The following is a 72089-nucleotide window of genomic DNA, read 5'->3' as shown; positions in this document are numbered from 1 at the left end:
AAGAAGAGTTATAACTGGATAAATAGAAATAAGGATGAAAGATAGATAAATACAGATGACTGATCCAGTATATAATATTTTTAGCATATAGACCAGGTATTATGGATATGCAAATAGATGAATTGTTAATAGAATATGGTGGTTAAATGCTTGGCCTGGAAGGCTACCTGGGTTCAAATATCATCTCTCTTTTTGATCAAATATATGACCTAGACAAGCCACTTGACTTTCCTACAGCTATGTCACCCCATCTTATCCCATCTATAAAGCAAGGATGATGGCAATTATATTATCTACCTCTGAGGACAATTGGGAATTATAAATATATTATGTGTAAACCACTTAGAACAGATTCTGGATCATAAGGTTTTGACTGATTTAATAACTGTTGTCATTTTGTTTCGACTCCTATTTAAATAGAAGAGTTGGCTTGTGTGAGCGTGTAGTGTTTTCCACACAGTTTGCAAAGATTTAGAGCTGACTTTTTCAATGCATTTTACTTATTAGCATGTAAGTAATCTAATGCAAATTGGCAGAAAAATGTAATTTGAGTCATCGTCCAAGTGAAACAAGCTTGAAGACTATGGAATTATGTAAGCATTTGTGTGCACTCCATAATAGAGATGCATATCTATTAATATCATGGCAATGATGCACTGTCACTAGAGCCCATTTGATTTTTCCTGCCATGAAATCCACCAGAAGTGATGAAAGGTGAAGGCTACCTATGTGAATTGCCAGAGGCCTACTTCAGGTTTCCTGAACATCTTGAACTTGTGACAAAGCCAGAAATAACAGTGTTGTCTTGTTTTCAGCTAGAGAGTATCACCACCACCAAAACAAACCCTGAGACTGAATGTGCCTGCAGGTGGGTAACTTTTTAAAAGTTTGTAAGGCTTGCACAATACTTTTAGTTATATAAAAAAAAAATTATAAAAGAAGGAATTTTAAACAAACCTTAATGTTCTCATGATATTTAAATACAATTAAAACTATTTAATAAGGTTGTATATATTAGAATAGAGTTTTAGGGTATTGTTTATGTTTTTGTTGGAATTAACTTTGAAAAACCATTGTTATTTGCCTGTAACTAAAGTCATTACTTAGATACTTCATTTAAAATCATACATTTTGAAGTTTTATCAATTTGTATGAAGTTTTTATTTCCAGTAAAGATTCAGCTGTCTAGTACAAGGAGAAAAATACCCACTCCTTCTCTTATGAACAAATAAATGCAATATGGCATCACTATCCATCTGGCTATTACAAAGAATGATTCCTATTTTCCTCCTGTATGTGAGACTTATATTTGAATAACATTGAGAGGATGATCTGGGTTAATCTATCTTACTTATTACTTAAAAAGGAAATATTGGGTCTTAGCTATAATAGATGTAAGTATATCTTTGAAAGAGTATGTGTTTACATGTGTTTTAATATTTATTCTATTCTTCTTAGTTGAGAATTAGTCTCAATGGCTACCCTCCTTCTTCTCTCTCTTTGTTTAGATAATTTTGCCTTGTCTTTTTTTTCCTCCACCTTAGAAAGATGTATAGGTTGGACATATTCAATACAAATAGTTGGTGGCATGGCTGTTGTGAGTTCAGCATAATTATATAGTAATACAACAAAATGTCTTCACTATATGTCTGCAAGAGATATTTGTAATTGCCTTTATGGGGAAGGCTAGAAAGACACAGAGGAAGTTGTACTTGATGGAATTACATATGATTGGCTGTCATATAGGCAAATAGGGGTGACTTTATTTCTAAGAACACTCAAAGAAGGGTGAAAGGGGAAGTAAGAAGGACAGCCAAAGCATCAACTTAACATATAGGATGGAAATTATTTATATGGTCAAATTTAAGGTAAGAGGGAGGATAGAATATTTTATTCTGTGATGTTTTATAAGTTAGGCTATTGGAGGTTATTCTCTGGTAATAAACAACCTCAACATGGCAGTCACTTAATCCAACAAAGGTTTTTCTTTCACTGTTCTGTGGACTGCTATTCGTCACGAAGTTTCTGGGGCACTACTTTCAAAACATGCTTTCCTGGTGGCTGAGAAAGGAGAAGTCTAGAAGAGTTAAACACCATCTTGAAACATATCCACTCATAAGTAACATATGTCACTTATGCTCATATTTTGTTGGCCAAAACAAGTCATATGGTTATAATTAAAATCAAGAGGACAGACAAGCAAAATCTTCCATTAAGCACAAAAGGGGCAAAGAACCATAAATATAGATGAGCATCAGTTATAGCTAGGCCAGACTCTAACCTCCATTTCTTTAAAAGTTAAAAAAAAAAAATCCCTGGTATATGATGTCTGCAGTTAAATAATACCAATGTTTATACAAACAAATGACACTCAGGTACTCCATGTGGGAAAATATCTATGGCTGTGGCAAACAGAATAATTCCTTCAAAGATGTTCATATCTGTGCCAGTTTGAATGTATTATGTCACCCAAAATTCCATTACCTTTGATGCAACCTGGTGTGGGCAGATGTATTAGTGTTGATTAGATTGTAATTCTTTGAGTGTTTCCATGGAGATGCAACCCACACAACTATAGGTGATAACTCTGATTAGATAATTTCCATGGAGGTGTGGTCCTGCCCTTCAGCATGGGCCTTGATTAGTTTACTAGAGTTCTATATAAGAAGCTCAGACAGATGGAAAGGGCTTGCTACAGCCAAGAAGGACACTTTGAAGAATACACAATTGCTGAGAAAGGAGCTGCAGCTTACAGAGACCTTTTGGAGGCAGCCTTTGAAAGGCGACTTTTGCTTTGGAGAATCTAAGAGAGGAAAAATGCCCCAAGAGCAACTAAGAGTGACATAGTTGAGGAGCTGCAGCCTAGGGAGGAATGTCCTGGGAGAAAGCCATTTTGAAACCAGAACTCCAGAGCAGATGCCAGCCACGTGCCTTCCCAGCTGACAGGTTTCACTGATGCCACTGGCCATCCTCCAGTGGAGGTACCCGATTGTTGATGGACAGTTTATGGTCTGAAGACTGTTACTGTGCAACCAAATAAACCCCCTTTTATAAAGGCAATCCATTTCTGGTGTTTTGCATTCCAGCAGCATTAGCAAACCAGAACAATGTCCTAATCCCTGGAACATGTGAATAGGCTACTGTATATGGCAAAAACAAATTTACACAAGTGGTTAAGAATTGTGAAGTGGGTAGATTATTTATTAAGGCCCAAATACTTACTAAAGTAATCACAAAGGCATATAAGGAGGCAGCAGGAGGACAGAGAAGAGAAGATGCTGCACTGCTGGCTTTGAAGATGGAGTAAGAGACCACAAACCAAGGAATTCAGGAAATGGATTCTCTCTAGGGTCTCCAGAAAGAACCAGCCTTGACTGACACACTCAGTGAAACTGAATTCGGAGTTCTGGCATCCAAAACTGTAAGATAATAAACATGTCATTTTAAGCCATTAAATTTGTGGTTAATTTGTTACAGTACAATAGGAAACTTGTATGGTGGCACTGATTATTTTTCCATTGAACATGTATATATGCTGAAGTTATTATCTGGTTTCTGAGCTAGCTGAGTAGCAAAGCTACTAGAAAGAAGAGGGAAACACATTAAGCACCACATGGCTTATTTTCCCTGCATATTTCTTAAATTATAACTATTTAAAATATTTAAATATTCCCTTTACTGAGGTGAGAGAAATAGCTAGGCACAGCAACAATTTCATTTGGGTTTTAGTGGACACCAAAATTTTATTTTCCTTTCAAGAACTGCTCTTCCCAGATTTCATGTTATCCCACACTCTCTTTCAGGTGTGTGACTCTGATCTTCTCCGTCAACAGAATGGACTCCTGACACAGGTATGCCAATCTTACAACCCTATTTTTAAGCACAGTGATTATATTGTGGGTGAACTTGTAAAAACCAAGAAGTGCAATCATATAAAATCTTTGGGGAATGATAAAGTACTAGGGAGAACATGTTGAGTTCCTTAATCAGTGATACTAGATTTTAGCAGTTCAGGTAGAAATGCTAGTAGGATTTCATGTTTCCAGATAGCATTCACAAGAAAGAAGCTAACAGAGAAAAAAGTAGATCTAAGAGTTAATATTATTTAATTCTCTAACTTTCCTGTCATATGAACCTATTACTTCCCTTCCTTCCTTAAACAACTTTTATCAAAAAGTTTACCTGATTGAAGCAACAGTTAAAAAAGATTTCTTTACAGAATTCAAACATAACCTCCACAATATATATAGTTTAATATATGTATAATATTACATTAAATATATTGATAATTTAATATGACAACATTAAAACAATTTAATAATATTTAATATAAATATATTTAGTAAAACAATTTAATATACAACTTCTATCATACATATATATGCAAACTATATATGTATACATACATATGCAAACTCATGATTTTTCCATGTAGATTTATTTATTTAATGTCTTTGAATTGGGATTAAAATTGTGCTCTTGGATTTCTGGATATGACAGGGGCAAGCCTCGCTAAAATACACTATTAAACATGTAACCTTTCAGTATCTGGATATACCCACCATCGCATATTACAGAAATGAAATCTATAGTCACTTTCATCCCTGTGTTTGAGGTGTAAATCTACTGTGGTCTCATTGCTGCCTCCTAGTGATGTGATACCAAATAGAATATTCTTTTCTTCCTCAACCTTTTTGGACTCCTCTGTTATTCAGCACATTAGACCATTATTTCTTCCTAATTCTTTCTCCTCCCTTGACTTCTCTGGCTGTGGCATTTCTTTTTCCTCCTCACCTTCCTCAGTGTCCTTCTCTGACTACTCTGCTATTTAGGATTTAATCTACTCCAGAAAAATTCTAAGTCCCATTGAGTTCTCATTCATCATATTCTCCTTGGCTGTTATTTGCTCAACATTATCTCTTGATTTGGTTGAATAAGAGAAACCATTGGCCAACTATGGCTCCAATGAGGCCTTAGTACCTAACAGGGTTCAAGTGACCCCTAGCTGCAGAAAAGGGGAAGGAGAATATCAACCCCAGGAAATGACATCTGTTACATATGAAAGTATAAAAGCCAAGGCCCAAGGAACATGCAGAAAAAAGAATTAATTAATATTTGGGGTGAGGTAAGATTGAATAGCAGATATAAATAGGGATGGTAGTGTCAGATAATGATAATTATACCAGTAGCTAAAATTTATTAAGAACTCATTCTATGCTGGACACTGTATAAGCACTCTACACATTCCGATTTATATACCCTTCTCTGAAACTCTTTGAGTCAGATGTGTTTTGCATTTCTGAATGTTTCAGATTTTAGAAAGCCAGTAAACTGAATATCCCCTGTAGCGCAGTACATCTAATTCAATCTTATAAATGTTCACTGTGTGTGATAAATAGGAATTACAAACAGCTTCTTCAGGTCAGGTCAAGGTTTGCTATCAAATGGTTTTGCAACAAAAAGAAAAAAAACTTTCAATTTTTAGAAATTTGTGAATTTTGGAATTGCAGAAAAGGTATATTGTGCCTAGATTATGTCACTCAGTCATTGTGAAAATATTAAGATAATATTACTATGCACATTTGCAGATTGGGAAACTGGGATTTAGAGACAATAACCCCAAAATAGACAAGTGCTATATGACAAAGTTAGTATTTGAACCAAGAATGTTTGACAATCCTTTCACTCCATTCATTATCCCCTTACCACAGTGCCTCACTGAGGACACTCGGAAAAACATGAATACTTTTTGAAGCCATTTCCGAAGAAGGAACAATTAAATCTCACTAAACCACATTGAAAAACATGTCCCAATAATATTTATATGCTTGAATCTTCCAAATCCAATTCTTTAGTCCCTCTGGATGTCTCCAGACCCATATATTATATATATATACACATACATATACATATACATATACATATACATATACATACTACCTATACATGTATCCATCTGCATGAGCCTCAGCTTCCCCGAAGCCCATGTGATCAAAAGTTCATCAGGACTTTTGTAGCCAAATGAGGAATTCTTCCTTTAGTTCGTATCTTTGTTAAACATTTTCCGTTTTTAAATCTCAGAGTTCCTTTTGAATGTTCATCCTAATAAAGGTCTTTATCTTTTTTTGCCTGGATCATTTCGGTTAGGTATATGCCTTTCTCAAATTTCCCACGTCTTTATTGCTGCTAAGATTATCTTTAAAACTCTTCAATTGTGTTGTTTCTCTGCATTCATAATATATCAACAAATCCCAATATCTGTAGGATAATTTTCAAATTCCTTATCACAACACACAAAACCATCCTAGATCTGACTGATTTTACCATTCTAGTAAAACCTTTTCCCATTCCTCAAACCTCCTCTATAATTCAGACACACTGAGCCACCCATTAGTTTTTGAATTGTCTGTGTGCTTTCATGCTCCTGCATCTTAGCACATTTAGCCCTTGTTTTCCGGATTTTCTGTCTCCTGTTCTTCTTGACAAACCCATATCTCAAAACCCGGTCAGACATTACTCCTTATGTAGCCTCACAAATTACTGAGACACATTTAATAAGTCTTATTTTTCATCTCAGATGACACTTCATTCAATGTTCTTAAACAGTAATTATCACACTGCATTTTATTTATTCTTTGTGTCTTTGTCACTCACTAGTTTGAGTTTCTAGACAGTAGAGACCATTAAAAAATAGACTTTCATAACCATTACTCATAGCATGTTAAACATATAGTACATATTTGTTGAATAGATGAATTAAAGAAAAAGAAAAAAGAAAAGAGAGAAAAAGAAAAAAACAAAAAAGCAGTAAACTCCAATAGGTTTTGGATACAGTGCCCTACACAAATCTTAGAAAGTTACATGAAAATGTTCTTCAATGTCTGCCTGCTCTTATCCCATTCTCTATTTTTCTAAAAAATGAAAGATACCTGGATATGAAGGTAATGGATAATTCAATATTGCACCATCTAGAATTATAAAGTGTTGCATAAAATGAAATACTTCTAATTAAATTTGTAAAACTGAAAGTGGTAAAATTAGTAATTCAAAGCAAAAGGCATTCAAATGCTTTACTGGTAAAAAAGAGTGATAACACTTTAAAGGCTATGTTAATTACCTTCATGAGAATTTAAGATGCACTATATGAAATAAGCCATTCTACTTTTGCTTATCACACTATGAAGAAACTGATACTTCTTTATTATTTCAGGGTTGCTTTCATCTCCTATCTGTTAGTAAATCTTCTATCTTTATGTTAAAATGAAAGCCATCAGCATAGGCTGAAAGAACATAACTACTAAAATAGAGAGAAATAAAAGAAAATGAACTAATGCAGCATTTATTACTTAATTTTGTTGACTAAGACCTCAATTGAGGACAGCTGCTACAATTAAAAATCCCAAGACTTGAAGGTTTATCATGGAAAAATGGTTATTCTGTTACAAAATAGGATGAAATTAAATTCTAAGGAAATTAATGTATTTGTATACATTATGAAAATGCTTTTATAACATAAAAATTTTTTATGAAAAATGAAAACTCTTTAAGAAGTAAACAATGTAACACTTAAAACCATAATTTACTATATGCTCTAAAAAATGAAAAAAAAAGAGATGTCTGTGTTAAGTCCAGGTCCTCTGAAAAGATGACTCTGAGATGAGATTAAATGTGCAAGGATTTTATTAGGGGATATACCTTAAATGAGAAGAAATAGGAAGAGGGCTCAAAAGATTGGGACCATTGGATCATGCTGCAAGTCTAATGTAAAGTAAAGGAGAAAGCAACAGATGTTTGGGAGGATGCATCCCTGGTTGTGCTTTCCCAATAAAATGAAAGATAAATGTGCCTGAGCACTGTCTCTTCCTCTTTCCCTGCCTTGAATGTGGAGGCTAATCTCAAATTGTAACTGCTAACTTTCAACCATAGTGACAAGTTTGTGAACAAAAGTCACCATGCAAAGGATAGTATGTAAAACATAGACCACTGCACAGTATAATGCATATCCAAATATTTAGCATTCATAGAATCACATACTCCTTCCTAAATGCATTGTTTCCATCTTGAAGTGATTTGACTTGTCTGCTTTCACCATTAATAGTTGATACTTTTATAATGTTTGCTGTTATATACCACCTCAAAAATTGCCTCTGTGGTGCCTCATTACTTTGATCAATAAATATATGTATTTTTTGTTACATGACTAGCTAGTGTGATACATAAATGCACATTAGGGTATTACAAGATGATAAAAAGTTAATGTATTATATCTGCAATTTAGAAGGGGTTCTGAACAATTAAGAACAATTTTTTTTTTTTTTTTTTGGAATAAGGATGCCTCATTTCAAAAATCTTTCACCTCCCACTGGAAGGCAGTTATATACTCTTCATTTACTAAGAGTTTACCCCAGAACCAATAAATATTTAACAGATTTCTGAGGCTTTTATACTTAAAATAGTTTAGTTACATGAATTTTGTTTGGGTTGAGTACGTTGAATCAAAAGTGCGAGTGAGTGGTTTGGAAATGGAAGCAAAAATATTCCAGAAATTGTAGGTGTTATGTTGAAAGTTTTTTATTTCTGATAAAAAAGACTTCTCTTTTTTTTTTTTAACTCCAATTTAGGATATTTTTATTTAAACATTTTAAGGCTAACAAAGGACCAATTTATACCATCTGCTTCAGTTTCAATGTGATGCAGATTTTCTCCAATTTTTTTTCTCTTTAAATAGATATTCTATTTGGCACCTTGTGCTTAAGTACATATCTTTGAGTAAAAAATGTAGTTTGCCTGACTTCCTGTCAACCCAATATTTATTCACAAATATCTGTTTTGTTACTTTCTCACATAAAATCATATAGCACTTTTCCCATGTGCAGAATTGGCTAGTTGGGGGTAATGTGAGGTGCCAGCTGGAGCATTTACAGTTTGTAGTATGCCAGCTGCTTTTCTGATGGACAATTTGTTCCCTGCCTTTAGTTTTACTTTTTAAAAGGAATTGCTTTCCTTTTCCTCCAATTATGGGTGGACAGGGCACTGCCTCCTATATTCACCGTATACGTTTTGAATGCTCAATTAATAATGGTAGCATTTCTTTTGAAATTATGATTTTGGTGAGCCAGATACTAACCTGCAATTCTTTGTAAGATATCTTTCAAATATCTAAGAAGAGTTAATTGGAAGTTCTGGTTTAGAAAGCACATACAGAGACAAGTGCCATGGAGTAGTAGCTGGAAGGGTAGACCAGGATATTTTACTTTTAAGGCATATTTTGTGTGAGGTTATTGCTCTACTATTCTTAAAGTTTTTGGCTGTCACTGAGGATACTTCAGGGAAGTGAGTCTCAAACCTGTCTATTCTAACTTAGCTCCAGGATAATATTACAGTGAATGAGCATATCATAAAATTATTTTCTCGAAGTTACTTGACTATGCCTCTAAAATAAACTTGAAATATGAGTAGTGAGCAAGGAAACCCAAGCACAGTGAAATGTACCAGTTTTTTTTTTTTTTGTCTATTTAATTTTTTTTTTTTTTTTTATTTAGAGGAACAGAATTCTTCTATTTATGCCATTATCCTCATGAGTCATTTTTCAGCCTGTGTGACAACTGGGACACAAACTCGTTTCAGCACTGAATAAATAGAAAATTAATAGTCTTAAAATTCACCATATATGGCTCAAAGGGACACAGTTGAGACATAAGGAAAAGGAAATATAGAATATAAGCATTATATCATTGTTGAATCTCTTATACTTCTTAGCTGTGCTTAATGGAATTACATAAAAGAATGTTCTTGTTCATGGGAAGTACATACGTGAATTATAGTGTACGTTCAAGGATGTGTGCAGCTAACTCTCATATAGTCAGAAGACAGAGAAATATATGATGGATGATAGATAGGGAGGGAAAGAAATAGTGATGTGATAGCATGCTAAAGTTGGTGGATTGAGCTATCGGGGGAGGGGGGTCAGGGCATGATGGAATTCTGTGTATGGGGCTAGTATTGTTTTTGCAACTGTTCGTGTAACTTTGAATTTATTTCAAAATAAAAAAAAAAATTCACCATATAGATACTCATCCTTTAAGAGACTTAAAATTATGTCTATTAGCAAAAACATTATTATTCACTGGCAAGCTAAAGCAGAAAAAAAAGAATAAAGAAAACATGTTAGGTAATATATGCCAACAAAAAGTTTGGAAATAAATACATTGCTGAGTAGCAAATAGGTATTTCTAAAATTTCATCTGATATGAATAAGTAGGATCCAAAAAAGAAAATAATGTCCACTTTTGCTAAAATGTAATTATCAAATATCCCTCCCTCTAATACAACCTTACCTAGGTAAACTTAAAAAGGAGTTGAAGAAAACTTTTATTTCCCCTAGGAACATTTTTTTTTTTTTAGCCAAAGCAATAACTAAACAAAAGAGTTTCACATAATCATTGATTCATTCACTAATTAAAAAAAAACCACTTATTAATACCTGTTGTGTACATAACACTAGATGAGTTTTATTCTAAGGTTTCAACTATTTCTTAATTGTGCTAGCTGAAAATTGAGAAATAGTCAAGGTGGTGTTTTGGTGTTTGTCAATCTCAGCTTACCTTATGTGTATTTCAGAGAATAATTTAAGAATTGTTGGTTATTTCATGCTGCCTTTTAGAGGACTGCAGTTAAAATAGTATTGCCTGACAGTTTCTAATGATTGTGAGAATTGAGTTAAATGAAAATAAAGGAGAATGTTATACCTAATGGTAGTTCATACTCTCTTCAGAAATCCTAAAGTGTGAAACTGTAAGTTATGGTTGAAGTTATATTGGATCTTGGTGTGTGACAAAAGGTTGATCAGATTTACTGTGTTAGGAAGCTAAATAGGTTCTATGAGTGCTCCATAGATGCAATGCATGCTTCTGACTGTTGAAATTATTGATTTTTTAAAATATACATACATGCACATATGTATATGTATTTATTTATTTGATATACTTACAGTTTGTTTGGAGTTTAATATGGAATTTATATATGGAGTTTTCTTCTTGAACTTAAGGTGGTGGAATGGATTATTTTCTTAAAAATTATTTAAGTACAAATGCACAAGTATCTATCTTTATCTGTCTATATCTGTGTATCTATCATCTATCTAATTTAGATCTTATGTAAATTCTTTATTTTGACTTCTTCTTTGTCATAATGTAGAAATCATGTACAAATATCAGACTTTAATTAAAATCAAAACTTTAAGAGCTATTACCAAATTCATTAAGCAAGATAATATTTAAATTTCTACTTAAACTCTTACAACTCCAAGTGCTTCTGGATGATTAGATATGTAGTATTAAATTGCAGAATGAATTTTTTTCTTAAGACAAAAATGGCATTTGCTATTAGTTGAATCTATAAAGGAAGAGAAGAGAAACACAGAATAATACATAAATGGGGGTGATAACTCTTAATTTTGACTGTCTCAGCACTTCTGTCATGCTTTACCCAAATCCTACTTCTATAAAAAATATGGCATAAATGAAAACAATAAACAAAAACACAGTTCTCAAATCTTGGTTTAAAATTTATATTGTGCTCTGTTTAAATGTATATTCAAATGTGTAATTGCTATTAGCTAAAAAAGGACCTACCAGACTAGGGAGATATTTTCTCTCAGTTCATCATTTGAAATTGCCTATGTCTTCATCATATTGGTCTAGTTAAAGAAACTGCTAAGATACAAACCAATTTTTGAGAGATTTACAAATTAATTTTGCAGAGGTGATATATATAGACACATATGTACATATACATATATAGTTTAAAATGTACATATGTGTATATTTTTGATGAATGTTCATCAAAATATATATGTGTGTGTGTGTGTATATATATACACACACACATACATTATGGTAAAAAATAAAATTGCACCAAGGAATTTATGAGAACAAGATCTATTCTCAGAACCTTCCCTTTCCTTTCAGTCCCTCTCTCAGCTCACTCAGCACACAACTGACAAATTGTTTGATATATTTCTCTTTTTAGTTAGTCTTGGGATTGCCTGCATAATTCTTGAAAGTATGCTTGGCTGTTATTTCTTGATATATCATATAGGGACAGTATATGTTTATACCCTGATATATCTAAATTACACAACCACTTTTCATCCCATTTTTGATATTTATGAATTTTTGCATTTGTTAAAATTGTACTTTAATTAATGTAATGAAACTTTTTTGTCCTGTTTCATATGTTTTTAGCAGCTTTATTGAGTTCCAACCTTGTGTATTCTAGAAACTCTATCCATTCCAAGTTCCACCTTCAGTTTGTATGGTCTTACAGTCATTATCAGGACTTCATGACTTTGTCACAGGTTGACTCTTAAATTTGAAAGCTTACATATTATGACTATTCCAGTATTGTTCAAATTGGGGCCAAGTATTTTCCTACAATTACATTTCCTTCTTGTCTACACATTGTGTTAAACCTGAGACATCCTAAGTGAATGTTTTAGCGTTAAGATTCATAAATGCTATTTTTTTAAGCTCAATATTTGCTAAAAGATAATATAGTTTCACTGTTAGCTTATTTGGATTGGAATTCTCTTTTTGTGTGTTTTTACTTGTTTTGACTTTGGTTTGAGTGCTTAGTTTATACTTGTGTGTGTGTGTGTGTGTGTAGTGCAGGACATTACCACACCATCAAGTTTCATAAGTTTATAGTCAACTTTTCAGTCCTATCAAACTGCCTTTATGCTTAGAGACAGTCTCGTGGAAGCTCCATTCTCCTGCTGAATTATTACTTATTCATTCTTTTAACCAAAGCCTTAAGCACCTATTAGGTGTCAGATATTGTTCTAGACACTTGGATTACATCAGTAGCTGCATTCTACTGAAACTTATTTTGGGACATTTTTTCAATGCTTTTATGTTTTTGAGTCTCTGGTTTTTTCAAGACAGACCTTAAGTTGTATCTTCCTGATTCTTAATTTTAGTGTCATTTTGTTGGAGAACATCCTGAAGTAAATATGGTATTCAGAGTGACATGTTTGAGTCCAAGAATATTTGAATGTGGTTTAAGTCAGTCCTTACAACTGATTTATAGCTATGTATTTCCACATTCCAAATTTTCCCTCAGAACCAACATGATGCGTCTCTTTAGTTTTCTTTCAACAATATTTCTGATGTCAGTTATTTGTAGGGGGCTTATTTTTGCTCCATTTAGAAGGATTTATGATCTGAAAAATCAACAGATTTTGAAATCTGTTGCCTAGTATTTTATTGCTAATTCCATCCCTTCTATCCATTTTTCCTGTCTTTTCATTCTGGGATATTTATCATATATTTTTTAAAGTGCAATTTTATTTATATGTATTCACACACCATATAATTCATCCAAAGTATACAATAAGTGGTTCACAGTATCATCATATAATTGTGCATTCATTGCCACAACCAATTTTACAACATTTCCATTAATCCAAAATAAAGAAAAAATGAAAAATGAAAAAGAAAACCCAAAACATTCCGTATCTCTTATCTTCCCATGTTATTTATATACTTTTTGTCTCTATTGCTCATCTGCCCTTAAACAGGATAAAGGTAGTGTCATTCACAAGGTTTTCACAATCACACAGTCCCACAATAAAAGCCATATAGTTTTACAATTATCGTTAAAACTCAAGTCACTGGGCTGCAGTTCAACAGTTTCAGATATATTCTTCTAGCTATTCCAACAACTAAAAACTAAAAAGAAATATATATATATAATGCATAAGAATTACTTTCAGAATGATCTCTCAACTCTATTTGATGTCTCCCAGCCACTGAAACTTTATTTTGTTTCATTTCTCTTTCCCCTTTTGGTCAAGAAGGCATTCTCAATCCCACAATGCCAGGACCAGGTTCATCCCTGGGAGTCATGACCAACATGAGGGGGAAGGTAGTGAGTTTATTTGCAAAGTTGACCGAGAGAGAGAGGCTACATCTGAGCAACAAAAGAGGTTCTCTGGGGTGACTCTTAGGAATAGTTATAAATAGGCTTGCTTTCTCCTTTGCATGGATGAGTTTCAGAAGGGAAAGCCCCAAGATCAAGGGCTTGACTTATTAAATTGGGAGTCCCTAATGCTTGTGAGAATATCAGGAATTCCCCAGGTAGGGAAGCTTAATATTTCCATATTTTTCCCTAGTCACTGAAGGGGACTTTGCAAATATATATTTTTTTTCAATTTTCTGCCCCAAATGCTCTGGGATATATCTGGGTATTACATTAACCTGTACAGTATAACAAGATCTTATTCCTTATTCTAGGTTCCATGTAATTATATTGCTTAAACTGATCATACAGGTTAAATTAGATAGTGTGCTACAGAGAATATAAATTTTGTAACAAATAAACATCCCTTAATTAACAGTTAGAACTCAGGAATAGATATGACTGCTATAAAAGCTTGCAATCTAGGAACATTTACAGTAAGCCTTATTGAACATCCTGTACTTCTGTGTTCTGGTTTGCTAATGCTGCCTTTTCACAAAACACCAGAAATGGATTGGCTTTTATAAAGGGGGTTTATTTGGTTACACAGTTACAGTCTTAAGACCATAAAGTGTCCAAGGTAATGTACTGACAATCTAGTACCTTCACTGGAGGATGGCCAATGGTGTCTGGATAACCTATGTTAGCTTGAAAGGCATGTGGCTGGTGTCTGCTTGCTCCCAGGTTGCGTTTCAAAATGGCATTCTCCAAAATGTTTGCATCAGCTTCCAACGGCTGTCTTCAAAATGTCTTTAAGCTGCAGCTACTCTCTCAGCTCCTGTGCATTCTTCAAAGTGTCCCTCTTGGCTGGCTGTAGCAGGCGTCTGGGCTTGTGTGGCTCTTTTTAAAGTACTCCAGTGATCCGATTAACACCCACCCTGAATGGGCAGGGTAACACCTTCATGAAAATTATCCAATCAAATGTTTCACTCACAGTTGATCGAGCCACATCTCCATGGAAATAATCAAAGGATTCCAATCTAATCAACACTAAATACCTCTGTCCCCATGGCATTTTGGAGAACATAATACATTAAAACTGGCACATCCTGCATCATTGATTGCCCAGTCTCTGCCCATGTTCTATCCCCTGATAATCTATGCTCTTGAATTCAATCCTCAGCATTTGCTCATTGTAGTTAGTTTATATTAGTGAGGCCTTCCAGTATTAGTACTTCTGTTTCTGGCTTATTTCAGTCAACATAACGTCCTCAAGGTTCATTCACCTAGTTGCATGTCTCACAACTTTTTTCCTTCTTGCAGTAGCTCAATATTCCTTTGTATGTATACACCACAGATTGCCCTTCCATTCACCCTATGATGTACCACCTGGCCACCTCTATCCATTGCAAATTGTGAATACTGCCACCATAAACAACAGTATGCAAATGCATTTTCATCTCCTTGCTTTCAATTCTTCCAAGTATATATTGAATAACAGGGCTGCAGAATCATGTGGCAACCCTATACTTAGCCTCCTGTGGAACCACCACTCTGCCCTCCAGGGGGTTTGCACCATTCTACTTCCTTACCAAATGAATAGGTATAATCTCTCCACATATTCTCCAACACTTGGATCTTTCTGTTTATTTTTTTAACAGTTTTATTTACACACCATACAACCCATCCAAGGTGGGCCAGCACTGGCTCCTGGTATATTCACATAGTTATGCATTCACCACCACAGCCTCTATGAGAGCATTTCCATTTCTCCAACAAGAAAAAGAAGAGGGAAAAATACAAAAAATAAAGAATAATTAAAAATGAAAAATAAACAGGAGAGACAACCACACCAATGATAAGAATACCATACCCCTCCATTATATCCCCATCTCATTGACATTTAGCTTTGGCATATTGCCTTTGTTACATTTTTTGAAAGAATATCACACTGCTAATGTTAACTCTAGACCCTAGTTCACATTGATTGCATTTTTTCCATATACCATGCCATTTTCAACACCTTGCAATGGTGACATTCACTTGTTTTCCCTCATGTAAAAAGTTTCTTACATTTGTACATTTAATCACCATTATTGTCCATTCTGAGTTTCACCAGGCTGTGCAGTCCCAGACTTTGCCCTCTATCTATCCTAATGTCATATATGCCCCTAGCTGCCTTCTATCAACTATATCTGCACTCAGCTTTGTTCATTATACTTACAGTATTGTGCCACGTTTAGATAGTATTGTGCTATCCCTTTCCATATCATTCTGTACTACTTCAGCATCAAATGCCCAATCTCCACCCTCTTTCTATCTCCTGTTAACCTGTGTTCTTAACTTTAGTTCTCAAAATTTGCTGATTATAGTTAGTTCATATTAGTGTGACCATACAGTCTTTGTCCCTTTGTTTCTGGCTAATTTAGCTGAACATAATGTCCTTAAGGTTCATTCATGTTATTATATGCATCATGACTTTACCCTTCTTACACTGCAAAGTATTCCATTATATGTGTAAACCACAATTTGTTTATCAGCTCCTCTGTGGATGGACATTCGGGCTGTTTCCATCTCTTGGCAATCATGAATAATGCTGCTATAAACATTGGTGTAAAAACGTCTGTTGGTGTCCGTGTCTTCAGTTCCTCTGAGTATATACCTAGTAATGAGTTTGCTAGATCATACAGTAATTCTATACTCAGCTTCCTGAGGAACTGCCAACTGCCTTTCAGAGTGATTACACAACTTTACATTCCTACCAACAGTGAATGAGTGTACCTCTTTCTCCACATCCTCTCCAGCACTTGTTTTCTTTTTTTTGATAATAGCCTTTCTAGTAGGTGTGAGATGATATCTCACTGTTGTTTTGATTTGCATTCTGTACTAGCTAGTGAATTGGGGACCTTTCCATGTTTTGAGCCATTTTTGTTTCCTCTTCAGAAAAGTGTTCATCTGTGTTTTATCCCCATTTTTAATTGGGTTGTTTGTCTTTTTTGTTGATGAGTTGTAGGATCTTTTTATATACTCTGGATAGTAAACCCTTATCTGATATCGGGTTTCCAAATATTGTCTCCCACTGTGTAAGCTACCTTTTTATTTTCCTGACAAAGTCCTTTGATGCACAAAAGTATTCAGTTTTGATTAGATCCCTATTTCTTTTTTCACTGCTTGCACTTTAGTGGTTAGGTCTAGGAAACCACCTCCTATCACAAGATCTTTAAGATAATTCCCTACTTTTTCTTCTAAACATTTTATGGTCTCAGCTCTAAGGTTTAGTTTTTTGATCCACTTTGAGTTAATTTTTATATAAATTGTGAGATAGGTATCCTCTTTCATTCTTCTGTATATGGATACTCAGTTCTTCCAACACCATTTGTTGAAGAGGCTACTCTGTCCCAGTTGAGTTGACTTGACCACCTTATCAAAGATCAATTGTCCATGGATGAGGGTGTCTGTTTCTGAACATTCAAGTCAATTGCATTGTTCAGTATACTTAGCTTTATGCCAGTACCATGCTGTTTTGACTACTGTAGCTTTATAATATGCTTCAAAGTCAGGTAGTGTGAGACCTTCCACTTCATTTTTCTTTCTCAAGATATTTTTAGCCATTTGGGGCACTCTGCCCTTCCAAATAAATTTGATTATTGACCTTTCTATTTCTTCAAAGTAAGTTGTTGGGATTTTAATTGATATTATTGAAACTATAACTCAAGTTTAGCAGAATTGACATCTTAACTATGTCTTCAATTCCATGAACACAGTATTTCCTTCCATGATTCCTTTTAGCAATTTATTTGTAGTTTTTGTATATAGGTCTTTTATATCTTTGGTGAAATTTATTGCTAAATATTTGATTTTTTTGGCTGCCAGTATAAATGAAATTATTTTTCTGGATTTTCTCCTTGTCTTGTTCCTATTCTTAGAGGGAAGGCTTTCAGTCTCTACTCACTGAGTATGAAGTTATCTGTGGGTTTTTCATATATTCCCTTTATCATGTTGAGGGAGAAATTTCCTTCTATTGCTGTATTTGAAATGTTTTCATCAAGAAGGATGTTGAATTTTGTCAAATGCCTTTCCTGCATCAATAAATATGTTCATGTGATATTTTCCCCTTTGATTTTTTGATATGGTATATTGCATTATTGATTTTCTTGTGTTGAACCACCCTTGCATACCTGGAATATAATCCACTTTGTCATGGTGTATAATTCTTTTAATGTGCTGCTAAATTCAATTTGCTAGTATTTTGTTGAGTATATTTTGCATATATCGTTAAAGAGAATGGTTTATAAGTTTCTTTTCTTACAGTATCTTTGTCTGGGTTTGGTATTAGGGTGATGTTGGCTTCATAGAATGAGTTAGGTATCTTTCTCTCCTCTTCAATGTTTTTGAATAATTTAAGCAAGATTGGTACTAATTCTTTCTTGAATACCTAATAGAATTCAAATGTGCAGTCAGCTGGTCCTAGACTTTTCTTTTTGGGGAGGTTTTTGATGACTGGCTCAATCTCTAGTTGTGGTTGGTCTGTTGAAATCATCTATTTCTTTTCAAGCCGATGTTGGCTACTCATGCTTTTCTAGGAAGTTGTCCATTTCGTCTAAGTTGTCTAACTCATTAGCATATAGTTGCTCATAGCACCCTCTCATTGACCCCTTTATCTCTTCAGGGTCACTAGTTATTGTCCCCTTCCCATTTCTAATTTTATTTATTTGCATCCTCTCTCTTTTTTTGTCAGCTTAGCTAAGGCTCCATTGATCTTATTGATTTTCTCAAAACTTCTGGTTTTGTTAATTCTCTCTATTGTTTTCATGTTCTCAATTTCATTTATTTCTGCTCTAATCTTTTTTATTTATTTCCTTCTGTTTGCTTTGTGATTAGTTTGCTGCTCTTTTTCTAGTTCCTCCAAGTGAGCTGTTAAGTCCTTTATTTTTGCTCTTTGTTCTTTGTTTATATAGGTGTTAGGGCAATAAAATTCCCCTTCATCACTGCCTTTGCTATATCCCACAAGTTTTGGTATGTTGTGTTCTCATTTTCTTTTGCATTGAGATATTTACAGATTTCTCTTGTAATTTCTTCCTTCACCCATCAGTTGTTTAAATGTTTGTTGTCTAGCCTCAATATACTTGTGAATTTTCCAGGCTTCCACTTGTTATTGATTTCCAATTTCATTCCATTATGATCAGAGAAAGTGTTTTGTATATTTGTGATCTTAAATTTAATGAGACTAGCTTTGTGACCCAACATTTGGTCTATCCTTGAGAATGATCCATGGACATATGAGAAAAATGCATATCCAGCTGTTTTGTGGTGTTCTCTAAATGTCTGTTAAGTCTAGTTCATTTATCACACTCTTCAAACTCTCCATTTCCTTACTGATCCTCTGCTAGAATATTCTATCTATTCATGATAGTGGTGTATTGAAGTATCCCACCATTGTTGTAGAGGTGTCTACTTCTCCCTTCAGTGTTGTCAGTATTTGTGCATATATTTTCAGGCACTCTAGCTCAGTGCATAAACATTTAGGATGGTTATGTCTTCTTGATGAATTGTTACTTTTATTAATACATAGTGTCCTTTGTCTCTTTTTTTAAAATCTTATTTTTCATTGTAGAATATAACATATATACATAGGAATAACTTTCCAAGTGCAATTTGATAAGTAGTTAGAGAGCAAATTCAAAAGAATATTATGGGTTACACTTCCATACTTCTACTTATTTCCTTATTGTGAAATATAAAATATATACCAAATGATAATATCTTTCAAAGTATGATTTAGCAAGTAGTTAAATAGGGAATTTCCAAAGTTGTTTTGAATTACAGTACTTTAGTTTCAGTTATTTCCTTATTGTGAAATATAACATATATATCTATGTATATTTGTGTGTATATATATGTGTATATATATGGCTTTCAAATTACAATTTAACTATAGAACACATTTCAAAGAATGCTAGGGGTTACAGTTCCACCATTTCAATTCTTTCCTTATAGCTATTCTAATACCCTAGCAACTAAGAAAAAGAAAATTATATAGAGGTTCCATATTCATAATCCTTTGTGTCTTTTAATCACTTTACATTTGAAGTCCATGGATGGTTTGGATATATTATGTTCCCCCCAAAAGAGCCATGATCTTTTACCCCAAACTTGCTGGGTGGAAACTTTTGATTGAGTGTTTCCATGGAGATGTGACTCACCCAACTGTGGATAGTAACTGAATAGATTATTTCCATGGAGGTGTTACCCTACACATTCACTGTGGGCCTTAATTAAATCACTGGAGTCCTATAAGAGCTCACAGACAGTAGATCAGCACTGCAGCCAAGAGAGACCTTGGGAGCTGACGCTTAGCAATACTTGGAGATGTCTGGAGATGCTAGCCCAGAGTTTGCTCTGGAGAAGCTAAGGGAGACAAGCCCAGAGACATTTTGGAGAAATCCAGTTTGAAACCAGAACCCTGGAACAAGGGAAAGCAGATGCCATCCCTGTGCCTTCCCAGCTAACAGAGGTTTCCCGGACGCCATCGGACATTCTTCATTGGAGGTATCCTATTGTTGATGCCTTAGTTTAGACACTTCTATGGCTGTAGAACTGCAAATTTGTAGCCAAATAAACCTCCTTCAAAAAAGTGAATTCATTTCTGATATTTTGCATAATGGCAGCATTAGCAAACCAGAACAGTCCAATTTGTCTGATATTACTATAGCTACCCATGTTCTTTCCTGTTTGTTTTTGCAGACTTTCACTTTCAACCTATTTTTGTCCTTCTGTTTAAAGTGTGTCTCGTTTAGATAGCATATATATGGGCCCTGTTTTCTTTTTTTAAAATCCATTTGGCCAATCTATGTCTTTTGATTGAGGAGTTTAATCCAGTTTAATCTGTAAATGCAGTACTTCCTTCTGCCATTTTGTCTTTTGGATTGTATATGTCATATCTCTTTTTATTCTCTCTTTTTATGATTACTGATAATCTTCATTTCTATACTCTTCTCCAAACCTCTCTCTGTCATCTTTTCCTATGTACCTGTAGCACTCCTTTTAGAATTTCTTGTAGAACAAGTCTCTCATTCACAAGCTCTCTCAGTGTCTGTTTGTCTGAAAATATTTTAAACTCCCCTTCATTTCTGAAGGGCAGTTTTGCCAGATACCAAATTCTTGGTTGGCATGTTTTCTCTTTCAGTAACTTAAATATGTCACAGCACTGCCTTCTTGCCTCCATGGTTTCTGTGGAGAAATCCACGCATCTCATTCAGCTTCCTTTTATATGATGATTCACTTCTCTCTTTCTGCTTTCAGAATCCTCTTTTCTTTGACATTTGACAATCTGTTTAGCAAGTATCTTGAGGTTCTTCTTTTTGGGTCTATTCTGCTTGGGGTACCCTGTTCTTAGATCTGTAATTTTATGTCTTTCATAAGAGTTGGGAAATTTTCAATGATTATTTATTCCATTATTCTTTCTGCCCCTTTTCTCTTCTCTTCTCCTGCTGGGATACCCATACCATGTATATTCATATGCTTCAAGTCATTCAATTCCCTACAACCCTGTTCATATTTTTCCATTTTCCCTGTCTGTTCTTTTGTGTGTAGGATTTCAGATGCTGTATCCTCTAGTTCACCAGTCCTTTCTTCTGTCTCTTCAAATCTGCTGTTGTTTGTCCCCATTGTTCTTTTCTTTATCTCTTCCATTGTCCTTTTCATCCCCATAAGTTCTGTCATTTCTTTTTCAATCTTTCTAATTCTTCTATATGGCCACTCAGTATCTTCTTATATCCTTCTTCTCTTGCCACATTTTATTTCAACTCATTTACTTGATTTAGAAGATTTGCTTGAACATCTTTAATTAGTTGTTTCAACTCCTGTATCTCATTTTGAGTGTCAGTTTTTTCCTCTGACTGAGCCATATCTTCATAATTCCTGGTATGACTCATGAATATAGCTGGTGTTTAGCCATCTGATTTCTTCATTTGTTTATTCTGGGATCAGTTTCTCTATTTTACCTAGGTTTTACTTGTTTGCTGGCTGGTTCTTTCTCTGTTCTTTGACATTCGATTCAACTTATTCTAGACTTCTCGCACAGTTCCTGTTTAACTGATGAGAATTTTTATGCTCTTGTAGTTTTGGTTCTTGCCCTGCCTATGTGAAAGATTTTATGAGAATGATTTCCCCAAATAGTTTTGACCCCAATCAGATTTTTCCAGACAAGACTGGTCCAGGACCCATGAAGAGTGTATAATCAGTATCAAGGTTCCCTGTGGATGAGCTGCAGAAGGATACATCTTTCCTGTGAAGCCTCTTGATTCTGTGATTTTTCTATCCTGCCCAGCAGTGGAGCTTGTCAGCATGCAGCACCCCCCCACAGCATAAATTTGTATGGTGCCTTTAATTCTCAACAGATCCTGTCCCTTCCAGGTGCATGACTAAGACAGAGACTGAGGTAGACAGTGGGCTTAGACTGTTTCTGTTTTCCAGCCCCTAGGGGCTTAATTCTCTGAATGAGAGCCACCACTTTTGCTCAGCCCTGCCCCCTCTTTCCTGTGGGGTGGTATGCCCTTCAGGGAATTATCTCATTTACCTGACAAGTTACTTTGTCTCTCAGTTATTTCTTAACTCCACCCTTTCCTGGGGCAGTGCTGACAACTGAAAAAGCTCGTTGCTTTCTTTATGCTAAAAAGTAAAAAAAATTTTTTTCAGAACTGGCCCCAGCCTCCATTTGCCAATCAATGCTAGAGTTAGTCCCCAGTTCTATGTGCCCCTTAGGGCACAATCCTTTTCTAGTATGCTACACCCATCCAACTCTAAACACCTGTTTTGTTTTTGTTTTTTTTTTTTCCCATCACCTCCACCTCCTCTCTGCTGGGAGAGACCTCTGGGTTTCTTTCTTGCTTTCTCTGGTTTTATCTATCTGTGCTCAGTGCTTGCATTTGGAGCAGTCCACATTTGTTAATTAAATCCACAATTGGAACTTGTTTGAGCTACCTACCCTTTCTCCTAGTAGAGACTTCTTCTTATTCTCACAGGGCAGTGATTCCAGAGCAGCCTGCATGCTAGTGGACAAGGGGTACCAGCCTCCACAGTTTGGGAGACTTTACTTACAGTTCTGAACTGTGACCTCAGCCCTTCTACCCATTCTAGACCAGTGTATGATGTGTGTCTGTTCATGGAAGTCCCCCAAACAGTTTTCCAGATATTTCCTGGCTATTTACTAGCTGCCATAGAGGATGAATTAAATTCCACAACACCCAATGCCATCATCATGCCCTGCCTCTTACTCCATTTATCTTATTGTTAATCCCAATTATTTATTCACATTTGCTGATATTTATTCCTGTTTATTAAGATAGTAATGCTTTATGGAGTTTAAAACATATCTGCTCTATTTCCCATAAATATCTCTGCTTTCCCAGAGGTCAATATTTATTTATTTCACTTTGATCTTGTTATTTCATACTACTGATTCTCTAAGTATGCAAAATTTTTGGCTTTTTTCTTTTTCATAGTGGGCTTGAGTAACCACTCACACAGTAGTCTTGAGTAGCTATTGTGGAATCCTTTATTGTCATACAATCCTTTTTATTCCAAGCAATCCTAACTGGTGTTTCCAGGTGGCTTTAGTTTCCTGGTGCTAAAGCAAATACCATGTATTGGGTTAACTTAAAGAATGGGAATTTATTGGCTCATAGTTTTGAGGTTAGGAGAAGTCAAAATCAAGATCTCATCAATGTGATGCTTTCTTCCAAAGACTGGCATTCTGGAGCTGGCTGGTAGTGATCTTTGCTCTTGGCTTTTGTGTCACATGGCAATGCACATGGTGGCCTCTCCTGGCCTCTTCTTTCTCTTCAGGTTTCTATTGACTTTTGGCTTCTTGCTGCTCCCTCTGTGGCTTTTTGTCTGTCTGAATTTCATTCTGCTTATAAACGACTCCAGTAATAGGATTAAGACATATCCTGATTGAATTGGGCCACACCTTAACTAAAATATCCTCATCAAAAGGTCCTACTTACAATGGCTTCATACCCACAGGAATGGATTAAGTTTAAGAACATGTTTTTCCAGTGTACATAGCTACAGGCCACCACACAGAATAGCCTGTCATCTGATGGGTTTTGTTTAGGTTCATGAGAGAACAAATTAGCTGTCAACTACAGAAATAGAAAGAGGAATTGTTTCTCTCTGGCACTTACTCCAAATTATATGGCACTTTGCTCCATTTCTCTCTGGGTTTAAATCATGACTGTCTTATAAACTGCTTGGGAGAGTGGAGGTATGTTAATTAGTGGAATTGTGGAATTTTCCAATAGCTGGACTTTCAGTTGATTTACTCTCCCTTCTTTCCAACTCCACCCCCTAGCACACACACACACACACACACACACAGTACCTGCTCCCTTTGAACCCAGAACTCTCTGTTTCCATCTGAAATACTATTTCCTGCATTTGCATTCTTTGTCCACCCTAATATTATATGACACTGATTTTCTTTAAACTCATTCACAAACGCACTTTCACTAGTTTTATCTCTTTGAGGATTTTGCTAAAATCTCTCCTTTATTACACCCTACCTTTTCCAGTTCCTTGCATGGTGGGTTTTTTTAAAATTTTCATTTTTCATTTTAAAAATTATGTATATCAGAAAATAAGAAAAGTTAAATTCTTTGCTTAGCTTAGTATCTTGAATATGAAATTCACCAGAAATCAATCATTGACAGAAACCAATAACATCATGGGAACCCATTTGTTCTAGTTTGCTAATGCTGCAGAATGCAAAACACCAGAGATGGATAGGCTTTTATAAAACGGGGGTTTATTTTGCTACACAGTTACAGTCTTAAGGCCACAAAATGTCCAAGGTAACACATCAGCAATCGGGTACCTTCACCGGAGGATGGCCAATGGAGTCCGGAAAACCTCTGTTAGCTAGGAAGGCAGCTGGCATCTGCTCCAAAGCTCCGGCCTCAAAACGACATTCTCCCAGGACGTTCCTCTCTAGCAAGCTTGCTCCTCTTCAAAACATCACTCCCAGCTGCACTCAGTTCCCTCTCTTTGAGTCAGCTCATTTATATAGCTCCACTGATCAAGGCCCACCACAAACGGGCGGGGCCACACCTCCATGGGAACACCTCATCAAAATCATCACCCACAGCTGGGTGGGGCACACTCCAAGCAAATCCAACCAACACCAAATGTCTGCCCCACACAAGACCACAAAGATAATGGCATTTGGGGTACACAATACATTCAAACTGGCACACCATTTTTTGGAAATCAAATATTTGACCTGAGTTACCTTGGAAATTATAAAGCAATCTGTCATGACTATATCTTGGGTCACTTTTTATCATTCATTTCATTATGATCTAGGCAAAATGGTATTCTTTCATTTTACTGAATATGGTACTCTTTCCCTTGACTTGTCTTCATATTTGTTTTCTCTGCCTTTTTAACATGTCCTGACACACTTCTACCTTCCTTCATGAAGTGCTACCCTTCCAACCATTCTCAGCTGAGATATTTGTTCATTAGGAGATCTTTGGGAACTATTAGATATAATTGTATTTCTCTTCCCATTGGATATATAATTTCTATACATCATAGAAGACTTGGATGTCCTTGTCAGTTTAATAACTCGTGTTCATTACCAAGTCCCTTTTTGTCCTCAGTGATCTGGGCCTACTCAAGCTAAATTAGTTTTAATAATTTGATAAAGTCACAAATATCTGAGTAGCATTTACAAATTATTCAATACCCTTTCTCTTACCAATAAGGGTAGCTTAAAATATTTTAAATAAAGTGATACTGGTTCCTGTAGAAACAGACTTTCTTGGGGCTGTATGACTTCTTACAGTTCAGTAAAAATTTAATGAGGACTTATGATGTACTAGACATTATGGCAAGTATTACAGATAAACAGATGATTATGATATATTCCTAATGCTGGAAGAGACTTTCTTTACATTGTGGGGTGAAAGAGAAATAGAATATTTTAATATAATATATTTCACCATTAAATAGCAATGCACATAGAATGTTATGTAAATGCTCACGTTAAGTCAGCCATTGTATTCTGGAGGGAATTAGTGAAGATGTTCTAGAGTAGTTGATGAGATTTCTTGAGGTATTATGAAGTTTTAATCAGGAAAGTGGAGGTTAAAAGACTGTTAGCTAGAAGAGATACATGAGCAAGAAACAGAATGAAGCTTTTTTAGAGAAGAGCAGCACACTGGATGGGGTCAGAGTTGACATAGGTTTTCAGGTTATTGATGTGGGTTAAGCCAGGTCATGGGGACCTGTACATGTGTAGGCACAGAAATTTTTAATCACAGGCACTGAATATTGATATTTTAGTTTAGGTAACTTTTGAGACTTTGTGGTGTATGAATAGTGTCAAAGACTGAAGAGGGGGTGACCAGTTAGGAAGCCCTATAATCTTCCAGTGAAAATAAGATGAGCCTAAACTAAGGAGGAATTAGTAAGGAAACATAAAAGAAATTACCAAATTAAACAATTGGTATTTTGAGATGAAAAGTAAAAGAAACAAACAAACAAGCACAATACACCAAAAATGCAAAATAGAAAATCATTCAGCCATCAGAAAGGGAAGAAAAATGGGTCAGGAATAAATCTTCTGTATGTTGTCTGGGTGTTTTAAGTAAGTGGTTATGCTTCTGATGATTGTAAGCCATTCACAAATATAATTGATTGAGGATAAAATAGTATTGAATCAGATTTGCATATGTTGCATTTGAGTGGGGAGGAGAGTCACAGAGATTTCTAAGTGAGGTGTACAGCAAATAGTGAAGTTTCAAAATCTGAAGTTCAGAAGAGTAGCTAAAGTTTAAATTATATGCTTGGGAGTCAGTTCTGTGCATGTGGTAATCAAAAGCATAACAATATTTGACTGAATGCAATAGGGGCCAAAATAGTGAGACATGAAATAATCCAAAGATGAAATCTTAAAGAAAACTCAAATATAATGTAGTTAGTAAAAGAAAATGAGAAAACTAAAGTATTATTATCAGAAACTTAGGGCTTGTAAAACAGAGTGCATTGTTTATGGCAACTGACAGAGAAAAAAAATAGTTTCAGATGGAAGGTGGTGGGCATTTTCTGACCATAGGACTTTGCATTGGTTGTCTCCTCTGCTTAGAATGTTTGTTTATCTACTCCTCTCAAACCATGTCCTGATGATACTTGAGGTTTATGCTTTAGCTTAAATATAACATGTTCAGAGAAACCTTCCCAGGCTACTCAATCAAAAGCAAACTCCAATTATTATTCTTTTTATTACCTTTAATTTTTATTTAATGAGTTTTTCCTACTATAATTATCCTCATTTATTGAATTATTGACTGTTTTTATTTGTTCATTATTTTTTCCCTTTAAATTGTAGAGCCATAGAGGAGAAGAGGATATGGCTTTTTATTTTATTCATCGGTATTTTCCATGAAATTAGCTCAATTCCTGATACATAGCAGTTGCTCAGTAAATATTTACTTAATGAATTAATGGGCTACGGCAGAGAAGAAGAGTAAGATAGGGAAGGAAAATTTTCCATTGGATTGAAAGAATAGGATATCATTGGACTCCTTATTAAGATCATTGAATGTGGGTCAATATTGAGGATAACAGTAATCCTAATCCTAATCCTAAAAGAAAAGGAGTAGGAAGAGGAGGAGGAGAAAGAGGAGAAGGAGAAAAACTTGAGTTTTTGCTGTGTTTCAGGTAATGTGTTAATTAATTCATGCATTCTTTTATTAAGCCCTAATGACAACTCCATGTGGTTCGTATTATTTTTATATCAATTTTAAATATGCAAAAATTAAGAGCCAATGAATTCATGTACTGAGTGTAAAGTGTCTCAGGAATTGTTTAAGCTAGGATTCAAATCAATGCCAACCATGAGGCTTCTGTGTTTTTAATATATCCTGATTTCTATGTGTTGAGGAGTAAATGGAAAGTTAAGCAGTGGAGAATATAAGAATATACTCTATTTTTGAGAATTTTAGGAGGAGAATAAAAGGAGAAAAATGTAGTGTTAAGGGATTTTTTTCCCCTGATGGAAATCGATTAGAAAACTTGAACATATTTATGTGCTAAGACCAAGAGGCAATGAAGATCTTGTCAGTAGATTTGGAAACAAGACAGGGCAATTGATGTTATAAAACATTGGAGGGATTAGGAGGTTATGTAATGATGAGCAACTATGACACTAAAATCCTCTTAGAATGAAAGAAAAAGGTATGTATTGGGGGTGGACATAATACGCTTGTCATTAGGAAGGGGAAGAAAATTAGAGATTTTATATGATGAATTCAGATTATTTGTTTTGTGTTTTGTTTTGTTGCTGAATGGTGAAATAGGAGAAAAGGTTGTGTGATAGACCCAGAGAACTTGTAAGAATAAATGCTGGTCTTAGCAAAATGGAAGTCAAGTATAGCATATTGGTAGTGAGGATGTAAGACAGCAACCAGAGGGGTTATCTCCAAAATTTCATAGGGTTAGTAATGGAGCTCATTCTGTCCCACCAAATTACATCTGGGATAAATAATTACCTCAGAAAAGTCAATAATTGCTTTTTTGGGCTGTCCATAATGTTATTTAGATACCACATTGCATGGAGAGAGTCTTGGGAGTAATAACCACTAAGATGTTATTAGAATAGTTTGAGACTAGAACTGGCCTAAATTAAGAAGTTATCATGCCCAGTCAATGCACTCTACCAACAAAAAAAGAAGTAAAACAAATGTCTCTAGCATATGTCCTATTCATTAATATTAAATCCTAATATAATGACATTTGCATAGCCCCGTATATTCAAAACTGAGTTTGAAGAGATAGTGTTTGATATGTAAGCAAGCAGTAAATCAACATATTTTGCACACATTCTTTATGCTCAGTCCAGTGTGAGTTACTATTATAGATATAAAAACTATAAGATAGAGCATGACCTTTGACTTCAAAAGGCTAATTATGTATCCATAGGAATAGAAGAAAACACATGATACAATTAGAGAATATTCATGAGATAAACTGTGAAACTGAATACATGTATAATAGAAGAAATAGAAAAGAAAGGTCAGTGTCAGGTAAAGTGATCAAAAGAAGGCTACCTGAGATAGATGGAACTTATTCTGGGTCATCGGAAATAAGTAAGATTTAGATAAACAGAAGAAGGTGAGAGGAAATCACAATAGGTAATACTTCGAGCAAAGGCTTGAAGTGACAAAGGGCAAGGGTCTTGAAGGATGAAAATGGCTTCTAGCTGAAATTTATCAGGCCACAATCAAAAGCAATTGCACATAACTTCAGCAAAAAAGAACCAGAGGCATTGTAATAGATATTCTGGCTGCTTGCAAACTCAGGAGCAGCAGACTGACCAGATGGGGCTGCAGAAACGAGTGATGGGTGAATCTTTTGAAAAATAGACATCAAGCTGCCCATTAAAATTGAAAAGTGGAGCCTAGGATGGTGACAGATTTTGAAAAGAATGGGTGGAAAGAAACATAAGCCACAGTTTGGTTTTCAGAGCCATGCTGTACAAATGGATAATATCTTCAAATATGAAAGAGGATAGTATGAAATATAAAATTCACAGGCTTTTATTTTCCAATTTGAGTTTTTTTCTAAATTTTTTATCATTCAAGTCTTAAGGTGGAACATAATTTATAATGCCAAATATTATCCTATGATTCTTTATTGTTTATTTAATTTCTCTAATGAGTTCGTATGAAGAAAGCACACTTTGTGATATGAAGAAATTACAAATTTCTACAAATTTGTAAGTTAGGAATACACAGTATTAATGTAGAAAATAATTTTCTACAAATTGCAAATTAGCCATATGTGGTATTAATAAGAAAATAACACTTTGTCACATATTTATATATCTACCACCACCACCACTATCTATATAAGGACATCACCATTTCTTCCATAAAGGAGGAGGAAGAGTCAAAGAAGGCAGAGAGACAAAAGGTGAATGATAGCATTATCTCTGTCTCTCTCTCTCTATATATATGTGTGTGTGTGTGTATATATATATATATAAAATTGACATTGTTCACATACTATACAACTATCCAAAGACCCAAAGTGCACAATCAGTTGCCTATGATACCATCATACAGCTGTGCGTCCATCAACACAATTAATTTTTTCAATTTATAGAACATTTTCATTACTCTGGAAAAGAAATGAAGACAAAAAAAGGAAACTCAAATCCTCCCATACCCCTAACCACACCCCCCTCCATTATTGATGCATAGTTTTGGTATAGTACATTTGTTACTATAGAAAAAATGTTAAAATACTACTAACTGTAGTAGATAGTTTGCAATAGGTATGTATTTTTCCTATATGCCTCTCTATTATTAACTTGTGGTTATAGTGTCATACATTTATTGTAGTTCTTGAGAGAGTTTTCTAATATTTGTATAGTTAATCATGGACATTGTCCACCACAAGATTCACTGTTTTATACATTCCTGTCTTTTAACTGCCAACTTTCCTTCTGGTGACATACGTGACTCTGAGCTTACCCTTTCCACCACCTTCACATGCCGTTCAGACCTGTTAGTTATTCTCACAACACGCTACCATCACCCCTGTCCATTTCCAAATGTTTAAGTTCAGCCTAGTTGGACATTTTGCTCATACTAAGCAACTGCTCCCCATTCTTTAGCCTTATTCTATATCCTGGTAACTTATATTTCATGTCTATGAGTTTATGTATTATAATTATATCAGTGAGACCCTGCAATATATGTCCTTATGTGTCTGTCTTATTTCACTCAATATAGTGCCCTCAAGTTTTCTTCTTCAACCCATTTCTTTTAAGATGGTTTTGTTCACACACCACACATTCCATCCTAAGTAAACAATAGATGGTTCCCTGTATATTTCACATATTTATGTATTCACCACCATGACCATTATCTATATAAGGACATCTCCATTTCTTCCACAAAGAAGGAGGAAGGGTCAAAGAAGGCAGAGAGACAAAAGAAAAAGAAGAGAAAGAGAGAGACAAAAAGAAAACAAAAGAAACAAAATCTTGACAGCTACATGGCAACAAAAGGAAAGATAGCATTAACCTAAAGTAGAATAAAGAGTCAGACATCACCAATGCCAGGAGTCCCATATACTTCCCCTATTCCCCACCCCCCCCATATGCATTTAGCTTTGGTATATTGCCTTTTTATGTTAAAGGAAGCATAATACAATATTTTCATAAATTATAGTCTCTAGTTTGCATTGATTATATTTTCCCCCAATCCCACCCTATTTTTAACACTTTGCAATGTTGACATTCATTTGTTCTACCTCACGTAAAAGCCTATTTGCACCTTTTATTACAATCATTGAGCACTCTAGGTTTCCCTGAGTTACACAGTCCCAGTCTTTATCCTTTGTCTTTTGTTCTGGTGTCCCACATGGTCCCAACCTTCCTCTCTCAACCATACTCACAGTCACCTTTGTTCAGTCTACTTACATTGCTGTGCTACTATCTCCCAAAATTGTTTTCCAAACGTCTCACTCCTGTCTTTTCCTTTCTATTTGCAGTGCTTCCTTTAGTATTTCCTGTAGAGCAGGTATCTTATTCACAAACTCTGTCATTGTCTGTTTGTCAGAGAATATCTTAAGATCTCCCTCATATTTGAAGGATGGTTTTGCCAGATATAGAATTCTTGGTTGGTGGTTTTACTCTTTCAGTATCTTAAATATATATCACTCCACTTCCTTCTTGCCTCCATGGTTTCTATTGAGAAATCTGCACATAATCTTATGAAGCTTCTTTTGTATGTGATGGATCACTTTTCTCTTGCTGCTTTAAGGATTCTCTCTTTATCTTTGATGTTTGATAATCTGATTATTAAGTGTCTTGGCATAGGGCTATTCAGATCTATTCTGTTTGGGGTATGCTGTGCTTCCTGGATCCATAATTTTATGTCTTTCATAAGAGATGGGAAATTTTCATTGATTATTTCCTCTATTATTGCTTCTGCCCCTTTACTCTTCTCTTCTCCTTTTGGGACACCAATGACATGTGCAATTTTGCTTTTCATTTTGTCCTTAAGTTCCCAGACATGTTTCTCATATTTTTCCATTCTTTTCTCTGTCTGTGCTTTTGTGTGGAGGCTTTCAGGTGCCTTGTTCTCCAGTTCCTGAGTGTTTTCTTCTGCTTCTTGAGATCTGCTGTATGTTTCCATTGTGTCTTTCATCTTTTGTGTTGTGCCTTTCATTTCCATAGATTCTGCCAGTTAGTTTTCAAACTTTCAATTTTTACCCTATGTATGACCAGTGTTTCCATTATATGGGTCATCTCTTTTGCCATATCTTCCCTAAACTTTTTGAATTGACTTATTATTAGTTGCTTCAATTCCTTTATCTCAGTTGAAGTGTAAGTTTGTTCCTTTGACTGGACCATAATTTTGTTTTTCTTAGTGTAGGTTGTAGTTTTCCATTGTCTAGGCATGGTTTCCTTGGTTACCCCAATCAGGTTTTCCCAGACCAGAATGGGCTCAGGCCCCAGAAGGAAGAACTATTCAGTATTTGGTTTCCCTGAGGGTGTGTCTTACTAAATTGGTACACGCTGTGATGCCTCAGTTCACTGCACTTTTCTGCCCAGCAGGTGCTGCCTCTCAGCCTGTAACTCCAGACTGGTGTAAGGAGCTATGGCCCATGGCTGTTTTCCCCCAGGCTCTGGGGTCTGTTTCTGAATGGAAGGTGAGCAGTAGAGCTGTGCCCCACCCCTTTCCACTTAGGGAAGATAACTCCCCTAGGGAGAGGTCATTAACATTTGAATAGACTCTGCCTGTGCTATTTCCACCCTTGTCTGGGTTAGAGCTCTGGGGCCTGAAAATTGTTGAGGCTTCTTCCACTGAGCCAAAAGAGTGACAGATAGCCCCCTTCAGAGCCAGTTTGTGACCACCTTCCAGCTCTCCAAAGTTAGTCATCACCCAAAGCCTCTGTTTGCTTGTTGGGGATTCTTAGCTCATAGCAAGCAGTACATGTTTGTTATTTAAAAACCCAGTTGGAGCTCAGCTGAGCTACATTTGCTTGCTGGGAGAGAGCTTCTCTCTAGCACCATGAGGCTTTGCAGCTCCGGCTGTGGGGTGAGGGGGCTCCTGGCTTGGATCTGTAATTTTTACTTACAGATTTTATGCTGTGATCTTGGGCATTCCTCCCAATTCAGGTTGGTGTACAATGAGTGGATGGTCATGTTTGTCCCCCTGCAGTTATTCCGTATTATTTACTAGCTGTTCCTCATTTTCTATTAGTTGTTCCAGGGGGACTAACCAGCTTCCACTCCGCTCTATGCTGCCATCTTAGATCATCTCGAATGATAGCACTTTTAAATTTTGATCTACTCTTTATTTTTAAAATATTCTAGTAATTGTTATTTTTAAATATTTCCTACATTTCTTATAGCTTAGATGTTATTTCTTTGATATCCATTACTAATTTTTATTTTGCCTTTTGTGTGTGCAGTTGGATTTTAAAATAGGTCACTTCTTGTCTTGTTAGTATATCACCTAGATAAATTAAATTATGTTTGCTTACTTAATGCTACTGATAAGTCAACATGAAGTATATTGAGAACTTCAAAATTTAATATACTCTGGCACAGTAAGTATGTATGAATGAATAAACAAATAATTGAATAAATGACAAAATGAAGGACTTTTGAAGATGTATTTTTAGTTAAGGTGTGGCCAACTGAAAAGGAGTTCTTAATCTGGACTACAGGAATCCTTTATAAGTAGGAGAAATTCAGTAAAAGTGAGAGAAAGTCACATGGAGGAACAGAGGCTGGAAGTCAACAGAATCCAGTAAAGAAAGAAGATTCTTACATGTGCATTGCCATGTGATAGAAAAGTCAAGGACTCAAGGATCACAGAGAGTCAGCCCCAGAACACCAGTCTTCAGGGAGAAAGCATAGCCTTACTGATGCCTCTATTTTGGACTTCTCCCAGCCTCAGAACTGTGAACCAATAAATTTCCATTGCTTAAGCCACACCATTTTATCATATTTGTATTAGCACATGGGAAATTAAGATACCCATAAATAGATTTTGGTGATTAATTGGAAGGAACAAGTCCCCTGGACAACTCACTGTTGCCATTTACTTAAATAGAATATACAGGCAGTGGAGCAAGTTCAAGAGGAGTTAGTAGGCTCACTTGATGACATGTTAAATTTGAAGCACATGAGGTATTTACGTTGCACGTCCCATAATCAGTAGAACATATCAATTTGAGGAAATTTTTCTAATGTTGAGAATTAATTTTTGGAAATAGCAGTATGTGAATGGCATTTTCTTGTAAATAAAATCATGTAAGGGCATTTTATAAATTGTGACTAGTAAAGGGTTTAGGAGAGAAACTTGGAGATCAGAAATATTTAAGAGAAATTCAGAAGATAGTCTGCAAAAGATTCTGAGGAAAGGTATTCAGAGAGGTCAAAGGAAAATGAGGAAAATTATGAGAAACTGAAATTAGGGAAATTTCCCTATTCTTAAATTAGGGAAACTAATGTTTTTCCAGGAGTCAATGATCAACAGCATCAACTGATGAAAAGAGAGTGATAGTGACTGAGATCTTCTCTGGAGTCAGAAGGAGGAGCTCCTTGGTGCATTTGAGCAGCTTTAGTGGACTCATAGGTTGAAACAATCCTCTAGTACAATTTTCATGGAGTAGGAATTAAGGAAAGAAAGGGATTGCATCCCTGACTTGGGCACACCATACATTTAAAGGAGGAGGAAGATATTTGGTTTTTAAAAGGAGAATTGCACCACTAAAAGGTCTAGGGAGAGCATTTATTTTTTCATAGGAGAAATCTGTGATGTTTAAATGTTAACAAGATATCCCCATCATAAGAGAACAAGGCTAACTTAAAGGAATGAGAATAATGAAAGAGCAAAACCCTTCCATAGAAAGACTACAATTTCTCATAATTTAATTGTAAGAACTCAAGTAATTGGTTAAAATGTCCCTTGAATATTAACTTTTAAACATCAGTTACTATGCCTAGACAGGATTTGATTAGAAAACTTTGACTTCAATATTTAAGGAGGCAATATTTCTGATCTTTTGTGACACAGATTGAAATATGACTCCTATGATTTTTATAATGCTTGCCTGTTTCTTAACTGTTAAAACAAACACCATACAATGAATTGACTTACCAACAGGAATTTATTGGCTTTTATTTTCAGAGGCTAGAAAATCTGCTTCCTTCCAGAGTCAGTGTCTTTTGTCTGTCTTTGGTGTTCCTTGTTTTTTCCATCACATGGAAATGTACATGCTGGAGTCATCTTTCTCTTCTGGGTTCCATTGACTTTCAACTTCTGGCTGTTGCACACAGCTTGTCTTCTCCATATCCAATAACCTTTACTAATAAGGGATTCAGCATATTGGTTTAAGGCAAACAGTCACTCAGTTTTGGCAAACCTTAACTAATAACATCTTCAACAATCCTATTTATAAATGGGTTCACACCCACAGGACCAGGTGTTGAGACCTGAATATGCCTTTTGTGGGGGACATGATTCAATCCTCAACACTGCATGTAGGTCAGTCTTTAATTTATTTTCAGTCTTCTCTTATCAGGATTGCCCTGAATATATCAGGATCATGAAACAAACAAACAAACAAAAAAACATTTTGAACTTCAGTTTCTGAGTGTGATTGAATATCTTAGAAAAAGATCTGACAAGAGAGATGGGGGAGTTGTTGTGTAAGTCAGGATTTAAGGAATCAAAATTCCTAAGAAGAGAAAGTTATGGACAATTGAACTTGTATACTTGATGGTTTTCCTCTCAAGATATCTACCAAATTATTAAGCATTACAGGGCAAAAAAATCTTAAAAAAAAAACATCAGAAAGCAAAATAAACACAGAGGAGTGTTTTGTTGTTGTTGTGGGGGTGCTGTTTATTTTGTTTGTTTTAGTTACTTTATGGAGTTATGGGGTTAAATATTGGAATTCAGAACTTACCAAAGAAAAGAGACCATATTAATACCAGAGACTTTCATTTGAGAAGTTGGATGGGGGCAAGCTTGATACAGATTGAGCTTTACAAATCTGGTAACCTTCCCTTAATTTGGATCAATCCCTGTTTGAATTAAGATGACCTTTCTATTTAGCTTCCTGCTAGGGTATAAGATGACTCCTTCATGGACAGGTATGATATCATATAGAGCCTCAAAACTAATCAGCAAACCTTTAGCTATACTGTTAAAGAAAAAAAAAAATGAGAGGACACAATTTACTAAAATCAGAAATGAATAGGGAGACATCACTACCAACCTTACATAAATAAAAGATGCTATTAACAACTGTACACCAAAAAATTAGGTAAAGCAGATGAAACAGAAAAATTCCTAGCAACACACAAACTACCTACACTGAATGAAGAAGAAATGGAAGCTCTCAACAAACCAATAATAAAGAGATTGGATCAGTAATAGAAAAATCTCCCAAGAAAGAAAAGCCCAGGATTAAATGGCTTTCCAAGTGAATTTTTCTAAATATTCCAAGAATTTAACACATATTCTGGTCAGACTCTTCCAAAAATTTGAAGAAGGAGGGAAAACTCCCTAACTCATACTTTGTGGCCAATAATATCAACTTCATACCAAAGCCAAATGAAGAAACCAAAAAACAAAACAACAACAACAAAAACAAAACAAACAAAAAATACAATATACCTTATGAATATAGATGCAAAAATCCTCAAAAAAAAAATCCTCAGATCAAATCCAGCAGCACAGGAAAAGAATTATACATTATGGTAGAGTGAGAGTTTTCCCATATATTCAAGAGTGGTTCAACATAAAAAAATCAATTAATGTATTACACCACAATAATAGAACAAAGGAAAAATACAGATGATCATCTCAATTGATGCAGAAAAAGCACTTGACAAAATCCAGCATCACTTCTTGATAAAAACATTTAGAAAACTAAGAATAGAAGGAAATATCCTCAACATGGTAGAGGACATAAATGAAAAACCCACCAATGACATCATGCTAAATGATGAATGACTAAAAACTTTTCCTTAAAGATTAGGAACAAGCAAGGATGCCCACAGTCACCACTGTTATTCAACACTGTACTGGAAGTTCTAGCCAGAGCAATTAGGTAAAAAAAAAAAAAAAAAGAAATAAAATGCATCCAAATTGGAAAGGAAAAATTGAACTTTTCTGAATATGCAGATTACATGATCCTATGTACAGAAAATCCTGAAAAATCCACTTGAAAACTACTGGAACTAATAAATTCAGCAACATGGTGGGATATAAGATCAAAGCCTAAAAATCAGTAGTATTTCTAAACATTAGTAATGAACAATTGGAAGAAGATCAAGAAAAAAATCTATTACAATAGCAACTAACAGAATCAAATATTTAGGAATAAATCTATTCAATGAGGTAAGGGACTTGTACACAGAAATCTATAAAATATGACTAAAAGAAATCAAGAGAACCTAACTAAATGGAAGGACATTTCATATTCATGGATTGGAAGGAAAATATTGTTAAGATATCAATTCTACCCAAAGTGATTTACATATTTGATACAATCCCCTTCATAATTCCAACAGCCTTCTCTGTGAAAATGGAAAAGCTTATCATCAAATTTATATCAATGACCAAAGCCATCTTCAAAGAGAAGAATGAAGTATTAAAAAGTCACCATCATCAAAACATTTTGGTACTGGCATAAGGAGAAATATATATCAACCTAATCAAATTGAGAGTTCAGAAATCAATCCTTATGTTTATGGTCAAATGATTTTTGACAAGGGATGCCAAGTCCGTTTGATTGGGAAATAGTAGTCTCTTCAACAAATGGTGCTGGCAAAATTGGATGTCTGTATGCAAAAGAATGAATGTGGACCCCCACTTAACATGTACAAAAAACCAACTCAAAATGTGTCAAAGATCTAAATATAAGAGCCATAAGTATAAAACTCCTAAAAGAAAGCATAGGGAAGCATCTTCAGGCCCTTGTGTTATGCAATGGTTTTTCAGACCCTAAAACCAAAGCACAAGCAAAAAAATAAAGAAAAAATAGATAAATGGGACCACATCAAAGTTGAGAACGTTTGTACATCAAAGGACATTATCACTAAAGTGAAAAACAATGTATACATAGGAGAAAATATTTGGCAGCCACATATCAGATAAGGGTTTAATATCCAGAATACATAAAGAAATCCTACAACTCAGCAACAAAAAGACAAACAAACTAATTAAAAAAAAATATTTATGAGACTTAAACAGACATTTCTTCAAAGAAGATACACAAATGGCCAAAATCACTTGTGCATATATTCAACATCATTAATGTTTAGGGAAATGCAAACCAAAACCAAAAATGAGATTTCATTTCACACTCACCAGTGTGGTTACTATTAAAGAAACTGAAAATTACAATTTTTTGGAGAGGAAATGGAGAAATAGGAACAGTCATTCATTGTTGATGAGAATGTGAAATGGTGCAGTTACTGTGGTGAACAATTTGGTGGTCCCTTTGAAAATTAAGCGTAGCATTACATATGATCTGGCCATCCCACTCATAGGTATATAGCCTATAGAATTGAAAGCAGGGATTCAAATGGATATTTATACACCAATGTTCATAGTAGCATTATGCACTATTAATAAAAGATGGAAGCACCAAGTGTCCAACAACCAATGAATGGAAAAAATAAATGTAGTATATACTCACAGTGGAATATTATTCAACTATAAAAGTGAATGAAGTTCCTATACATGCAGAAAAATGGATGAAAGCTGAAGACATCATGTCAAGTAAAATAATACACACACAAAAAGACAGATATTGTATTATCTCACTGATATGATATAATTAAAAGAAGCAAATTCATAGATTCAGAACCCAGAATATAGGTTACCCAGGGATGAGTTGGGGATAGGGAATGGGGAGTTAATGCTTAAATTGCACAGAGTTTCTATTTGGGTTGATAGAAAAATTTTGGTAAAGGATGGTCATGATAGTAGCACAATATTTTGAATGTCATAAACATTGAATTTTATATTTGAATGTGGTTAAAGGGCAAATTTTAGGTTGTGTATATGATAGATTTTTTTTAAAAAAAGCATGGGTCTCTAAAACACAAGCAGTAAACCCTAATGTAAAACACAGACTATAGCTAATAGTACAATAGCTATAATTTATGAAAAATGCTGTTTCATAAATTTAACAAATGGACCACACTAATGCAAGGTGTTAATAATACGGTGTTATATGGAAAACATGTATTTTAGGCATAATTTTCCATAAACGTACAACTGCTTTAATAAAGAAAAGTTAAAAAAGGAAACTTTAATTAAAATATAGGATTTCCATTAAAAAAAATGCCAGCTCTTCCAAAAAATGAGGGGCCAATTAAATTAAAATACTAAGATGCTAAGTGTAAATCTTAATATATCAGTCATTATGTTAATCTATTAGAGTAAAAACTCCAATCAAGAAAATCATCATTCTGGTTTGCTAATGCTGCCACTATACAAAATACCAAAAATATATTGGCTTTTATAAAGGGGGCTTATTTGGCCACAAATCTACAGTCTGAAGGCCATGAAAATATCCAAATTAAGGCATCAACATAAGTATACCATCCCCTAAGGAAAGTCAGTGGTGTCCAGGAAATCTCTGTTAGCTGGGAAGGCATGTGGCTGGCATCTCCTGATCCTGAGTTGTGTTCCAGCCCCTCTCTCAGCTCCTGTGTGTTCTTCAAAATGTTACTCTTGGGGTGCTTTGTCCTCTCTTACCTTCTCCAGCTCCTGTCATCTAAGTGTCTGGGTTCCTTTCTTAGCTTCACCAGCATTCTCTCCAAAATGTCCCTCTCAGCTGCTCTCCAAAATATCACTCTCAGGTGCTCCAAGGTCCTTTTGTTTGTGAGCTCTTTTATAGGACTCCAGTGATTAAATCAAGACCCACCCTGAATGGGCAGGGTCCATATCTCCATGGAAATTATCCAATCAAATGTTTCACGTACAGTTGATTGAGTCACATCTCCATGGAAATGCTCAAAGGATTCCATCCTAATCAACACTAATATGTCTGGCCCCACAAGATTGCCTCAAAGAATATGGCATTTTGGTGGGCATAGTACATCCAAACTGGCACAATCATCCAATTTAAACAAGTACCTATATATTGTTTTTGAGAGATACACCTTAAATATAAAAGAAAAGAAAGTTCAAAAGTAAATGTCATTAAAATATATACAATGAAAACATGGGCCAAAAGAAAACTGATACAGCTATGCTAGTATTAGACAAAGTCAACTTCAAACCAGAATCATAAGAATGAAAAACAGACATTCACAGTGAGGCAAATCCATAATATATAGCACATGTAAATGATTATACACAAAATAAAAGACCTTCAAAATATATAATGCACAAATATAGAACCATTTTAAAGAAGAAAAACAAATTTGGAGGCTTAAACTCTCATATATCATGACAATATAAAGTGATGGTATGAAGACCATGCATTGACAGAAAAGTCCAGAAACAGCCACACTTATTTAATGTTACATGATTATGATACAGATGATCCTTCAGTACAGAAAGTAAATGCTTGACTTTTCAATAAGTGGTTTTTGGGTCAACTGAATATCCATATTGAAAAAAATAAGTTTTGATTTGCCACCATACACAAAAAAGTAATTCCAGATAGACTGTATATCTAAATGTTAAAGGTAAAAGATAAAACTCTAGAAGTAAATGTGAGACTGTATTCATGGAATTGGGTTAGGTAGAGATTTATAAATAAAACATATGAAATTAAACATAAAAGGAAAGATTGATGAATCAAATTTCATTAAAATTAAGAAAATCTGTTCATTATAAGTCATCAGTATAAGAGCAAAAATTCAAACCACAGAGTTGGAGAAGATATTTTCAATATTTTTAATTGATAAAGTACTCCTATATGGAATATACAAAGAAACTGTAAAATACAAAATGATAAATGTCAGACACCCCCCCCCAAAAAAAAAGAGCAAAAGATTTGAATAGGCACTACAGAAAAGAGGTTATCCTTATTACCAATAAACATATAACAAGGTGTTCAACCTCATTAGTAATCATAGAAATGAAAATTAAAACCACAGTTAGATGTTCATGAGACTACTGGAATGTCTAATTATGAAAAAGATAAAATTTGGAGTATTGGCAATGATATAAAAAACTGAAACTCGCAAAGTATAATGGTAGGAACAAACTTACTCCAATTGTGAAAAATTGAGTTTATTAAAGCTGAACCTCAATTAGCTTATGAAGATTGTATGTAAAATTCCACACACACCTACACAGCACACTCACACACACATACATACACATTCTTAGTTTTACAAACTATAGAAATGTGTACTTATGTGCAACAAAAAGAAAACCAAAGGACATATTTGGCAGCACTATTATTAGCCAAATTTGGGAATGATCCAAATACCCATCAATTGTAGAATGATAAATATTGTTTATACTATTTAATAAGAGACTAAACAGCAGTAAGAAAGAACAAAGTGGTGCTAGACACAACATGGATAACTCTAAAAAACATAAATTGAATAAACAAGTCAGACACATTCCAAAAAGCAATCCACACGTTTGATTTCAACAGAAGGTAACAGAAGCCAGGATAGTGGTGGTTACCTTTACAAGGTGATATCATTGGGAATGGTGGTGATATTCTAATTATTGATTCTTGTTATTTAGGGGAAAATCATCAACTTCTAAAAGTTAGGGCTTCTATACATTTCTACGTTAGTTATTTTGTTTGTTTCCTAGCACTGCAATAACAAATTACTACAAACTGGATGGATTAAAACAGTAGAATTTTAGGAGGTCAGAAGCCCAAAATAATAAAAGTTGGCAAGGTTGGTTCCCTCAGGAGGCTGAGAGAAAACCTGTTCCATGTCTCTCTTCTGGAGTCTGCCTGCAATCCTTAGTGTTCCATGGTTTGTTAACATGTCACTCCAATGGATGCCTCCATCTTCACATCACCTCTCTGTCTCTGTGTGTCATTTTTTTTTTTTTTTAAATCTCTAAAAGGACACCCTCATTAGATTTAGGGCCCACTCACATCCAGTATAACATCATCTTGACCCTTACTTTAATTACATCTACAAAGATCCAATTTCCAAATAAAGTCACAGTCTGGGGTTCTGGGGGGACAATGAATTTTGGAGGGACACTATTCAACCCACTGCAGTTTTCAGTGCTTACTCTTGGTGGTGCATTAGTTTTAGCTAAACTTATTTTATAGGGCAGTAGAATTGCATCTTGGGTCCCTTTTTATAATCAAAATAATATAAATTGACCTATATATATATAAATAAATTGCTTCTGTTGTTTTGGAGAATATGAGTGCTTTCTATCATCTGTGCTACATGTTGCTTATTTTCCCTTGGTTGTGCAATAACAGGTTTAGAATTTTAAATCTGACAAATGGAAACCCAAATTAAAACTTATTTGGGGGATGGCAATTTACTTTAAATAACTGCATTTTTAAGTTTAAAATCAGTGACCATAGAGTGAATGTACTATTAGAGTTATCAATAATTCCATAGTTTAATATTGTATTGAATTGAGCATGATCTTTACTATTAAAATTTGGAAACTGAAAAGCCATCATTCTTTATATTGGCACATACATTTAAAGAGTATCCCAAATACAGGTCAGATTAATGACACTAATCACATAAAAGTATAATTACAGCTTTTTTTCTTAGTAAAACTGATATTTTTTTAAATTCTAAAGAGTTTCAGATTTTATTTTCACCTTTTCACAAACCAATTCCTTTCTTAGATTACCTGCAATATGTTTTTTTGTGGTTTTCTAAGTGGCATATTAGAATAAAGAATTCTATCTTTATTTAATCTGTATAGCTTTTTAAAGCAAATCTCAATTTCCAAGTTAAGAAAGGGGTGCTTTAGCATTGCTTATTTATATGCATACCAAAATATCTTATCTTGGTTTTATGATGTTGCTTGTAAGCTCTGGAGATACTGATGTTAATTTCATCTTTGTTAGATACTTTGATAATCTGTTCTGAGGCTTTGTGTATTGCTTACATACAATGTTCAGATTTTTTTTCCTTAGTGGAGGCTGTTGTTTAGTCTTACTATCACTAAAGCTTATTATTTATTCTGCTCATTCAGCTGCAAGTTTCAATCCCTGTCCATCAGGCTCTCTAATGTCCAATGCCTATACTTTCTTGCAACTTTTTGTTTCTGTTTATTGGCATAAGCTCTTTTTCCCCTTTAGGGAGATCATAGCTGGTCTTATGGCAGGAATCATTTAAAGCTATCCTCTCATTTTCAAAATAGAATAAACTTAGCCTTTGCATAAATAAGGAAAAAGAGAGTAATGGTGTCTTTAAGGAATACTATATTTAAAATGGGAAAATAATTACAGAAAGCTGTTGGAAAACAAGATTAGTCAGTGTAGATTTATAAGAGTATAAAATAGCTTCAGGAGAGCCAATGTATAAATGTTGTTAAAAAAAGAAACATAACAAACTATTGGCTTTTCAAATAGTCTAGTAGGAGACACATTACACAGAGGACTGTCTCAAGAAATCTATACCCCCAATGGTATGAAGAATAGTTAATAAAGGTATATGAAACAGAACTGTAGACTTTTTATCATTTTCTGTGGATCAACAAAAAATATTTGATAAAACAGCATGCTTCAGAGAGAGACAAATATTCTACTCTGCACCGTATATGTAATGGAACAGGTGATAAAAGAGTTTAAGGTGTGTAGTGAAGGCTCAAAGTGCCCCATGTCCTATCACCTTGGTACTCACCATTTCATGCATCCATAAGTCTTGCTACTGCAAGTACCCATGGCTCTCCACCTGAGGATTTTCTCAGAAGTACTTAACAAGAAAGCAGGCTAAAAATGAGGGGGAAATAAATGTCCAGGGAGCAATCTTAATGCAATGACAGATGGTGTAAAGGAATAATTACCCCACTCTCCTCACCCCATGGATGGAATAACTCATATATACCATATATACTTTCTATCCCATTGCTACTTAAAGTGTGGTCCACACACTGAACAGCATCAACATCAGCTGGGAGCTTGTTAGCAATTCTAGGGGACTTACTGAATCAGAATCTCTGGGATATGATCTTCAGAATCTGTGTTTTAACTAGATCTTCAGATGGTCCTTGTATAGCTTAAAATTTGAGAAGCAATGCTTTACACCAGGATCGAGCAAACTCTTTCTGTAAATGGTCATATATTAGTTTTCTATTGTTGCTGTAGAAAATTACTGCAGTCTACGTGAATTAAAGTGACACAAATTTACTACTACAGTTCTGGAGGTCAGCATTTTCATCATTCTCATTGGGTAAAAATGAAGGCGTCAGCATGGCTATTTCTTTGTGAAGACTCTAGGGAAGAATTTGTTTCCTTGCCTTTGCCAGCTTTTAGAGACTACCAGCATTCCTTGACTTGTGGTCCATTCAGGAGTGTAGTATTGCCACTTCTCCTTCACTAATTCTGCTTCTTTTGCCACATCATCTTCCTCTATCTGACTCTCCATTTCCCTCTTTTAAGGAGGTTTGTGATTAAATTATGTACATTGTGATTACACAGGATAATTCCAGCTGTTCACCCCACACTGAAATCCTTAACTGAATCACATCTGCAAAGTACTTTCTTCCAAGTAAAGTAACATTTTTGCAGGTTCTGAGACTTTTCTAAAATTTGAGTTTATTATTCATATTACTTTTAAAACAGCATTGTAGTAGAAGATTAAAACCAAAACCAAAGCAAGGAGTGAATATATTATGATTATAGCTCCTTGCTTATTCACTATTGCATATAAAATGCCAGTAGCAAGTGTTATTCACAGGTCCCCTGTTTTAATTTCCTAAAGCTGAAGAAATGCAATATACCAGAAATAAGTTGGCTTTTACAGTGCAGATTTATTAACTTACAAGCTTACAGTGCTGAGGGTTTGAGCATCTCAAAATCAAAGCATCAACAGGATGATAACTTCTTCCTGGAGAAAGGCTGCTGGCAATCCAGGGCTCCTATGTCACATGGCAATGCACATGCAGCCTCTGATGGTCCTTCTATCCTAGGTGTCATGGCTTTAAGCTTCTAGCTGCTCTGTCACTTTCTTTCTTTTTTTAATGCAATTTTATTGAGATATAATCATGCACCATAAAATACATCCAAAGTATACAATCAATGTCTCACAGTATCATCATATAGTTGTGTATTCATCACCACAATTTTAGAACATTGTCATTTCTCCAAAATAAGGAACAAAAATAAAAATAATAAAGAATACCTAAAGTATACCCTCCCCCTTATCCCCCTTATTTATTATTTTTTGTTGTTATTTTATTACTCATTTGCCCATACACTGGATAAAGGGAGTGTCAGTCACAGGTTTTCACAATTACATGGTCAAACAATGCTATATAGTTATATAATCATCATCAAGAATAAAATCTACTGGAGTGCAGTAAAACAGATTCAGGTATTTCCTTCTAACTATTCTAATACAATAGAAACTAAAATGGAATATCAATATAATGCATAAGAATAACCTCCAGAATGACCTCTCAATCTTCTTTGAAGTCTCTCAGCTACTGAAACTTTATTTCTTTTCCCCATTTTGGTCAAGAAGGCATTCTCAATTCCATGATGCCAGGGCCAGGTTCATCACTGGAAGTCATGTCCCACATTGCTAGGGAAACTTACACCCCTGGGTGTCATGTCCCATGTAGAGAGGAGGGTAGCGAGTTTATTTGCTGGTTAGTTGAGAGAGGCCACATCTGAGCTACAAAAGAGGTTCTCTGGGGGTGATTCTGAGGCATAATTATAAGTAGCGATAGCTTCTCCTTTGCAGGAATAAGTTTCATGAGGGAAAACCCCAAGATCAAGGGCTTGACTTATTAAATTTGGAGTCCCTAATGCTTGTGGGAGCAACAGGATTTCCCCAGGTAAGGAAGTTTAATATTTCTACATTTTTCCCCAGTCCCTCAAGGGCACTTTGCAAATACTGTTTTTATTTTCTGCCCAAAATACTCTGGGTTGTATCATGGTATTACATTAACCTGTACAGAATAATGATCTCATTCTCTATTCCAGGTTCTGTGTAATTGTGTTGTTTACCATACAGGTTAAATTAGTGTGCTACAGAGAATATAAATTTTGTACCAAATAAACATCTCTTAAATAACAGTCAAAAATCAGGAATAGATGTGACTGCTGTAATAGCTTACAATCTAGGAACATTTACAATAACTTATAATAAGTCTTATTGAACATCCAGTACTCCTGCATCATCAATTGCCCAATATCTGCTCATGTTCTCTCCCCTGATAACCTATCCTCTTAAATTCAATTCTCAGCATTTGCTCATTATAGTTAGTTCATATTAATGAAGGTTTACAATTATTGTCTTTTTGTTTCTGGCTTATTTCACTCAGTATAATGTTTCAAGTTTCATTCCCCGAGTTTCATGACTCATGACTTCATTCCTTCTTGCAGCTGCTCAATATTCCACCATATGTTTACACCACAGTTTGCCCTTCTTTCACCCATTGATGTACCCTTAGGCCACCTCCATCCATTGCAAATCATGAATACTGCTGCCATAAAGACCATATGCTTGCTTCCAAGTATATACCAAATAATGGGTTTGCAGGATCATATGGCAACCTCATACTCCGCCTCCTGTGGAACCACCAAACTGTCCTCCAGAGGAGTTAACACTTTTCTACTTCCCTACCAAATGTGAATAGGTGTATCTCTTCCTCCATATCTTCTCCAGCCTATGTATATTTCTGTTTGTTTTTTAAACAGTTTTATTCACACACTATACAATCCATCTTAACTGAAAAATAAACACCACGTATTTATGCATTCACCACCACAACCTATATGAGAACATTTCAGTTTCTTCCACAAAGAAAGAAAAAAAGAAAAAAATTAAAAGAATAAAGAATTAAAAAAGTGAAAAGGAAGAAACAACAAGAACCAATTACCCTCCTCCCCTTCTATTGACATTTAGCTTTGGTGTATTGCCTTTGTTACATTAAATGGCAGAATATTACAATATTACCATTGATTGTAGACCATAGTTTGCATTGATTGTATTTTTCCTATGTACCATCCCATTTTAAATACCTCACAAGGTTGACATTCACTTGTTCTCCCTTATATAAAAACTTTCTTGTATTTCTAAGTTTAATCACCATCACTCCTGACTCTAGGGTTTGCTAAGTTATACAGCCCAGTTTTTATCCTCTATCTTTCCTTCTGATGTCATACATGATCCTAGCATTCCTCTTTCAACCACACACACACTCAGCAAAATTGTGCTGCCATCACCGAGTATCATGCTATCCATTTCTGGATGTTTACCATCAATCCTATTGAACATTTACTCGTTCACCATCAAATGTCCTATTTCTACCTTCTTTCTTCTTCCTGATAGCCTGTGTTCTTAACTTTAACTCTTGGAATTTGCTAATTATAGTTAGTTCATCTTAGTGAGACCATACAGTTTTTGTCCTTTTTTTTCTTGCTAATTTTCCTCAACATAATGTCCTCATGGTTCATCCAAATTGTTTCATGCATCATGACTTTATTCTTACAGCTGTGTAATATATCATTGTATGTATATACAATAGTTTGTTTATCCACTCATCCATTGATGGACTTTTGGACTATTTCCTTCTCCTGGGAAACATGAATAATGTCACTATAAACCTCAGTATACAAATTTCTGTTTGTGTCCTAGCTTTCAATTCCTCCAAGTGTATACCTCATAATGGGATTGCTGGGTCATATGGCAATTCTATACTTAGCTTCCTGAGGAACTGCCAAATTGCCTTCCAGAGTGGTTGCACCATTCTACATTCCCACAGTGAAAAAGTGCACCTTTTTATCCATGTCCTCTCCTGTTTTTTTTTTTTTTTGTTTGTTTTTTGTTAATGGCCATTCTAGTAGGTGTGACAAGACATCTCATTGTGGTTTTGATTTCTAGTTCCCTAAACCTAGTGAAATTGAGCATCTTTTCATATGTTTTTGAACTATTTATGTTTGATTCACAAACATGTTCAATTTTGGGGAGATCCCATTTATCTATTTTTTGTTTCATTGCTCATGCTTTGGGTGTAAGGTTTAGGAAACCATCTCCTATCACAAGATCTTTAAGAAGTTTCCCTAAATTTTCTTCTAAAAGTTTTATGGTCTTAGTTCTAATGTTTAGGTCTTTGATCATTTTGATTTAAGTTTTGTATAAGGTGTGAGACAGAGTACCTCTTTCATTCTTTTGGATATGGATATCCAGTTCTTGAAGCACCATTTGTTGAGGCTGCTCTGTCCCAGTTGAGTCACCTTTGAGTGAGAGGGTTTGTTTCTGAATGCTCAATATGATTGCATTGTTCAGTATACCTATCTTTATGCCAATACCATGCTGTTTTGACAATTGTAGCTTTGTAATATGATTTAAAGTCAGATCATATGAGAACTCTCTTCATTTTCTTTCTGAAGGTATTTTTAGCTATTTGGGGCATGTTCCCCTTCCAATTAAATTTGATTATTGGTTTTTCTATTTCTGCAAATTAAGTTGTTGGGATTTTTAATTGGTATTCCATTGAATCAATAAATCAATTTGGGTAGAATTAACATCTTAACTATATTTTGTCTTCAAATCCATGAACACAGTATGTCCTTCCATTTATTTAGGTCTTCCTTGATTCCTTTCAGCAATTTTGTGTAGTTTTCTGTGTATAGGTCTTTTATGTCTTTTGTCAAATTTATTCCCAAATATTTGATTCTTCTGTTTGCTTTGAAAATGGAATTTTTTTCTTGATTTCCTCCTCAGATTGCTCCTTACTATTGTATAGAAACACTACTATCTTTGGGTATTGATTTTGTATCCTTGCCCTTTTCTGTGTTCATTTATTAGCTTTTAATCTAGCTTTTTAGTAGATTTTTGGGATTTTCTGCATATAGGATCATGTCATCAGCAAACAGTGAAAGTTTTACTTCTTCCTTTCCAATTCGGATGCCTTTTATTTCTTTTTCTTGCCTAATTGCTCTACCTAGGACTTCCAGCACAATGTTGAATAATACTGATGATAGTGGGCATCCTGGTCTTTTCCCTGATCTTAGAGGGAATGCTTTCAGTCTTTCCCCATTTAGTGTATGTTAGCTTTGGGTTTTTCTTATATTCCCTTTATCATGTTGAGGAAGTTTCCTTCTATTCCTGTCCTTCAAAATGTTTTCATCAAGAAAGGATGTTGAATTTAGTCAAATGCATTTTCTGCATCAGTCAAGATCATCATGTGGTATTTCCCCTTTGAATTATTGATATGGTGTATTACATTAACCAATTTTCTTGTGTTGAACCACACTTGTATACCTGGAATACAATCCACATCATCATGGTTTGTAATTCTTTTAATGTGCTGCTGTACTCAATTTGAAAGTATTTTGTCCAGGATTTTTGCATCTATATTTGTTAAAAAGACTGGTCTGTAATTTTCTTTTCTTGTAATATTTTTGTCCAGTTTTGATATGACAGTAATGTTGTCTTCATAGGATAAGTTAGGTAGCTTTTCCTCCTCTTCAATTATTTTGAAGAGCTTGAGATGGGTTAGTACTAATTCTTTCTTGAATGGTTAGAAGAATTCACATGTGAAGAACCTGGTCCTAGACTTTCTTTTCTTGGGAGGTTTTTGATGACTGATTCAATCTCTTTGTTATTGGTTTGCTGCAGTCTTCTATTTCTTCTTGAGTTGATGTTGGTTGTTCATGCTTTTCTAGGAAGTTGTCCACTTCATCTAAATTGTGTAGTTTGTTAGCATATAATTGCTGTGCAATATTGAATGTATTATGTCCCCCAAAATGCTGTTATCTTTAATGCAATCTTGTGTGGGCAGATGTATTAGTGTTGGTTAGATTGTAATTCTTTGATTGAGTGTTTCCATGGAGACTCAACCCACCCAATTGTGGGTGATAACTCTCATTGGATAATTTCCTTGGAGGTGTGGCCCTGCCCATCCAGCATGGGCCTTGATTAGTTTACTAGACCACTATGTAAGTTCAGACAGAAGGAGCAGCTTGCTACAGCCAGCACAGGAGCTGAGAGAGGAGCTTCAGCTTACAGAGACGTTTTGGAGATGGCCTTTGAAAGCAGACTTTTGCTCCAGAGAAGCTAAGAGAGGACAAACACCCCAAGAGCAATTGAAAATGACATTTTGGAGAGAAGCTGAAGCCTAGAGAGACACATCCTGGGGGAAAGCCATTTTGAAACCAGAACTCTGGAGCAGATGCCAGCCATGTGCCTTCCCAGCTAACAGAAGTTTTCCGGATGCCAACAGCCTTTCTCCGGTGAGGCATTAGTGAACTGGAACAGTTGCTCATAGTATCCTCTTATTGCCTCCTTTATTGCCTCAGAGTCAGTAGTTATGCCCCACTCCCATTTCTGATTTTATTTATTTTCATCCTCTTTTTTTTTTTTTTTTTTTGTCAGCCTAGCTGTCCTGTTTTGCCTGTATTATTTCCCCAGTAAAGCCATGTTTTAATCCAGTATTGTGGGATATTTGGATTAGGCTGTTTCCATGGAGATTTGACTTGCTCCTTGTAGAGACTGCTTATTTTTCCCATGGGGAAGTGATTCCACACCAGCCTGCCATGCTAGTGGGGGAGGAGTGCCAGCCTCCACAGATTGTGATACTTCACTTACAGTTCTGTGCTGTGATCTTGGCCCTTCTGCCAATACCAGACTGGTGTATGATGTGTGTCTAGTCACAAAAATACCCTAAACAGTTTTTCCAGACAGTTCCTGGCTATTTACTAGCTGTGCTAGAGCAAGAATGAAATTCCTCACCTCCCTGTGCTGCCATCTTGCCTCATCTCCTGGCCTGTTGCTTTCTTTCTGAGCTTCCGTATGTCCTCTCTCAACTGCTCTGGCTTTTATCTCTGTCTTTTGTATTTCTTAGTATCTCTGTTCTTCTCTGAATGTCATCTCTTATAAAGGACTCCAGTAAGAGGATTGAGACACCTGGAGCATGTTTTATCTGAAACAACATAATCAAAAGGTTCCACCCACAGGAATGGATTAGCTTTAGGAACATGATCTTTTTTGGGGTATGTAACCATTACATCCCCATCAAGAAATTTGCCACTTAACACCATATCTTGGGTTATGTTCATCATTCTTTTAGGCATCTCCATTGTAATGATGCCATTATCCCTGGTTTGTGTCAAAGTACATCAGTTCTACCTGATAGATTTCGTCAGTCTCTTCTACTTCCTTCCTCTCAGGTAGGAGTTTTCCAACACGGAAGAGGTTATCAGCAAGCCATTCTCAGGAGAGTGATTAGGTGACCCCTTAATATGATCTATGAGAAACTGGCATGCCTTAATTTAGCATACACTTGATGTTACTATTGAGGGATCAATATTCAGCTACCATAGGCCAGATAGTAAATATTTTATGCTTTGTCTGCCAACAGACAGGTTTGAACATATAATGTAGGTATTCATTATGTTTTAACATGTGGCCCCTAAAAAGTTATGTTGAAGTCCTAATCCGCAGTTCTTGTGAACATCATCTTAATTGGAAATGGGATCTTTGCAGATCTATTCAAATTAAGATGAGGTCATATGTAGCTAGAGTGGGCTTTCATCTAGTAGACAGTGTTCTTACAAGAAGAGGAGGAGAGAAGAATGCCATGTGAAAAGGAAAGCAGAAAATGGAGTGATGATATACAAGCCAAGGAGAGTCAAGAGTTGCTATTACGTGTATAGCAGACTCTTTAAGTCAAAGACCAGAAGTTAGAAGAGGCAAGGAATGATCCTTTCCTACAGGTTTCTGTCCTACTAACACCTTGATTTCAGATTTCTGACTTCTGGAACCATGAGATAATACATTTCCATTATTTTAAGCCACCCAGTTTGTGATAATTTGTTATCCTGGCAGCTGGAAATTAATATAGTACTTCTATAACAAGATAGAAAACTGTCCCCTCCTGCTTCTTTACCCAATGGGTCATCTCAGGTGGTGGACTCACTTTTGGCCCAGAAATTCTTCAGAAGAAAAGCAACTGGCCCAAGAAGGAGTCCTGGTAACAGGTAACATTGGCCTTTAGTCAGTTTCATTCTCTGTCCCAGGAACACCCAGATCCTTGTACTGTCTTCTTTCCTCCTGGAGAGTTTGGCAGATGCAATTTGGGCAGCTGGACAGAGGGGAAGTTACTTTTTGAATCCCTGACTCCCAGACAGAGATTCTGATGCTATTTTCTGACAGTTGCCAAGAGGAGTGCCTAATGTGAAGGTGGTAACTGGCATTGTCCCTGTGCAGCAGTTAAGGTGGAGCCATGGGCTGGGGAGCACAGGGACAAACACCACAAAGGAGAGGCCTTGGCTTAGTCATGATAGCTCACAGTGGTGGAGAGTTCAAGTGGAGCAAGGAGCCCACAGGGGTATAAAAATAGGCAATATGCTGAATTTAACCTGAAGGACTAGTTTACTGATGCTTATTCTAGACCATCTTCCAGGCACTGTGGGGGTTGAGCCCCAGAGTCCCATAGTGATGACTTGTTCATGTCTGCATTCCTCATTTGCTTTCTTCCCTTTCCTGTCTCACCTCCCCACACTACTACAAATCTTTCCTGGGATAACCTCCCAAATAAACTACTTGAACTTATATCCTTTCTTTAGGGAACTGTGCCAGCTTTAAGCTGTTACGGATCACAAAAGAGCCATGATCTTTTAATGCAATCTTGTTGGGTGGAACCTTTTGATTGAGTGTTTCCATGGGGATATGACTCACCCAACCATGGGTGAGACCTTTTGATTAATTACTTCCATGGAGGTGAGGAGCTTGCCCATTCCAGGTGGGTCTTGATTAGTTTACTGGAGTACTTAGGAGAGCTCATGAGTCAACACAGATGCAGATGCTTGAAGATGCTGGGAGATGCAGACAGAAGGATGTTTGGAGATGAAGCCCAAAGTTTGCCCTGGAGAAGCTAAGACAGGACCCCCAGATGCTTGGACAGAAACACCCTGGGAGAACAAGCAAAGATGCACAGGAGCTGAGAGAGAGAAGCTAAGAGAGATAGAAGCCAGAGACATTTTGGAGAAAGCCATTTTGAAATCAGAACCTGGGAACAAAGGACCAGCAGATACCAGCCACATGCCTCCCCAGTTAACAGAGGTGTTCTGGACAACATTGGCTTTTCTTCAGTGATGGTATCCTCTTGTTGATGCCTTAGTTTGGATACTTTTATGGCCTCAGAACTGTAAATTTCTAACCTAATAAATCTGCTTTGTAAAAGTCAATTTATTTCTGATATTTTACTTAATGGCAGTATTAGCAAACTGGAACAGATGCATTGCTCAGTTAGCACAACAAGAGGTGGTAGAAACTGTATTCCAAAGTCAATTATATTTTTTTGACTATATACCAATTATAAACTTGATTTCTAATATGACAACAGATTTTTATTAAATAGATGGAAATGGGGTGATTTTTTTTTTCAAATTCCTGCACTTTCTACTGATTTCCCATTTGTTTGTTTATTGTTATTATTATTTTATTATTATTTGGAATGCTACTGTATATATAGGGTAGCATACAGTAAGATTAATAAGGAAAAACCTATGAAGAATCTCGAAATGATGCAAAAAAAAGAGGGGAAAATTATCCAGGAATATGAGAAAATTGACTGAAACACCATTCTGCATAGCAATTCATTGCTTGAACATCTAATAAGTGGAAATAATTCTGAAAGCATAAAGAACTAGTCATATTTTTGCCTGCTTGGCAAGGACTTATCTAAGTCCACTAGAGGCCAGTGCTGTGCAGTGCAGTGCTGTGCAGAAGGCCTTTGTAATAGTCTCCAGTTCAATGAATTTTGAAGTAATAAAAACTGTGTTCAAAAAGATGAAAGGATGGACCATTTAAAAAATACCTCTACCAGGATGGACCATTTAAAAATACCTCCACCTTTTTAAAAAATATTTTCCTGTCCTAGGGTAAAATGATAATAAGATGCCAGTGATGAGATATTAAGATAGGTAATACATATATTTTAATTATGACTTAATCAGCACTGGTTGGAAAATAAAATCCAATACCAATGAACCCTATGCTGTTGTGTTTTCAAAAATCTGTGGCTAATGCACAAGAACCCACATTTTACAAGTTTTAACTAATCAAGCTAACAGTTTTCACAACATATTCTCTTCTAATATCATAATTAGGAAGAAACATTTCATGTAGTGCGATTGTCACCAACTATATTCCAATTTAACTATAATAGCATTAGTGAGTAACAGGGCATGGAAATGAGATCTACAAACTGGCAGCATAAAGAAAAAATTTATATCCACACTCTATTTAGAATGCAATGACTACAGTCTTAGTGCATCTGTGATGGCTCAATTTCTCAGGTAGAAATAAAGTTAACATGTTTAAACAATTAACATTTAAAATGGAAAAGCTGAATCTATGCAGAATTAGTCAGAATTTGAGGGTAGTATACAATAATTCATGCTTCCTTCACATTCCGTCCCCTCCATACACACATAACCAAATACAAAGGAATAAAATCTATTGTCTCAATTAAGAGTATATTTCATATAGACTATAAAACATCTGTTCAGTAATTTTCAGCTATACTAATGTCTCAGATTTTCACTTTACCTTGATATGTGCAGGTGTAGATATAAATAAAGATTAGATGAAATTTTAGATTTAGAAAAAAATCTATAATATAGGGATTTATATAGCTATGAATAAAGATATAATGTTGGAATTAAACATAATTCTTCATTCTTAATTACTTTTTGAACATCTGACTACCAGGTAATTCACAAACTGGGAAATATTTTCACTATCTCTCTAACCTAAACACTATGAAAGATGTAGTTAGGAATAGCAAGTTCACTATCACTATTATAATTATTTGTAAAATAATATTGTTTTGTAAATCCAACACAAAAATTGAAGTGCTACTACATTATGGTTTGCAGTGATTTACCAGGTAAAGATTTACATATCTGTTTATCTTAATAGAGGAGAAGCTGAATTTTGGGAAATTTTGCAGGGTGTGTTATATTTGCACTTTTAAAAGGGATCATAAATAAGAACACAATTAAGAAACACTGCTCTAGGGACGTTTTAAGAGAATCCAAGATCATGATTTGTTCCAAAAGCTTGGTTGACCTACTATGGTGAAGAACTTTCTTAGAGTTTCTCCATGACCATTAGTAGATACATCATGGCATCTTCTTTCATAAAATGTGGTAAAGGTTTCGGTGGAAATGTATGGTATTTTTTGTTTCCATTATAACACTTCAAACTTTCTAACAAAAAAAGCTGCCTACACAATGAGCACAGACTGACATTTAAAAAAATGTCATTTCTTAGCACAATGTTTATTAATACTTAGCTTTTCTAGCATCGTGCACATGAAAATTCTAATTACAGAAAGCAGAGCTAATAAGATGTACTGCTTTAAAAGAGATTTTCAAAAATACTCTATATTTATTGTTTAAAATGGATGGCTAATGTGTCTTTTTAAATTTTTATACTGCTTTTATTTTTTATTTGAGGTATTATTAACATAAAATAAAGTTCATATATTTTTAGTTTACAATTTGATGAGTTTTGACAATGCATATATCCATGAAACAATCGCTATGATCAAGGTAGCGAATACATCCAGCACCCCCAAAAGGTTCCCTGTGCCCTTTGTTAAGCACACTTTCCTATCCCTCCATGCTCCTATCCTTCCTAGGCAACTACTCATCCTATTTCTGTCATCATAAATTATTAGGTTATGTGTTCTAGAATTTTCTATAAATGATGTCATTTGATATGTACCTTTTCTTGGTGTGGCTTTTTTTCATACAACAGAAATATTTTGAGATTTATCCATGTTGCTACTTGCATCAATACTTCATTCCTTTTTATTTCATTTTGTTTTCTTTTGACTCAGTAGTGTACCATTGTAAGGGTCTACCACAATCAGATTACCCATTCACCTGTCTGTGAACATATGGGTTTTTTCCAGTTTTTCAATATTGCAAAAAAACTTCTGTGAACCTTTGTGTACGAGTCCTTGCGTGCACATATACTTTTTTTTTCCTTCTTGGGTAAATACCTTACTTGGTTCAAATGGCAGTGTGTGTTTAACTTTTTAAGGTTTAAATCTATCATATTGCTATTTATCTATTTTTCCTATGTGTTCTTTGATCCATTTTCCCTCTCTTCTGTCTTAATTTATATAAATTGAATATCATTTATGAATCCATATAGCTCCTACGTTGGTTTAATAGCTATATAAATCTTCATTTGATTTTAGTGGTTGGCTTACACCTCTTTAACTTATCATAGTTTCAAATGACATATCACTTCAAGTATTGTATAAGAAACTTATAATAGTATACTTTCACATCACCCCTTCTGGCCATTCAGCTATTGTTGTTATATATTTTACTTTTACGTATGTTATAAATGTCATGCTGTATTGTGGTTATTTTTAAAATGGTTAATTATACCTTGAAGAGATTTAAATAATAAAATGTCTTTCATATTTCTGGTGATCTTCATTCCTTTGTGTATGTCCATATTTAGATTTCTTATCATTTTCTTTCCCTCTATAGGCAGGCATTCCATTAACATTTCATGCCATGTGAGTCTGATGGCAATGAATTTTTAAGCTTTGATATATTTTATTTTACCTACATTTTTGAAAGGTATTTTTACTAGGTATAAAATTCTAGGTTGACAATTCTTTGTTCAAAGATATTGCTCTATGGTCTTTTTACTTGTATTCTTTTGCTGTTATCTTTATCTCTGTTCCTTCATACATAATGTGTTATTTTTCTGGCACCTTCTAAGATACTTTTTAAACACTGTCTCAGACTAATTGATTATGGTGCAACTTTATGAGGTTATTTTCATGTTTTGTGTGCTTTGATTCATTGAACTTCATGGGTATGCGAAGATTATAGTTTCCATCCAATTTGGAAATTTTTCAGCTACTATTTATTCAGATATTTTTATATCCCTTGCCCTCCCTCCTTTTTTCCAGAAACCATATGTGTGTGTACATGTGTGTTTGTATATATATATGTATCAATGTTTATATATTGATGCTGTTGCACAGATAATTTATGCTTTTTCATTTTTATTTTTTTTTCATTATTTTACTTTGAACAGGTCCTATTTCATTGTCTTCATGTTTATGAATATTTATTTCTGCAATGCTCAATCTGCTGTTAATTTAATCTTGCGTATTGTATTTCTTATCTCAGAAGTTCAATTGGGTCATTTTATGTCATCACTATCTCTATTTACATTTGAATCAAAATAGTTGTAATAATGTTTCACTTCACTGGCTTTTCTCTTCATTATGAGTCATATTTTCCTGGCTCTTTACATATCTGGTAACTTTTGATTGGTTGCTAGGCACTGTGACTTCTACTTTGTTGAGCAATGGATATTTTTTTCAGTTTTACATATACTGTTTAACTTTATATTGAGACTCAGCTAATTTGTTTGGAGAATGTTAAATCCTTTCAGGCCTTGCTTTGAAGATTTCTTAGGAGGAACAATAGCAACATTAGAATATTCAAGACCTATTTCCATTAAGACCTTCTGACTACCCAATGATACATGAATTATGAGGTCATCATGCTGTCTTAATAAATTTATATTCAAACATAGTGTCCCTGGAAAACTTATAGATTATTCTTACTGAGATTATTTGGTTTATTGTCTTTAATTTCTTCTCTAAGTTAAATCACCAATTTTTGGATTTCCTTCAATTTTGCTTTCCAATTTGTTGTTGACTTTTGATTTCTTAATCTTTCTTTTATCTTTCCATAGGCTTTTTTGAGTATATTTAAATCAGTTTCATTTTTGAATGGCTTAATTTTTTTCTGCTTTATGGTTAGATTTAGGAGAATTTGCATTAGCTCATATTTTGATTCACATTATTTTTTTTTATTTTATAATAATTTTGTTTGGAGTTGTTCTGATGTTTCCTATTGCTAAGCATTTTTTGGACAAGTTACTTTTCCAGGATTACCTTCTTAATCTATGTATTGAAATCAGTTTCAATAATAGAAACAGAATTTATTGATGGTGGTGAATTTTTTTAAACTAGAATGTTTTGATTTTCATTTTCTCTTCTCTTGTAGTAAATTTGTATGGAATTTGGCTGTCATTTTTTTTCTTTTATTCCTAGGTATTTCACTGACAGGTTCTTAGTTAAAAACTACAATCATTTGTCAGCACAGTGAAATGTAATTTCTTTAAACAATGAGGAAATTTTTGTTGTTCTGTTTTGTTTATGAAATATATATATTTTACTTCTATTTACTGCCTTATCTCCAAGGACCACTTTCTCTTTTCTATTTATCTCTTTCTCCTCAGAAGCAATGTTTTTTCCAGGGCTTCCACCTGAAATCCCACTCATTCAAGTTTTATCCCTGTGGTAAGTAATGTGAATTAACATTTCCCAGAATATGTTTAATATTTTAGCTCTTGGTATGGGACTTGTTCTTTCTTGGTCCATTTTGGTTGTGTTCTTTGACTGTAGTTTGTACTAGTTTCCTATTTTTCTAATGGAATCTTTTAAACCTTTCCTCCATCACTCTTTATGCCCAAACATTTGCATTTGAAGCACAAGCTTCAACTGTTGGAACTTGTTGTTTAGTCTGAAAATTACTGTAGTAAGTACATCGCATTCTCTATCTCCTAGTTTTGGAAAGTATGAGAAGAGTTTTCAAGTCAGATAGATACAACCCAGAGTACTTGCTTTTTATTGCCTTTTAAAGTGTCCAAAGATGAGAGTGGTAAAGATTTTCCAGAGATTGGTGTCAAGGCCAAGGAGAATAAAGACATGGAATTGTTTAAAAAGGGCAGAAATTTGCTTAATCAAGATTTCCTACCTCCAAGTTAGTGTCCTCCTTATATTTCCCAGAAGAATTTCAGAATTTCTATGAACCTTTGATTGCTGGGGCTTCTCATTCTTCACTTTCTTAAAATAAATGTTTATTTCAGCTATTCTAATATGTCTACAATTGTGTTTGTATGTGGTGAGTAACTGAATTCTTTTATTGTGTAGTTATTGTCATTTGTTATTTTAAACCATAGGTTTCCAGATGATGTAAATCACATCAGACATGAAGTGGATTGTTGAATTCTGTAATTCATGACTGGATAGGATACTGGGTTATCTTTGGGGAGTGCATGCATGATCAAGAGAGCAAACTGTAGTAGATTATACTACTTTTACCAATTATTTACTTCTTTTAAGAGGACAATGTATCTGTACCCATTCTTATGTGAATTACAGTGCTCTGCTCACTGTGGGCACTACATTGATTTTGGGTGTGACCGTATAATATGTTTTGACCAAATGATTGTGAGTAGATATGACTTACAGCTCATCTGAATAGTAAAAAGATTTGAACTTATCAGCTGTCTTGTTCTTTCTTTCTGTCAATAGCAGAGATGTACCAAATAGAGGTTATTCCTTCAGCCACAGTCCAAAATGGAAAGACTATGTGGAGCTGAGCACCAGCTGCAGACATATAGACACTGACAAATAATGTTTTAAGGCACTAAACTTTAGGGGTTGTTTGTTAACACGTAAAGATTCCCTAGTACAGTGTTTGAAACCTTAACAATGTTTAAAAAAAAAAAAAAACTCCATTCCCCATTCCAGCTTTTGGAAGGCTATCTAATTAGTTAGTTGGGGAAGAGAAACAAGTGAGCATTAAAATGGTCATGGATTGAAACTTTAAAATTGGAAAAACTTTTATCTGTAATTGAAATGACCAGAAAGTTAGAAATAAACACAAGAAATATGCTACTGCAGGATTGAAAAAGAGATAAAAAAAAAAAAAGAAAAATTACTGAAGGGAGTTTTGGGACACATGTAATTATACCTATATACAAAGTGGTGGTGCAAAGGAGTATGTGACCAATTATTTAAGTCTAATGGGTAAGAATGCAGGCCCTGGTGCCAGATATCCTGTGTTAGAATCCCGATTTCACCATCCATTAGCTATGTGACCTTCAGAAAGACATCTGATCTCTCTGAGTCTCAGTTTCATTTGATTAATAATTGGAACATTACCTACTTCATTGTGTTTTAGTGAGAATTAAATGCAAGTAAAACAAATGCACATTGTTATGGACTGAATTGTGTCTTAATCCCGGTAAATCAGAATGTGACCTTATTTATTTGCAAATAAGGACATTTCAGCTGGAGTTACTTAAGTTAAAATGCAGTATTCTGGAGTAGGGAGGGCCCCTAATTCAATATGACTGATGTGCTTATAAGAAGGGGAGCGGAGCCACAGACACACGGGAGGATGCCATGAGACAACTAGAGCAGACATTGAAGCCTATGTATTGTTTGTAAACCACCAGGAGCCAGGAAGCGGTAAATAAAGTTCTTCCATACAGATTTCAGATTTCTAGCCCTCAGAACTGTGAGACAACACATTTCTGTTGTTTTAAGCCACCCAGTTTGTGGTACTTTCCTATGACAGCCAGCCTCGGAAACTAAGGCATGCATGACGTATATTGTCTGTTTGATATTATTCATTTCAATAAAGTGTCAGAGCAGGCTTCAGAGGGGTAAGTGTTCTTGAACCAAGTTTTAAGTAGGAATGTGCTTGGTATATGTGGGTATGAGGGGGTCAGTCTAGGCAGAGAGAATATTATGAGGAAAGACATGGAAATAGGAAGGATCATGATACATGTTGGGGTAATAAGAAATCTGAAACTTGGAAAAAGGCAAGATCAGGAATGGCTAGTACACCATATTAAAATTTTTATGAAGATGTAAATGAAATACCATTAAATTATTTTAGGCAGAGAAGTAGTTTTGGAAAGCTTACTTGGAAACACTGTGGAGGCTGTACCAGAGGCATATGACAGGAGGCAGGAGGATTGGTTATGGGGTTATTGTAACTTGAAAAATGTTGCGTGTACTTTGATTTTGAAACATAGTGTAAAAGTCCAAGACTATATGTATATATATAATACAGTGAAACTTGTGGTGGACAATGTCTGTGATTAACTGTACAAATATAAAAAAATTCTTTCATAAACTAGAACAAATGTATGACACTATTACAAGGAGCTAATAATAAAGGGGTATGTGGGAAAAAAGTGTACCTATTGCAAACTATGGGCTATCATTAGTAATATTTTAATACTGTTTCATCAACAGTAGCAAATGTATTACACCAATACTATGGGTCAATAATAGTGGGGGATACGGGATATGGGAGGATTTGGGTTTCCTTTTTCTTTTTATTTCTTTTCTGGAGTAATGAAAATGTCTTAAAATTGATCATGGGTTTGTATACACAACTGTATGATGATACTGTGAGCCAGTGATTGTATTTTTTGGATGGTTTGTATGGTGTGTGAATGCATCTCAATAAAACTACATCTAAAAAAAAATGTTAAAGTCATCAAAAACCAAGAAAGTCTGAGAAACTATAACAGCCAAGAGGAGACTAAGGAGGCGTGACAACTCAATGTAATATGGTATAATATAGGATCCTAGAACAGGAAAGGGACATTAGTTAAAAAAAAAAAAAACTGAATAAGTACAGACTTTAGTTAATAATTATGTATCAACACTGGTTCATGAATTGTAACAAATGTACCATTCTAGTGTAAGATGTTTATAATAGGGGAATCTGGGTGCAGGGAATATGGCAACTCTCTGTACTTCTCTATTTTTTTGTAAATGTGAAGCTGGTCCAAAAAATTAAGTCCAAGACTTTAAGAATTACTGTGAAGGTGTGACAAACAAGATACTGATGTGGCTGGAGTAGGATATTCTAGTTTGTAGTCTGAGAACATTTCTTGAAAATATATCTAATTAATATATATGGTTCAAATCTAAATTACAAAGGACACAAGAAGCAAAAGAGACTTGTTCCTTCTACTGAAGTGTGCCAACTACCCAGTGTCCCTTGCTAGAAGACAAATATAGTTACACAGAGGGAAGGAATCTATAGCGATCTAGAGGGACATGGCATTTGAAAGGGACTGTGGTGGATTCTCTGGATTTGGAGAAATGGTGATTGTTTTTTAGTGTAGTTTAGATGTAACAATATTATAAGAAAGTCTCAACTGAAAGATATCATATAAATTGTAAAGATGCCAGATGTAAGAATAAAATTTTCCATTACAGTTTCAGTGAGAAGTTCTAAATTACATGACCATACACAATTGTCTTTTGAATCATGAATGCTAAATATGCTGAAGAGTAGAAATTATGTTGGTTGATCTCAAAAGTTTTCCTTAATTTTATTTCAGTATTAGAAATATTCCTTAATATCCCATGAAAACCTCCACCTATTAATTTTATCCCAGTGATTTATTCTAGCAGAAAAAGGATTGTGAAACACAGCAACAAAACCAAATCAAACAGTAAGGAGAAATTAATAAAATAATACTTTGTATTAGGTTAACATTTATTTCTGGTGGTTTAAAAAGCTTTGGGGGTTTCAATAAACTCAACCAAAATAGTTCCATGGTCCCATGATGTAGGAGTAGGAATTATAATCTCTACATTACAGCTGGAAACCTTGAGGGACAAAACCATTTAAGTGATATGTCCAAGGTCACTGAGCAAGTCACTTGTGAGGCCAAAAATAGAATGCCAATTCTTTGTGTTTTTTTTTTGTTTTTTTGTTTTTTTTTCCTTCAGAAAACCATACTGGTTCTGTTGTTAATCATAAGATAAAATTTGGCTTTATATCAGAGTTTTGTTTTTTTTTTCTCACATGCCAACCTAAAAATAAGCATTTAAAAAGACTATTGAGTTGACATTAAATCAAATCATATTCTGTGCTTAAGATTTTCAAGTTACTCTTAGAAAAGTGTTTTCTTGTTGTTTAAGAGGAAAACATCCATAAATAGTTTCTCACTATTATCATCCCAATTCATAAAACTCTTCTCGTGCCCCTAAATATTTAATGACTCTATTTAAATAAACAATGAATATGTTCTGGTTTCTGCACAAGGAAATGCAAGCCACAGTAATTGGCTTTGCCTTCAGACAGCTGAGTCAGCAAGAAATCAGGCAGCCTATAGAAAGCTTTTTATTTCCTATCAGTTTTTCAGAGTCTCAAGCCATTGAAATATATTGAAAAAACCTGGGAGGCAACTAAACCAAGCAAATTAACCTTACATCTGCTTTATATGACTCTTGAACCTCAAGATTTGGAATTCCTTATCTGTGGCTGCTCAAACAATTTTCTGGCCCATAATGCTGCGGTGTGATAGTAGGAAGGAAAATGGATTATAGTCTCCAGCACACATTTGTCTAAAACTACTTGAATTTTTCCAGTCATGAAAAGAATCTTTTTCACCTCTTGTGGGATTCCTTAAGAACTTGTAATTCTACTTTCTGAACTTCATATCTACATGTATGGATTTTGCAGAAAATAATTTTATATAGTGCAAAATTTTTACATATTATTTAAAGAGATATGTGTTCCCATACATTACATGGGACTAATCTCATTTATCTTTCTTTATACATATAAGTAGATATATATATATATATATAAGAACTCACATGTATATATATGTTTATATATGCTATATAGTGTTTTAGGATTATATTAATTATAATAATAGATAACATTTATTGAGCAATTACACTGTGCTGGGCACTGTGTAAAGGAAGTTCTATATATTATTTCATTTATCCTCATCACAATATTATGAGACAAGTGCTATTATTATTCCCATTTACTTAAGAGGAAACAGAAACAGTAGGAATTTAGGTTAAGTTACCCAAGATTATGTTGCTTCTAAATGGTAGAGCAGGGATATAAAGGCAGTCTAACTTCCCTATGTGAATAAGTATTATGTTGTTGCATACATAATATACAAAATATAGAGTTTACTTAGTCAAAACTGGCACAATTCATAATCTGAGACTTAGAGAAGATAAATGTCTCTTATAGGTCATAAAGCTCTCCAGCTTCCAAATCTGGAGTATGACTCAGGGAACTTTCTACTACAGCTTTTCATAGAATCATCAGATGATTTCATAAATTGCAAACCAGGTTGGTATCTTTAATGGAATTATACAATGGATTTTCAATTATTCTAACAAAAGAAATGTTAGAATGTGACATTTTTCTTTCTCAGAAAATTTTTAAAAAGTAAGGTAGATAAAATATTTTATATGTATTTTTCTGTTATGTTTATTTATACTTTATGGTTTACTACATTAAGGACTTCCAATCTACCTCATGGGTGGTATGTACCACCTTTTCTTCACTTCCATTCATTACCCAAACTACTTCTTACAAATGTTATTGACATTCCTTGTGGCAAGACATTTAGACTTCTCAACTGCTTCATTCAATGCAAAGTTGTAGTGTCTACCAGAGGAGATGCTTTTCCTGGATTTGGCACATTTCATTTCTTTTCCCTTCTTGAAAGTTCTTTAGCTTTCACAACTTCATGCTTGTTTGATTCTGCTTATAACTTTTTATCCCTGCTTCCTCTTATTTTCTGAGATCTTCTGCAAGCAACTTTGATGTTTCTCAGTATTCAGTCCATAGAATCCTATTTTTCTTTGTAAACATTGCATGGGTGAGGGAACTCATCTACTATTAGCCATATTTTGGGATAACTGTGTGTGTGTGTGTGTGTGTTTATGTGTGTGTATGTGAGAGAGAGAGAAGAGAGAGAGAGAGAGAGGGAGAGAGAGAAAGAGAGAGAGAGAGAGAGAAAGCTACAGATTACATTTGTTTGATGTATTTTCCCAATCCATCATGGAGAATGCAAAAATGCTTAAACGTGATGGTCAAAGTGGAGTCTTCTATAGGGAAGTAACACTTAAGCTTAGAGCTTCCTTCCATTCACATCTTTTCTATGAATGTTTCTGGTATAAATTTATTAAAGCTTTATATTTTTAATAATTGCCCTCAAATAGTACCATGTTGAGAAAATTTCCTGCTAAATAACAGATCATTCAAAGGCAAGATTCAGTATCTTTTCTAATCTCTTTATTTTTTAGACCAAACTTGCTTTCACATTTAAGATTTTGACTTGCTACAAATTGAAGCTTCAGTCTCCAACTCAGCAATAAGTTTACCTCCCTACCTCCTTCCCCACTCCCAGCACATCTACTCTTACCTTTGGCTAAAGAAGTACAGAATTATGGAAAGGAAATTATGGTCTGTATTGACATATTTTCTTTTCCTCTTTTGTTTAGGTACTAGTTCCTGCAGTGTTGAGGCAAGAGAAGGAAAAGGAAACATGTCTTATATTTCTTTATTTTCTTGGACAGGGTTTGTGCCAGTTCATTGTATTATGTCCCCCAAAACACCATTATCTTTGATGTAATTTTGTGTGGCAGATCTATCAGTATTAATTAGATTGTAATTCTTTGAGTGTTTCCATGGAGATGTGACCCACCCAACTGTGGGTGATGACTCTGGTTGGATAATTTCCATGGAGGTGTTGTCCCACCCATTCAAGGTGGGTCTGAATTAAGTTACTAGAGCACTATATAAGCTCAGACAGAAGGAGCAAGTGTGCTACATCCAAGAGGGACACATTGAAGAATGCACAGAAGCTGAGAGAGTAGCTGCAGATGAAAGACAGTTGGAAGATGGCCGTTGAAAGCAAACTCTTGCTCCAGAGAAGCTAAGAGAGGACAAATATCCCAAGAGCAACTAAAAGTGACATTTTTGAGGAACTGCAGCCTAGAGAGGAATGCCTGGAAGAAAGCCATTTTGAAACCAGAAGTTGGAGCAGATGCCAGCCACGTGCCTTCCCAGCTAACAGAGGTTTTCCGGACGCCATTGGCCATTCTCCAGTTAAGGTACCCTTTGTTGAGGACATTTTATGGCCTTAAGACTGTAACTGTGTAACCAAATAAACCCCCTTTTATAAAAGCCAGTCCATTTCTGGTGTTTTGCATTCTGGCAGCATTAGTAAACTAGAACAGGGTTGCAATCTTTTCCTTGCTTGTGTATAACCATTTATATTTGTCAGCATTCTCCAGAGACACAGAACAAACATAATGTATATATGAAAATATTAAGATACTTCTCATAGGAAATGGCTCACTTGACTGTGGGAATTAACAAATCTGAATTCCATGGGTGGGCCACAGGTTGGAAACTTAGGTGAAAGTGAAGTTGAATTCCCCAGAAGCTGGCTGGCTAAAATAAAGGCAGGAATTCTTCATTCATTTAACTAATCAGGGTCTCTCTTGGCTTACTTAGGCTTGCTGACTGGCTTTGCTGTCTCCTGGCTAGCGTGCCCTCCAAGCTGCTGCCTGTTGGCTAACTTGTGCTTTGAGCTATGCTGCTATGCGCTGCATTTGCGGAGTCCTTACAAACCTGTTATAGATTTAACTAACCTCTGTCAGAAGTTTTCGTTGTTGGTATTTAAGAACAGGAGTAGGGAGTTGGAGCTCTCTTTAAAGTGGTCTGGTTCATGTGTCTCAGCCCAGACCAATAGGTGTGTCTCCGATTGAATTGAGTATCTTAATTCTAGCATGAGCTGTGATTGACTCTAGGCTCAGGGCAATAATGTTTATCCAATGATCGCTGCTTGCTTTTCTCAAGGGAAAGACTGATACCCTATGCAATATACAAGTCCATTGGTGATTGCTCATGTGGAGGAACAGTAGTTACCATGTAGTATGCTGAGGGCCAAACTCTTAAAGCAGGTGGTTTAACACAACCCTAAAAGAAATGCCTTATCCTGTGTAACAAAAAAGATCCTGTAGGGAAAAAGCCATGATACTCTCATGTCAAAGTTAAGGAGTTAATTCAGACCTGAACTCAGTCCATGGTCCTTAAACCCAATAAAACTACCATTGCCATAGAGAAGTTTCTTTGGAGGAAGAAACTTAAGCTGTGAGCAGGATTGAGGACTTTGTTGAAGTATAGTAATTATCCACCAAAACCAAAACCAGACCAAAACAAAACCTGGATACAGGTGTGTCAATTTCCTAGGCCTACCATAACAAAGTACAAGAGAATGGGTGGCTTAAAAAAATATATCATCTCAATGTTCTGGAGGCTAGAAGTTGTGAATCGAAGTGTCAGCAGGTTCGTGCTGCATCCAACACCTTTAAGAGAGGATCCTCCCTTGCGTTTTCCAGCTTCTGATAGCTCCAGGCATTCCTTAGCCTACGGTAGCAAATGACTGCAAATTCTGCCTTTGTTACCTGACTTTCTTCTCTCCGTGTCTGGGTCTCTTCTCCTATTCTTATATATGTACCAATTGCATTAGATTATGGCTCAAGCTAATCCATTATGACCACCGTTTAACTAATTACATCTACAAAGACTCTATGTCCAAATAACATCACATTCACAAATACCAAGGCTTAGGACTTGAACATATATTTTTGGGGTAAACAAGTCAACCCAACACAGGGTAGAGAAACAAAAATTGGAACAGAAGTCTGTGATTTGAACTTATTGGAAACCCAAAATTTACCAAGAGAATCGACACTACAAAAAGAAAAGAAAAAGGGTGCAGACTGACTTTTTTCTCCCTGCAACATAAGTTCTGAGTTGACTTTGACATCTGCTCAAACATGCCAATTGGCAAACTTTCATGCCCTTAATACTGGAGCTCTCATTACAGTGGTAGCTAAATAAGTTACCCATATATTTTCAGGGAAGCTACCAAAAATAAAATAGAGAAAAAATAGGTATTTCTCACTTTACCTATCAGAAATATTGCTTTGTTTAATTCTCCATGCTCCCAGTACCCTTTGTGCTAAAATATACCACATGTACTCTGTGAATCAGTGAATAATAAATCCAAATTAAATTAAGTCTTTGGCATAAAATGAGACCCCATGGGCCTTACCCAAGAGTTTCCTGCATTTTGGGCTTGAGAAGCTGAGATGATTGATCAACATCTTGACCAATGAATGTCCTTCTTTTCTCTCTTGGCCTCACATTCAACTTCACTGATGAGCTCAGGTTGGCAATATGGGAAACCCAGATAATGGACTAGGTAAAAAAGACTCTTCTCTTAAGTATATAGATTTATTATTCAACGCTTACTTCAACTACCTGGATCTCACCCTTGCTTCATTATTAATAGTTCCAGGAGGTCTAGATTTGCATGAGGCATTGATATGGCAAGAGAATGTTTCAGTTGGCAAGTGGGATCTTCTCTAGGTGGAAGAAATGGGATTGGAGGGTGGTTGAGAATTACCAGGATTATCAGGAAAGCAAATGATCTCTAGTTTGAGTTCAGCTGTATAAGAGATAACTCCAGAATGAGGGGTCTTAGGCTATTCTAACTTTTTCTACTCTGCTTAATGGTAGCATTTGGGGAAACATATGTTTTTGTTCAGCTATCCTGTTTCCAGATCAACCTCTCTTTATTCTAAATCATTTGAAATTTTGTGTGATGAATTTAAAATAGAAAAATATTACTTAGAAACACAGTGCTAAAATCTAAGTACAAAAGAAATAGCTGCCAATAAAGTAAGATTAAGGTAAGTTATCTGCTTTAAATTAAACAGCATAGTTTTATGCAACTCTTTATTGTCTATTTCAATGTTGTGAAGATTAAGACATTAAATTATCCCACTTGAGTCATTGCTTTTCAGCTCTTCAGATAGTAGAGCAAATAAAAGTTATTTTTGAAAAGCATGGTTTTGGTGTTACAAATAATGTTTCTTCTATAATTTTATTAATTTTGTTTTTATGTTCTTAAGAGAACCTATGAATATGATTTGGTTGTTAGTTATTCAAGAAAGATTTGTTTAGTGCCTGTTACATTACTAAGCCATGAAAAAAAGGTTATATGAGAAAAGAGGGAAAAGGAGTATTTGGAAAAATAAATAACACAAAGTATGGACCTTGATCTAAAACTTGTAAGTACTTGTAACCTAACCTTTCCCAGACAGGGTGGATATCACAATATACATCTTATATGTATATTTGTCATTGTCATCATATTTTAATAAAATTGTTGATTTATTGGCTGTCTTTATTATAAACCTGTGAAGTCATTAAGTACAGAAACTATTGGCTTCTACTCTTTGTATTTCTAATGCCATCCTTTTGTCTGCTATATGGTGGGGTCAGTAAACATTTGATAAGTAAATGTTAGTTAACATGAGCCACTAAGGAAATACAAAAATATAAAGTGAAAACACAGAAATAAGTGAAAATGGGGAAATTAAAAATAGTTTACATAGGTTTGTTGTAAAGCATTACAGTTATCTTCTTTGGTAAGGTATAAATAAGGTATGTGCTTCATCTTGAGCTACAGCAGCACCAAGTTCTTCATAAGTGGGCTACTTAGCTCCGAACTTGAAGGATAGCTAGTGCTTATAAAAAAAAAATGAGATTGCTTTTATGCTCATGATTTTAGCACAGTCTCACATGGTTGGAGAAATATTTACTCTGAAGATACTGAGCCATATTTCAAAGAACAACATGGTGCTTCCATCACTGGAAGGATTTGGCAAGATGCTTGAGGACATATATATAAGATGGGAATTTACCAATTGATCTGGCAATTGCAACAAGCTGAAGCTTCATCTTTACTTTGGAATTTATATCATCAGCCCAGACATCACTATAGAAAGTTTTAATCCTCTGGAGAACGTCTTCACTGTGTCTTAGTCTGCCAGAGCTGCTCTGACAGTTACCACATAAAGAGTTAGCTTAAACAACAAGAATTTATTGGCTCATGGTTTTAGAGGCCAGAAGTTCCACAGCAAAGCACCAGCAAGGTCGTGCCTTCTTTCGGAGCCTGTTGCAGTTCAGTGATGGTTTGCCACCATCCTGGGGTTCGTTGATTTTCATCTTTGCTGCCAAGAAAATGATGATATCCTTGCTTTCCACCTGTGGCTGTATCATTAAGAAGATGATATCCTTGCTTTTCACCTGTGGCTTTCTCTGACTGAATGTGTTCAAATTCCCTGTGCATTAAAAGGACACCAGGTATAAGGATTAAGGCTCACCCTGATTCAATTTGGCCCCATCCAAATAGGATCATTTAAGATCCTATTCACAAAGAAGTCCACACCTTAACTAATAATATCTTCAAAGGTCCTATTTAAAAACTGGTTCACACCCACAGGGATGTGAATTAACACTTAATTTCTTGTAGGGATGTGAGTCTATCCACAGCAACATGTGTGTCTTGGAATGCAATATTTATGATATTTTCATTTCTATTTTTTTTTTTTTTTAATTTTGAAAAGTACTCTGGTATTTTATCAGTTGTTTACATTGAAATCTTAAAATCATGAATAACATTTCCCTATACTTCATGACTATAACAGCCATCAAGACTTATCAGTCCTTCTCATTCAATTTCTAGTGCTTGCTCACTATTTCATCTCCTCTACCCTATTTCAAGACAGCATCAACCATGGCCAGACTACAACATTTAAGAATAGAGCTTCTCTTATTTGATAGCACATTCAAATATCTTCAGATCTTGCTAATACAAAGATTTTGATCCAGCAATTTTGAGATATATATTGAAATTCTTTATTTCTAAGAAATCCACTGCTGGTGCTGCTGAACCCAGGCCACACTTTGAGAAACAAGTTTTTAGACATCTTACCAGTGTCCCCATGCTGCCTGCCATATGTCAAATTAAAAATAAAATAAAATAAAATAAAATAACTAACCAATAAAACTCAACCAAACATGAAATAAGTGTAAGGGCTTAGAATAAAATTCTGATTGCTCTCCTCATTTAAAAAATGTATTTTCTTAGTTTTGTTGATGGTGGTGATGGTAGCACAGCATTATGAAAGTAATGAGCACCAGTGAATTGCATATTTGAAAGTTGTTAAAATGGGAAATTTGAAATTATATGTTAGCGGAATAAAAATTAAAAAAAAAAGGAATATACAACACAAAGAATGAACTTTAATGTAAACCATGGACTATAGTTAATAGTATAATTATAATAATATTGATTCATCCATTGTATCATAGTTACCACATTAATGCAAGATGTTAATAATGGGGGGTATATGGGAACTTTGTACTTTCTGAATGATTTTCTGTGAACCTACAACTTCTCTAATTACAAAAAAGAAAGAAAAAATAAATAAAAAAGCATGGACAGAAAAAAATGTATTTTCGTATAAAGAGCAGAATTCAAATTCTAATACATACTTATTCTGCCTATTGACTAATTCAGCTCTGTCACTCTGTTTGTCTCTTTGTGGGAGCACCAAATTTTGTTCAATCTTTTCCCCTTCTCATGAAACTTTCCTAAAAACTATTAAACCAGTATTGCCTAAATGCACAAGAACAAAATGCTAAAAGAAGCAAGCAAACAAAAATGCAAATACAAAGCATGAAGCCTTTATGTCCTTCTTGCTGCAAAGAAGTTTGTTAGGTTAAATAAGCAAGTCTCTGCATCAATGCATTTGATCAAACCTGAATATTATCTTATACTATTTTCAAACATGGACACTTTCTTTCATCTAAGTCAGTCTCCTAACTATCCCTTAAAATATTGAAGACATTTTGCATACTCATTTATTCACTCATTTGTGTATCAACACTATTCATCGAGTGCTTACTCTAGGTTGGCATTGTTTTAAGTACTGGGGATTGGATTGTTGTATAAGACAGATACGGTTCCTATATTCATGGAATTCATAGTTGAGGAGGAATAAGAAATACAAAAAAAATCATTTTAGTCAGATAAATCATTAATTGTGATTTTTTTTTAAAGAAGGCAGGGAGATTTCAAATTATTAGGAACTTCTGAAACTGGGATTAAAGTATGCTTCAGCAAAAGCGTTCCTGAAGAGACATTAATATAAAACTTGATGTATGAACAGGATTCAAATAGGTAAAATGTAAGTAGAGTATGTGTGATGGTCTGGAGATGGGGAGGATCTAAGCATGTTCAATAAATGAAGACCAAAGTAATTAAATGAAAATGAATATAGGTGAGATGGCTTAGAAGAGTCTGGAGAGGGACATAGCAACTAGATCATAAAGGCTGATGAAGGCTGGGTTACGAATTTCTTTATTTCAAGCTTTAA

The sequence above is a fragment of the Choloepus didactylus genome, chromosome 1, assembly GCF_015220235.1.
Source record: "Choloepus didactylus isolate mChoDid1 chromosome 1, mChoDid1.pri, whole genome shotgun sequence".
NCBI classification, from domain to species: Eukaryota; Metazoa; Chordata; class Mammalia; order Pilosa; family Megalonychidae; genus Choloepus; species Choloepus didactylus.
This window is presented reverse-complemented; position numbering follows the sequence as displayed.